Source organism: Tamandua tetradactyla, chromosome X, assembly GCF_023851605.1.
Source record: "Tamandua tetradactyla isolate mTamTet1 chromosome X, mTamTet1.pri, whole genome shotgun sequence".
Classification (NCBI taxonomy): domain Eukaryota; kingdom Metazoa; phylum Chordata; class Mammalia; order Pilosa; family Myrmecophagidae; genus Tamandua; species Tamandua tetradactyla.
Window position 1 is genome coordinate 158,962,501 of NC_135353.1, and position 72,089 is coordinate 159,034,589.

Consider the following 72,089-nt stretch of genomic DNA (forward strand, 5'->3'; position numbering starts at 1 on the left):
GTCCTTGAGATACTTGCTGCCCTAGCCAACACCTTGATTTAGCCTGTGAGAGACCCTGGGCCAGAGGACCCATCTAAGCCATGTTCAGGTTCTTGAACCACAGAGACCAGGAGATAATAAATACTCTTGTTTTAAGCCACTAAGCTGTGGGTAACTCATTCCACAGCAATGGATAGCTAATACATTATGTATCAGTCAATGAAGGATCACATATTATAAAACCCAGCTGTAGCAAAGTGCACAGCTTGGATTATTATTGGATTTAGTCCATAGCATAATTATTGATTTGCAATATGCATAGTAAATCATTCTTCAGGATTCAACACTGTTTTTCATGCATCAGAATAACTCACACTTTACTTTATCAAGTCAACTTTGCCTTAATTGCATTAATTTGGACTTCTGAAGAGCACCAGTTAAAAAGCCAGTACCTTTGCATATGTTCATTCCATAAATATTTATTGGGTATATACCATGTGCCCTGAGTTTGGGGCAGAATTTCACCCCAGCATTATAATTTTGAGTGGGGGGGGGCACAGTTGAATAAGCAAGTTCCTTCTCCCAGACAGCTCACATCTGGGGAAAAGGGTGGGAGGACAAACACTTACTCACTTTCATTTCAAGTAGTTGAACCCTAAAGGAATATGAGTAGGGCCAGGACTATGCTCCCTGACACAAGGCAGCCGAACCAACCTGAGCATCATGGAAATAAAGAGGAACTGAAAGAAAGTTCCAGGCCAAGATGATCAAATAAACCATGGAATTTACCCTAATGAATTCCCCAAAGCATAACCTTGGTGAAATAGTACTAAAGATAATCTTAATAAGTCAACTATTCTTTAGAAGATATGTGGGTTTCATTATTATTAAGGGAAAAAATTTGGGGGAACCCACACAACTGGATCAAGGCAATTAGACAATGGATTTAGGATAACTTCTTTAGTGGTTGCAGCCTGCACCTTACTTCATAAAACTGGACGTCTATCTCTCTCCTTTATTTATGATTCTGAAATGAACTTTAAATTCCCTGAATGAGAAGATAATAAGGAAGCTCCCAAATTAATGACCATTAAATTTAATTCCATAAATGCTTAGGCCTTGACTTTTCCCAATTAACTTAATAATTACCACAAAGAGAGCTCAAAGAGCAGCATCCAAGGTGCTTTTACGACCAAACACCAGCTTTGACTAAAGATGAGTAAATAAAACAAGCTTCTAGTGCTGGATGCACAAATTAATTTTTAAATGGATATTAAAAGGGTTAATTAAGTACTATTAATGTATAATATATTTTAAACCCTGGCCTCTCAAGATTCAGTTCCCCTAGCAAAATGCCTACCCTTCTTTTACTTCTTGACAAAAGCCTTCCCCATCATCCAAATGAAATACATGAAGGCCAGAGAATAGTTATTTGATTCCCAGTGTGTTTTTACTTTTATGCTACACAATAATTGCATTTTGTAGACAATTAGTAATAAACAAGGGACCCTCCTGTGTTATTTAGCTAAGTTCATAAACTTTGAAGGCTGAGTCATTTACACACAGAACCAAATAAAATGCAGAGTCTCATTTATGATGGCCCAATTATTGCAATACAACTCAGTAGTTAGACTTGCTGCCTTGTGGAGGCCTGAAGGTGATACATGGCCACACAAAAATCTCAGACTACAAAAGAGAGGCTAGAGGTGGAGGGGACCAGGACTCCGGGTTCCTCTCTCTTCTCTCCAGCCAGGAGCAAGGAGAACCTCTGGGGAAGCTGGGAAACATAAGATTGTTAACAAACACACACATGCGTATATATTCACACATATACACATGCAAGTGCACACACTCCCCATTCTCCAATCCCATAGGTCACCTTTATATACTCAAATATAAGGAGATTGATATGCTTTACCTATTATCAGCTTGCTTGGAATTCTCAAATCCAAACTCCTTTGGATGAACATGGTATTTTTCATTGAGGTACTCTATTACATTTTTAAATGTTATGCCTTGAGACACTTGCTTAAGGAACCTTCATCCATTGTGCAGGAAGTCTGGCTGCCCACAGTAGCTGCCACATTGGAGAGATCACATGGTGAGATCACATACAGTTAAGGGTGCTCAAGGAGCCCACACTGTTGCGGATCCCAGCTGTTCAAGTATCCCCAGCCCAGGTACCAGATATGATGGTGGAGAAGCCTTTGAGATGGTGCCAGCCCTGGCCACTGTCTAACTGGAACCATCTGAGAGATACTGAAAGTGCCTAGTTGAACCCTCAAACCAGCAAGCAAGATAAGTGTTAGTTCTTAAGTGCCTGTTGTGGGATGGGCTGTTATCCAGCTATAGATGACCAGAAGAGTATTTGATTAAGGACATCTGATGAGGTCTTCTGCCACCACACCACCCTCCTGGTCATCTCAAAGATCTGAATCATTCAGTAGCTGCGCACTCGCCTCTACCACGGCACTCCCTGCATATTCCTACTCCAGCTGGGCCCTGAGCCTGCCAGAACAATCTGGCCAAGAGAGACTGCTCTCAGGCTAAAGATAAATGTAGCTGCGCTCACCTGCCAAAACCCACCGATGCCTGTGTTTATCCAATATAGCATCCCACCCCAGCGGTCTAGTCTGCATTTTACCTTGGATTCCAAGGTTTTACTCACAGCCATACAGCTGATCTAAAACACCCTCCTGTTATAGCCCTGCCAGCTCCTGTGTTGCAACCACCAGCCCCAGCCTCTGCCCCTGCCCTTAACCAGAGACCCACTTCTGAGTCTGCCATCTGTTTATTACAGCCTCCTTAAACTATTACCAGATCTGACTTGGCAATGCAATTTTGGAACACATTCTAAAACTACTGCTTCACACACACAAAACAGAATATTTCATCTTTTAAGAAAACATTCCAAATTAAAAATGAATCAGCTTGGGTGGTGCGACGGTGGCTCAGTGGTAGAATTCTCGCCTGCCATGCCAGAGACCCAGGTTTGATTCCCGGTGCCTGCCCATGAGAAAAAAAGAAAAAAAATGAATCAGCTTGCTCAAGGAGGTGTGTTTCTCAGCTTTCAGAAAGGATTCATATAAGCTTTGAGAAATTAAGGTTACACTATATCCATGGAGAATTACTTTTGCTTCAAAGAAGATTTTAAACACAAGCATACGTGCACACGAATATATTTGTGGACAAAACAATGCAAACTTGCTTTCACGTAAACCAAACTGAGAAGCTCTGCCAAATCGCCCCCAGTAGACCATGTAAATGAATGAGACACACGTTAACCGAATTGATAGATGGTGGGTTATCAGTGGAGCAATCAAGGCTTGATTGGTAAATTTTCCCAGCAGGACCAATCCGATGTGACACAGCAGGTATCTTGCAAGCTCAGGGAGCATTGCAGAGGCATGAAGGCATCTGACTGTTGTAAATGACAGGTTGTTTTCCCATATTGCACTCTATGAGGAGATGGGGAAGGGTGCTCTAGAAAGAAGCACTGTAGTTTAAAATGAAAGACTCGTTTTTCTGCCTAGCTATTTTTTATTTCCTGAAGCATTTTTAAAGTAAATTGAATTTCCCCCCATTGGGCTGCAATCCCAGCTTACTGCTGTTGTGTTTATAAAGGCAATATGGCACATGGAGATGAGTAAGCTTTTAAGACAGAAAAGCCTCGTTCAAATCCTTGCATCCATGACCCACTAGCTGTGTGAACTTGTACAAGTTATATAGCCTCTCTGTTCTTTAAGATTCTTCATTTGTAAAATGGGGACCATAATGCAAACAGCTGTGGCAGTGGTAAAATGAGAGGATAATATAAGATGCCAGTTCTGTGTCTGGTACATTGTAGGTATCAAAGTATGAATTATACACATTTCATAGTAACATAATTAATTGCTAATATATATTTCTTATTAAACTTTTAAATATTTTTCCTTTTCTGAAGCATTTCCTTTATATTATTAAACATAGTACATTTATTTCAAATATTTTTTCAAAACCCTCTGGTCCAAGAGTCAAGAGACCTGGCTCTAATGGCAGTTCTGCTCTTTATACAACATATGACCTGGTCATGCTGCTTCCCACTTATTTATGAGCTGCTGTTTCCTTTTGATTAAATAAAAAAAAAAAAAAAAACAAGAAAGAAAAATCAAGGATTGTGTTTTGCTGCCCATTTCGATAGTGTAAATATTCCTGCCATGGCTCATTTCAAACTATCAACTGGATGCCACTGAGCAGGGCGTTGGCTCCAGCATGCCATTGTGCTCAACTCCCCTTCAGTTCCTGAGCAGTAAGACCAGCACAAAGGAAAAGAGCGCTGGATGCCAGGATATTATCTTCTTCAGCTTCTAGTTAAGGCTGAGATTAAACAAGCCCGTTTATTGCAAAGAACATACCACTGGCTTCACTGCCATTTTGGGAAAAAAGGGAAAAGGTCCTGGAGACCATAAAACACTGAAATGAAAATGTAATCTTATTTCCTCACACTTCTTTCTAATTCTTTAGTGCTTTAAAATCTTCCCTAATACCAGGTTGTGGAAGCAAATGACATCTAAATGTGCTAAATCAGAAAATTAGTAAAAGCAAACTTGCTCTTTTCTTTAATTGCTTAATGCCCCTGAAGATAACATTTGTCAAGCCAACTCCTTCTCTCACCTTGAAGGTCAACGGACCAGTTAGTAATGATGGCTTCTGAATACAGTGTTCTGAGGTAGAAGTTCAAAGCATCCCAGGATGGGGAGCAGGGCCCCACAGGGGGATCAATCACAAGTATGGTGTAGCACCTGACACTTTAGCACAAATGCTAAAGCACCAATGCTCTGTGGTGATTCTCCATAGGAGAGGCCCTCAGGACATAACTCAGAACTTATTTTCTCACAAACCTGGCATCTTTGATCATCAGACTTCCCAGACCTCTCAGATAGAAAGTTGCAGAAACTTTCTAAGAACTGTGACAGCTGATATCTGACAGCCCTGCATGCTGCCTCACACAGTGGCTCCCAACATTTCAACCACAGATTCAGAAAAGAAAAGCTTGCTTACTGATTTACACCCCAGCGAGGCATTTAAGGTTCCCTGAGTCAGTAGGGAAAAGCCATCGTGCTCTCATTATCTTCTGTGTAATATGTAAGGGAAAATATAGGGTACATTTTTATTAACCTTCCCATCAAAAATGGATAAAATTATATGAAAATGCAATCTTCAATACCTAGAAAATTTACCCATATTAAATCATGTTTTCCTTGGAAATGTGACATTGCTATGTTTTTTCTGTGCTTTGAGGCACTCACGTACAGAATGCCTACTGAGTACAAGGCATTTGGGGGATAAAGTGTCATAAAACAATGCAGTAGATGCTGTCATTGTCCTGCTCAGATCACTTTACTGAGCCCATGCCTTCACTCCCCAGCTACTGTGAGTGTTAGTTCGTAATGGCTTGTCCCCTTCTCTGAAAAACTGGAGAGGATAGCCCCCCAAAAGGGGTAACTTATAGCCATTAACTTACAAAAAGGGGTGTACTAAAGTACCGCACCACCACCATCATCCCCAGAACCCATGCCTAAAGGTGGAACCAATTTTATGATGTGAAATCTGTGCTCCAGAGCTCACCATGGGATCAGGCTGAGGCAGACTCCAGCTGAGATCTTGCTTCCTTCAATCTCCTTCTCCTAAGAATATTTCCTCAATAAAGTGCTTGCAAAAGAATTCACATCTCAGGGTCTACTTTTAGGGTACCTAACCTAAGACAGACTTAGAACCCTCTCTCAAGAATATAAAACCATATGTTAAAGTCAACTCAGCTATTAATTGAGCACTTCTTATATGCAATGTGTTAAAAATGGTAGGAGTCGAGAGGCAATTCTGGAGGCTACTCTTACTCAAGCTTCAGCTATATATTGCTATTTAGCATGGTTTGCCAAACCCTAACTGAAACCATTCCTGCCAACCCTAAAGAACATCTAGGGCTCTATCTGAGATACTGCAAAGGTTTCATGTACTATGATTAGAAATCTACAACCCCTGGATGGATTCCTAGGCCAGATAAGTCTTGAAACCCAGAGGTGTCAGCCTCTCCAGAACATCAGATAGTTCCATCTCCTTATCCCATATCATTGGCAGCCTTTTCCAACACGAAAAAGTTAGAACGGGCATAGCCCAAATACCCCTAAAGATTGGGAAAGATCCAAGGAGAAGGTGGAGTTATAACAGAGAAAATGGGATTTAACAAATGAGTATGATTCGTGAGTAAAGATATTGATATTTCTTTTAGTCTCCAATGTCTTGGAGCAGTTAGAAGGAAAAACCTAAAATTGTGGAACTGTAACCAGTACCAAACTCTGAAATCTGTTCTATAACTAATAGTTGCGGTGTGCTTTGAAATTTATTGATTTTTTTGTATATATGTTATTTTTCACAATAGCATATATATATATATATATATATATATATATATATATATATATATATATAAAATACTCAGAGATTTTTTTTAAAAAGGTTGAGGACATAGAAAACATGTTATTTTCAGCTAATATAGTGCCAAAAAGACAAAATTTCCCCTCTTGCCAGAAACACCTAAAAATGGATAAAACATATGAAAAAAATGGTTTTTATGAGCTTTGGCATTCACGATTAAAAGACAGTGCTCTCTAAGAGGCAAAATATAAATGAAGAAAGTTCTATTATTGCTTCAACTTACCTCATGAAGAAAGTTTCCAGGCAACAGCACAGGGAGGGAGAACCCAGAAAGTTTCTGGCAGTCTCTTCGAGCTGAGAAGACAGAGTTGGGAGGCCCAGGGGCCAAGGCAGCAAGAGTTAGGGCAGAATAACCAAGAGGAGTAAATAATATTAATAAGAATCAAGAGGGTCTTTTCATAAAGAAGCCAGTCAGCAAGAGGACATGATAATCCTAAACTTTTATGCACCTGCTAACAGTTATTACATAAGTTAAAAAAAAGTATAAGGAGAATACTGACAAAAGTATAAGGAGAAATAGACAAATCCATACTTATTGTCAGAGACTTCCACACCCCTTTCTCTATAATCGAAAGAAGTAGCCAGAAAACCCGTAAAGATATAGAAGACTCAAATAGCACTATCAACCAACTTGACCTAACATTTATATAACACTTCACCCCAAAACCACAAAATACACATTTTTTCAAATGTAAAGAGAACATTCACCAAGGTAGAGCAATATTCTGCCCCACAAAACTGATCTCAATAAATTAAAAAGATTTAAGTCAAACCCAGTGATAATTAAAAAGGATAATACATCATGGTCAAGTGGGATTTCTCCCAGAATATAAGGTATGGTTTGACATTCAAAAGTCAATGTAATTCACTATGTTAAGAAACTAGAGGAAAAAAGCCATATGAATATCTCAATAGATAAAGAAAAAGCATTTGACAAAATCTGCCCATTTATTTCTGGTTAAAAAAAACTTTCAGAAAACTAAGGAAGCAAAAGAAGCTTTTTCATACTGATAAAGGTGTCTATGAATAACATACAGTTAATCTCATACTCAATTATGAAAGAATGAATGTTTTTGCCCTAAAATCAGGAACAAGGCAAGGAGCCTGCTCTCACTACTTCTAGTCAACATTATACCGGAGGTTCTATCCAGTGAAATGCAGCAAGAAAAAGAAGGAAAACCAGGAATCCAAATTGGAAAGGAGGAGGTAAAACTCTTTATTCCAGACATGATCTTTTCTGTAGAAAATCCTATGAAATCTATGATAGAAGGTTCTAAAAATAAAAAAATGAGTTTAGTAAGTTTGCAGAATATAACAATATTTAAAAATCAATTGTATTTCATATACTGCCATGAACAATCAGAAATTGAAATTTTTTAAAAATATATCCTTTACAGTAGCTTCAAAAAATATGAAATTGTTAGGGATATATCTGACAAAAGATATGAAAGATCTGAACACCAAAAACTACAAAACACTGTTGGGAGAAATTAAAGAAGACCTAAACAAATGGGAACACATGCTGTTTCATGGATCAGGAGACTCAATATTAATTCTCCCTATATTGATCTATAGATTCAAGGCAATAGCAATGAATGTGGCCACAGGATTAGCTTTTTTGGTAGAAGTTGACAAGCTAATGCTATAATTCACATGGAAATGCAAAGAACTTGGAGTAGGATTTACAACTTTGATAAAGAACAATGTTGTAGGAGTTCTACTATCTGACCTCAAGAATTATTATAAAGTTAAAGTAATCAGGATAGTATGATATTGGCAACAAGAAAGACAAATGGAACACAAAAGAGTCCAGAATAGATCTATTTATGGTCAACTGATTTTCAACAAAGTTGTAAAGGCAATTCAATAGACGAAGGATGGTTTTCTCAGAAATGCTGCTGGGGAAAAAAATGGATATCCATACATAAATAAATGAACTTTAATCCACACCTTGAACCATATACAAAAATCAACTTAAAATGAACAGTAGACGTAAATGTAAAACCCAAAACTATAAAATTTCTAGAATAAAACATAGGAAAAAATATTTGTGAACAAGGACTAGGCAAAGATTTTTTAGATACAACCCAAAAAAATCATCTATAAAAGAAAAAAAAATTAGGTTTCATCAAAATTAAGAATTTCTGCTCTTCAAAAAACACAATAAAGAAAATGAAAATACAAGCCATCAATTGAGATAAAATATTTGCAAATCACATGTCTGATAAAGGACTTGTGATAAGTTGCATGTTTGACATATGCAGTGTATGGAACCTAAGTACTGAAGACCTCTGGGGTGTGTCAAGGTGATTTAGCTATGGCACAAAAGCATCTAGTACTGTGGCTGTTATACAACAGAAGGGGAGGAATCTGTGTTTGAGCACATGTGAAGCTTTCCAAAGAGTCTTAAGAAGAACTGAAAGTCTGGCAATAGTATGTTAAGGCAAAACCAAGATATACCATTAATGCAACCCCATCTTTTCCTTTGAAATAGTACGATGTGGGAAAATGGAAGTTCTATAGATTTAAATATAACCACCAAATGAACTTCTTTTCATTCATGCAGCAAATATTTATTGAAGACCTTAAATATGTTAGGTACTACTCTGAGTATTAGCCAAACAGGAAGTGAGCAAGACTTGCATAACTCCACCCTCTTGGAGTTTAGGGTGGTAACTGAGAAATATCCTGTTTTACTTTCCTAGGCTGCTCAAGCAAATACCATGAAATGGTTCGGCTACAACAATGGGAATTTATTCACTCACAGTTTTTTGAGGCCTGGAAAATGTCCAAATCAAGGTATCATTAAAGCAATCCTTTCTCCCTGAAGACTGGCATTCTGGGGCAGGCTAATAGCGATCCTGGGGTCCTTAGTTGGTCACATAGTAACACACATCATGGTGTCTCCTCGTCTCTCCCTTCTCTTCCAGGTTCCGTTGCAGTTTCTTGCTTCCTGTGGCTTTTCTCTCTCTCTCTCTCTGTCTGAATTTCATTCTCTTACAAAGGATGCCAATAATAGGATTAGGGCCCATTCTGATTGAGGTGGGTCACTATTAACTGAAGAAGCCTCATCAAAATGTCCTACTTACAATGGGTTCACACTCATAGGAAAGGATTAAATTTAAGAACATCTTTTTCTGGGGGTACATACAGCTTCAAAACACCACACACCCAAATATGCAGGGTATTTCAGTTCCATGTATACAGTGCTAGGATGACAGTAAGAACTAAAAAAAAAAAAAAAAAATTGTCAACAGGGTCTAAAGTGTGAATCTTTTGTCTTTTTTTTCCCTGTCAGTATCCTTAAATTAAATGCAGTAAAACCTCAATCTCACTGAAATTGTCAATGGAATTTCATAGGGAGGAGGGATATACAGGGCCAGTCTCTAATGCCAAGTGTGCACATGCTTGCTTTGGGGAAGAAAGATTTCAAAGAGGCAGAAGAGATGAGGGAGGGAGGATACTAGTCCACTTTCTCCACACTCCAAGAGTCAGCTGAGTTAGAGGCGTCTAATATCAGGTGTTCGAAACAGCACCCCAAGGGTCTAGACTACTAGATGCTCATAACAGATTGAGTTTTTGTTATGAAAAAGACTGAGGCCATTAAAATGCACTTTGAAATGTATTGCTTTTTTGTATATGTTATATTTCACAATAAATTTTCACAATCAAATATTTGTTTTCACAATAAATGTTATGTTTCACAATAAAATGTTATATTTCATAATAAAAAGACACTAAAAAAAAGAAAGAATGAGGCCCATCACTGTGCTCATTATCCTAAAACCTGCCCATCACTGTGCTCATTATCCTAAAACCTGTCCATCTTTTGATACTATAAAACTATCAGAATTACTGCAGTTTGGAGACACAGATTTTTAGGCCAATAAGCCATCTGATCTTCTGCTTCCTGCTTAGGAATAAATTCTTTCTATTTTTGAAACCCCAGTGTCTCAGGTATTGGTCATTTGAGCGAATCAGGCAGAGGATCCATCGCCTTTGCCCAGTATCAAGACCACCAAAATAAGCCTGTAGTATGACAAGATCAGATTCATTGTCTCAGTGCAGCAAAAAGACCAAAAGACCATGGAAGGATGCTCCATGAGAAGGAAGAAGGAAGAGAGTGGGGATCAATTCTGGCATGGTTCGCTGTGTCTGAGGCAGGGTTAGAAGGGGGGATCAACTAGGAATTGAGTACTGACTTGGGGGGAGGGCACCTTAGCAGTTGGATCCTCCCAGTAACAGTCTTTCGTAAGAAAGCAGTAGAAACTTGAAGAGCAAGCCATTATGACATTTTACAGCTGCTGCACCATCATGGGAGGAACAAAGTTTTCTGTGAACTTTGCACCTGGTTTTATCTCCTTGCCTTAATATAGCACAGCTCCATTTTCGCTTTTGCAGTCTAAGCTTATTTTTGTTCTTTCAGTCCCAGACAGGTTTTTATACTTTCTTAAGGAATACTGAGAAACTGTCAACGCTAGTCACCTTTAGATAAATGCATAAGGCTGGAAAAGTGAGCAGGGAGAGATGCCTGCACTGTTTATTCGTACTTTTCTGTTCTACTTGAATCTTCTACATATGTCCATGTGATAACTTTAGTCCAATTTTAATGTTAATATGGATTCTCTAAGCAGTAAGAATACGGATTTTCTGGTTTAGTTGTTTTCTTCTTTCTGCTTATCTACATTATTGAAACAATGATAGTTATTTAAAAATAATAATAAATAGACACTCCCTGCCTCCTAACCAGTCGATAGCATGACTGCTATCACAGCCTCAACTGGGAGCTCAGAACTTAGTCTCGTTAAGCCATCCTCCTTGCTTTATAATGTACTGTTGTCTCCTACCTCTCCTGGGCCACTCATTCTATTACCAATCCTTGATCCACCAGCTCTGCCCCTACCAAAGTGTAGCAAATTTTGGGTAAGACCAGTCAGAGAGTGTGCCCATCACCTCACAGCCTGTCTAGATTCTGCACTGAAACAAGACAGCACAATCCTAGACACAAACCTCAGCAATCAAGTCCTGCCTCCATTTTTCCCCTAACTCAGCCTTCTCTGAAGACTACACACTCATTGGCACCAATAAATTATGTGTTATTTTTGCATCTCCTTCCTGCTTGGGACAACAACCTACCTTATAAAATTTCAACAGAAATGTAGTTGGGGAGGAGATATGTTCATTTTCTAAAATACCAAGAGTTAGTTAATAGAGTTAGATAATTTGGTGGAGAAAACAAAAGACACAAGGATAGTGGAAGGCCAGAAAATGTGGAAAAGGACAAGTGGTCTCCTGAGGACATTTCCAACAAGAGCTGTGACACCTTATGCAAGTCACTTCATCCCTTTGAGCCTCAGCTTTCCTCATCTGTAAAGCGAGTAGGTTGGACTATTTAATCTAAAATCTAACGTTCCCAAGACATGACTGAAGAGAGCGGAAAAGCTTACCAAAGACAAGAGACAAGTGGTGACTTACACATGATAAGCTTGGCCAAGTTGAGTTCCATGTGTAAGCTGAGTACTTGTACTTTGTGGCCTGAAAGTTCAATAAAGGGCCTCCCCAAGGGCCCCACACATTAGCAAACTGATTTTTCATTTCAGAAGATTGACTGAAAGTGTTATAACTTGGGGAATTTGCCAGAAAAGAATGCTGCTTGCAATCTTATGTCGACAATGAAGAAGCAAGGGTATGCCCAAAGAAGATCATTCCCTTTTGGAGCCATTATAGCAAAACCAATGACAAACATAGGGAGGCTTCCGTGGGAATGTGCATGGAGGTTTTATGGCATCCCTATCTGGTCACTATTTTTTTAAGCAGCTGATACAGAAAATTTGCTAGTGAAACTCAAGGTGTATTATTTACTTGAAATTGCACGTGCTTTCCTAGGGTCAAGTTCAACCATATTTTACAAACAAAATATCTACTATAATAGTGAATCTCTGAAATCAAATTTCAATCATTTTGTGAACTATTGAGAAATAATGACTTCAGATATCTTGCTGTCTTTACTTTTGACAAGGACCTAAATTATCAGCTCCTCTTACAATCCCTGACCTTTTAGAAGAACATAATGGTATTCTAAGGACATTAACCAGAGCACACTTTGGTGTTCTGCCAACTGATAACTACAAGCTTATGAATTGGAAAATCTCTGGAGAATGAATGCAAAAAAGTTCAAGCCATTAAAAGGAAACCAAAAAAAAACATCAAAAACCTTTTATTTTCCAATGTACTATTTTAAACGAACACATCAAATATCTTGAGAGATACTCTGAGAAATTGAAAATCATTTCCATGGAAATGGTTCTCTTTCACAGGAATCTACTTCTTCTTTGGTTAATAGGGGTATTATCCAAATGAAATATTTTAATGGGGCTCAAATAGAATAAGAAATATATCATGTGTTGTTGCATGGCCATTTCTCAAACATGTACTTATTTTTAAGGGTTTATTGACATAATTGGGTTGAAAACACTATGTAACAGAGGAAGCAGCTATTGCAGTCAGAAGATCTGAGCTAATCCAACACTACCATTTTCTAGCTGTGTAAGTGGCCCTGCCAGTAAATAAATAGAGATAACATTTTCATCCTGGCTTTATAGAGCCCATAAAGTCTATGTCAAAAGAAGAAAAGCAACCTACTTTGATTCAGATATATGGCTGTTGTTCTAGTTTGTTAGCTGCCAGAATGCAATATACCAGAAACTGAATGGCTTTTAAAAACAGGAATTTAATAAGTTGCTAGTTTACAGTTCTAAGGCCGAGAAAATGTCCCAATTAAACAAGTCTATAGCAATGGTCTATCAAAAGCATCCAGGGAAAGATACCTTGGTTCAAGAAGGCAGATGAAGGTACTTCCGGGTCAAGATGGCAGCTTAACAATGGGCACATTTTAGTTCATCCTCCAGAACAACTACTAAATAACCAGAAACAGTACAGAACAGCTCCTGCGGCCACGTCAGTGACCGGACCCACAGCATACCCCAGTCTGGACCAGCTGGACCGGCTGCAAGCCTCCCCAGAACCGTGAGTTCCCAAAGCTGTGGCAGCCAGCGCCCCTCCCCCACAGGCCACTTCCCAGAGGGGAAAGGAAAGGAAATTTACCAGCAGCAGGGGCTGAGCCCAATCACACACCAATTGTGGAATTAATTAACAAATTCTGACTACTAAAAATAGGCCCCAGCTTAGGTGAACCTGGTCAAAGCAGAGGTTGCTCATTTTTGCCCCGGCACCAAGGGGGCAGGGCTGACGGAAAAAGGAAAAAAAAAAAAAGAAGGAAACAGAGTTTTTGTGGCTGTGTTTTTACAAAGGCTTGACTGCCTTTGGATATAGCAGCAGGATTTCTCAGGCTGCAACTGCCCCAGGCATAGGCAGAAGTGAGCTCGTTTGGGGACTTGTCTGGAGCCTGTGCCTTCCCCAGGGAAGGGGTGAAGCCCAACTCAGGTGGAATCCCTCCCTCAAGGAATTCATACACCAGGGCTTGGTAATTTGAAGCCATTAAAACCAGCCTACAACCTCTCCTCTGTCTCCACCACACCCCCAGCAGGGAGAGTCTGACAAAGTTAAAGGTACCGCATCATCTTATGCTGGTGGGACCTGCAGTCAGACAAGCACCACATACTGTGCAGGATAAGAAAAACAGAGCCCAGAGACTTCAAAGGAAAGTCTTTCAACCTGCTGGATCTCACTCTCAGGGAAAACCGACACAGGTGACTCTTTCCTCCTGATAGGAGGCCATTTTGGTCTGGGAAAATCCAGTTGGGGACTATAATATCTAAGTAGACCCTCCTAAGGGTCGGTGGTGGGGAGGCACCATACAAGCAGGGCAAGTACAAGAAAACAGGAACTGAAAAATTCTCCTCTGTTAAACAAAACTTAAGTTAGAGGTCCAGATAAAGCTGAACTGAATGTCAAACAACAGATAGACAACAAATTCATCCAGCAAGAAAACCCTAGGTAAAAGAAGTGAAAGCAACCTCCAGAATAAACTAATTAAGGTAATTAAATGCCTAGACACCAGCAAAAAATAACAAATCACACTAGGAAAATTGAAGATATGGCCCAGTCAAAGGAACAAACCAACAATTCAAATGAGATACAGGAGTTGAAACAATTAATTCAGAATATACAAACAGACATGGAAAACCTGATTAAAAACCAAATCAATGAATTGAGGGAGGTTATAAAGAAGGCAAGGAATGAACAAAAAGAAGAAATTGAAAGTCTGAAAAAACAAATCACAGAACTTATGGGAATGAAAGGCACGGTAGAGTAGATGAAAAAAACAATTGAAAACTACAATGGTAAATTTCGAGAGACAGAACATAGGATTAGAGAACTGGAGGACGGAACACCTGAAATCCAACAACAAATGGAAACTATAGGGGAAAAAATGGAAAAATATGAGCAGGGACTCAGGGAATTGAAGGACAATATGAAGCGCACAAATACACATGTTGTGGGTATCCCAGAAGGAGAAGAGAAGGGGAAAGGAGGAGAAAAACTAATGGAAGAAATTATCACTGAAAATTTCCCAACTCTTATGAAAGACTTAAAATTACAGATCCAAGAAGTACAGCGTACCCCAAAGAGATTAGACCCAAATAGGCGTTCTCCAAGACACTTACTAGTTAGAATGTCAGAGGTCAAAGAGAAAGAGATAATCTTGAAAGCAGCTAGAGAAAAGCAATCCATCACATACAAGGAAAGCCCAATAAGACTCTGCATAGATTTCTCAGCAGAAACCATGGAGGAAAGAAGACAGTGGGTTGATATATTTAAATTATTAAAAGAGAAAAACTGCCAACCAAGAATTCTATATCCAGCAAAATTGTCCTTCAAAAATGAGGGAGAAATTAAAACATTTTCAGACAAAAAAATCACTGAGAGAATTTGTGACCAAGAGACCAGCTCTGCAAGAAATACTAAAGGGAGCATTAGAGACAGATATGAAAAGACATGAGAGAGGTGTGGAGAAGAGTGTAGAAAGGAACACTATGAGTAAAGGTAAAAAGAAGGAAAATTAGATATGACATATAAAATCCAGATGGCAAAATAGTACAAGAAAGTACTACCCATGCAGTAATAACACTAAATGTTAATGGATTAAACTCCCCAATCAAAAGACATAGACTGGCAGAATGGATTAAAAAACAGGAATCATCTATATGTTGTCTCTACTGAAAGGGCATGAGGGCAAGGACACAAATGGACATTTGCACACCAATGTTTATAGCAGCATTATTTACAATTTCCAAGAGATGGAAACAACCAAAATGTCCATCAACAGATGGGTGGCTAAACAAACTGTGGCATACACATAAGATGGAATATTATGCAGCTGTAAAACAGAATAAAGTTATGAAGTATGTAACAACGTGGATGGACCTTAAGGACATTGTGCTGAGTGAGATTTGCCAAAAACAAAAGGACAACAACTGTATGGTCTCACTGATATGAACTGACATTAGTGAACAAACTTGGAATATTTTGTTGGTGACAGAGACCATCAGGAGATAGAAATAGGGTAAGATATTGGGTAATTGGAGCTGAAAGGATACAGATTGTGCAACAGGACTGAATATAAAAACTCAGAAATGGACAGCACAATATTACCTAACTGTAATACAATTGTGTTAAAACACTGAATGAAGCTGAATGTGAGAATGATAGAGGGAGGAGGGCTGGAGGCATAAATGAAATCACAAAGAAAAACAGATGATAAAGATTGAGATGGTATAATCTAGGAATACCTAGAGTGTATAATGATAGTGACTAAATGTACAAATTTAAAAAATGTTTTTGCGTGAGGAAGAACAAAGGAATATCATTACTGCAGGGTGCTGATAATTAATGGTAATTAATATTTTAAAATGTCAACTTATGTGTGAGACTAAAGCAAAAAATGTTTATTTGGTACAAAATTTATATTTTGACTAGTGCATGTCCTAATATAAATTATGTAGATAGTTGGTTGAACAACATAAGTACATGGAACCTTGAGTAGGACATGAAATTTTGTTGGTTTATCCAGAGTGATGCCCCGATAAATCCCAGAGTGATTTGAACAGTGAGTGGAAAAGTATTTGCAAAGTCCCCTTTGGGGAATGGTGAGAACGGGGTAAAATTCAACCCCCCACTAGTTGAATTCTTGATATTCTCACAAACAGTGTGGCCAACCAAAGCTATAGGCTGAGCCCCCAGTCATGGGGTTTGTTCATATGAAACTTAACCCCACAAAGGATAGGTCAAGCTTACTTAAAATTAGGCCTAAGAGTCACCCCCAAGAGAACCTCTTTTGTTGCTCAGATGTGGCCTCTCTCTCCAGCCAACACAACAAGCAAACTCACCACCCTCCCCCTGTCTACGTGGGACATGACTACCAGGGGTGTGGACCTTCCTGGCAACGTGGGACAGAAATCCTAGAATGAGCGGAGACTCAGCATCGAGGGATTGAGAAAACCTTCTCGACCAAAATGAGGAAGAGTGAAAGGAGACAAAGTGTCAATGGCTGAGAGATTCCAAACAGAGTCGAGAGGCTATCCTGGAGGTTATTCTTATGCATTAAGTAGATATCACCTTGTTATTCAAGATGTAATGGAGTAGCTGGAGGGAACTTCCTGAAAATGTAGAGCTCTGTTCCAGTAGCCATGTTTCTTGATGATGATTGTATTATGATATAGCATTCACAATCTGTCTGTGTGATTGTGAAAACCTTGTGTCTGATGATCCTTTTATCTACCTTGTCAACAGATGAGTAGAACATATGGAATAAAAATAAATAATAGGGGGAACAAATGCTAAAATAAATTTAGTTTGAAATGCTAGTGATCAATGAAAGCGAGGGGTAAGGGATATGATTGGTATAATCCTTTTTTTTTCATTCCTGTGTTCGTTTTATTTCTTTTTCTATTGTCTTTTTATTTCTTCTTCTAAATTAATGCAAATGTTCTAAGAAATAATGAATACGCAACTAAGTGATGATATTGTGAATTACTGATTATGTATGTGATGTTTTATTTTGTTTCTTAATTTTTTAATTAATAAATAAATTTTTAAAACAATTAAATAATAAGGGAAACAAATGTTAAAATAAATTTAGTTTGAAATGCTAGTGATCAATGAAAGGGAGGGGTAAGGGGTATGGTATGTGTAAATTTTTTTTTTCTGTTTTCATTTTATTTATTTTTATGTTATCTTTTATTTCTTTTTCTGAATTGATGCAAATGTTCTAAGAAATGATCATGATGATGAATAAGCAACTATGTGATGATATTGTGAATTACTGATTATATGTGTAGAATGGAATGATTATATTTTAAGAATGTTTGTGTTTCTTTGTTGTCATATTTTTAAATTTAAAATTAACAAAAAAAAAATTCAAAAAAAAAAAGTTGTTCCAGGGGTACAAGGGTAGTTCAGTGGCAGAATTCTCACCTGCCATGCGGGAGACCTGGGTTTGATTCCTAGCCTGCGCACTTCCAAAAAAAAACAGCTGCTCCATTTCTGGTATATTGCGTTCTAGTAGTTTTAAAAAAACAATACAACATGATCTTATTTACATGAAATAGCCAGAATATGTAAATTCATAGAGGCAGAAATTATAATGCAAGTTACCAGGGACAGGGGTGGGGGTGGGAAATAGAGAATTAAAGCTTAATTGGTACAGCTTTTCTCTTTGTGGTAATGAAAAAGTTTTGGCAATGGACAGTGTTGACAGAAGCACAATACTGTGAATGTAATTAACACCACTGAATTGTATGCTTAAACGTGGTTAAAATGGGAAATTTTATGTTATATATGTCACAATAAAAATTTGGAAAGCCCCATAGGACTGTACAACACAAAAAGTAAACTCTAATATAAACTGAGGTCATAGTTAATAATATAGTTATAATAATATTGGTTCATCAATTGTAACAAAAGAAACACATTAATGCAAAATGTTAATGATAGGGAAAGTTGTGTGTGTGAGTGGTATGGGAACTCTCTAGATTCTGCAGGGTGTTTCTGGAAACCTACAATTGCTCTAAAACATTAAAATTAAAAATAAAACCCAGTGGATGTACACTTATGATTTTTCCATTTCATTGTATGTAAATTTTACATCAAAGAAAAGTTTTAGAGAAATACTTACTCTAGTTGGTAATATGCATGCTGATGTATTTGAGGTAGTATACAGATATCTACAATTTACTTTGAAATGCATAAAAAAAATAAGATGGGTTGATGGATGACTAAAGGAATGGATGGATAGATGGCTGTATGAATGATAAAACAAGTATAGCCAAATATAAATGGTAGGATCTAGGCAGTGATATACAAATATTCACCATAAAATAATTTCAACTTTGCTGTATGTTTGAAATTTCTCATAAAAAATATATTTTAATGAAAGCTGTATATATAGCAATGTTGATATCCCTTCAACATAATTAAAAGAGTTTTTATAATAAAAGTACAGTATTTGTATATTTATGTGAAACTCAATATAAAATAATTAGTCAGGTCTGATTCTTGGGTGATCATTCGTTCATTCAAACATTTATTTATGGAGCATCTACCATTGTGCCAAGCACCTGAAAGAATGGAAATGCAGAACAGTTCACTCAATAAATAATTAACTACTTTCACCCATAGTAACCCACTTGGAAAGGAATATTTTAGGGAAATGAGGTATGAGGATAAATCCCTTCATTCATAGCTAATTTTTTTCTGTTATATTTTGCCCATTAAGGAAGCCATTTTCCAAAAAGAAAGCCAATATTGTTAATTAGGAAATAATCACACAGCTACCAGTATCCATTTTTTTTCACCAGTGTCAATTTTAAATGTTCCCTGAATATATATTTTTCAAACATGGAAGCAGAAAAATGGGGACTTAAGGAAAGAGGGGGCCTCACAAACATAACATGTGACATTTTAACACGTTCATATTATGGGGACAGGTCGAGAGAGCTCTAATGTCATTTCCTCAAAAGAAGCATAATAATGCACAGTGCTTGAACAGGGCTGCAGGACCTAGCAACAGGAAGGGGAGAAAAGGTTTCCAAAGCAAGAAGGCTGTTCAATTGTCATGCCTCAAGGTCTTGACCAGGAAAATGAATAGCCCGGCAAATGCCTCAGACTAATCACAGGTTTTGTTTCCCTGAATGACACTGGATTTATGAGATGCATATTTTTAAATACATGATTTCCCAGTATAATTCAAGTTACAGCTAGTGGCAGAGGACAAAAACTAATTTGAATGTTTTCTTATATAAATATCTTCTGGTCAATGAATCCATTGCTTCCCTCAGACTCAAAAGCAAGGGTTTAGGATGGGAACCAGAAATGACTGTAGTTTTATACTACTCGAATTCACATTATAGTCATTAAATGTGGCTGAGTTATTTAGAGGGAAAGAAATGTTAAACAAGGAGAGACAGAGGCTGAGAATTTGCCAATCAGTGAATTTGAATTCCTGCTTGATGCTCACTTTTAAGCAGCACTGGGTGCTTTAAATGTACTTAGGCTTCATGACTCAGTTTCCCATTCTTTTTCTCTGGTGATTATCTAGTCCCTGTTTTGTCCCAAATGGCCATGAAAGCTTCTATTGTTTGAAAGTCTTGCTAAAACATCTCTTTATCCTTCAAGGACCTAGAGGAGGAGTCTCTTGTATTTTATCTTCTTCATCTTTCTTTTAATCTCTCCTCTCTGCCCAAAAAATCAGGTAGTTTTGAAGTTGAAGGGTGTGGTCACAAAAGGGGCTATCTTATAGCTAGAAATGGAACTAGAGAGAGACTCTGGTCAGCATTTGCTTCTGAGATGAGGCAGAGCGCAGGGGAAGGAGGAAACATTTGTGGATTCTCCAAATGTGAACTGAGTTTTTTCATCATGTAGGGGGTGAAGCCACCTCATTCTCCCCTCTCTTTGGCCTCAGCAGGAACACTGCCCAGTGCCCACTGTCTGGGCCTTGTTGCAGTAATCAGCCTCTCTCTCTCGCAGTTCACTAGAGTGCCCTCCAATAGACAAAGGGAATAGCAATTAAAGTACACTAAGTACAGTTCTTGTGCCCCAGCCACATTCCAATGCAACACACACACACACATACGCTCAAATGCAAATGCATGCAAGCACAGATGTCTGCCCCCCAAGTTCTCATCAGATCACTGGATCCAGCATGTGAGCAAGGACCATAAGCTAAAGAAACGTGAGACAAAAAGCAAAAACCATGCTCATAACTTAAAATTTCCTTTTATTTTAATATGGTTCTTAAATTCCTATCTAGCCTGGGAGCTCACCAAATCTAAAAGTCATAGGAAAAATGCCCTGATAACTGTTTCTTTGTCCACACCAATCCCCACCCTATAATTCACATCCCAAAACTGACCCCAGGCAACTGGTCCTTATTTGATCCACTGCTTTCCTTTTTCCACGTGGCTCTCTTGACATCTCCTGATCGGGAGAAAGTGTCTTTCCTACTCAGTCTTGCTGCAGAGCATTTGCAGACTAAATTCACTAGCTTTCCCCTTGATCTTAATTCAGCTGTTGAGCCAGTCCAAACCTTTATATTGCCATTAATGCCTCTCTTACTCCACTGTCTTTCAAGCCACTAAAATCATTATTGGAGTCTCCAATTTTTACATATGATCTCATCTGGATTTGTTCTGTAGCACCTCAGAAAACCACACCATGGACTTACTTTAGAAACCCATGGGTTTTTCTCAGCCACAGCTCAATCAAAACTTCAATCAACCCTCACACCTTTGAACAATTGATCTTTGACCAGAATGCCATTCAGTAGGGAAAGAATAGTTTCTTCAACAAATGATGCTGGGAGAATTGTATAGCCATGTGCAAAAGAATGAAGGTAAACCCCCACCTCATACTATAAACATAAATGAACTCAAAATGGATCAAAGACCTCAACATAAGAATGAAAACTATAAAATTCTTAGAAGAATACACAGGGAAACATCTTTAGGACCTTGTGCTAAGCAGTGGTTTCTTAGACTTTATACCAAAAGCATAAGCAACAAAAGACAAACTAAGAAACTGGGATAATCAAAATTTAGAAATTTTGCCCATCAAAGGGCCTTATCAAGAAAGTGAAAAGACACCTACAGAGTGAGAGAAAATATTGGGAAACTGTATAACTGATAAGGGTTTAATATCCAGAACACATAAAGAACTCTGACCACTCAGCAACAAAAAGATAAACAACCCAATTTAAAAATTGTAAAAGATCTGAATAGATATTTAACCAAAGAAGATACATACAAATGGCCATTAAGTACATAAAAATGATGGACAATGTAATTAGTTGGCAGGGAAATGCAACTCAAAACCACAATGAAATAGCATTCACATCCACTAAACTGACTACTATTTTTAAAAATGCAAAAAACAGAAAATAACAAGTGCTGGCAAGGATGTGGAGAAATAGGAACACTGGTACATTGTTGGTGGGAATGTAAAATGGTGCAGCCACTGTGGAAAACAGTTTGGTGATTCCTCAGAAAGTTAAGTTTAGAGTTATCAGACAACCTGGCAATCCCACTTCTAGGTATAGACCCAAAGAACTGAAAGCAGAGAGTGGAAGTGATATTTACACACCAATGTTCACAGCAGCATTACTCACAATAGGCAAAACATGGAAGCAACCCACGTGTCCATCAACAGATGAACAGATGAACAAAATGTGGTATATGCCTACAATGGAATATTATTCAGTCATAAAAAGGAATGGCTTTCTGATGCATGCTACAACATGTATGAACCTTGGAAACCTGCTGAGTGAAATAAGCCAGACACAAAAGGACAAATACAGTGTGATCTCACTTATATGAAACAAGCAAAATACACAAATTCATAAAGTCAGAAACTAGAATACAGGTTACCAGGGGCCTGGTGGGGGAGGGAGAAGGGGGCATTAATATTTGGTTGGTACAGAGTTTCTGTTTGGGATGATGGAAAAGTTTTGCTAATGAATGATGGTGTTGGAGGCACAACTTTGCGAGTGGTATTAACACCACTGAAGTGTATATTTGAAAGGAGAAAAAAGGGAATTTAGGTTGTATATAAGTTACCACACACACACACACACAACATGGAACTGTACAACACAAAGAGTGTGCCCTAATGTAAACAGTGGGCTAAAGTTAGTGGCATAATTATAATAACATTGTTTCATCTATTATAACAAAAGTACCACACTAATGCAAAATGTTACTAATAGGGGAAATTGTGTGTGTGTTGGAAGTAGTATATGGGAATTCTGTACTTTCTGCATGGTTTTTCTGTAAACCTAAAACTGCTCTAATAAAAAAATAAATAATTCAATCAAAGTCTTTCCCCACTATGGATTAAAAATTCTGAAACATTTGTTTTTACAAACACTTTCAGCTCATAAATGCTGCTTGAATACTGTCTCAGATGACCAAAATCCAGCACAAATTTATTTAAGCACAAAAAGGGGGAACTTATTTGGTTAATAGACATGGTTGAATCCTAGAACTCCAGAATGAGCCGCTTTCCATTTCCTGGCCCGTTCTATTTCTCTGTTGGTTTTATTCTCTGGTAGTTCTCCCCAAGTAGTGGCAAAGATAGTCAGCAACAGCTCTGGAATCAAATCCTACCTGCTTGGTGTTACCATCTGAAGGAGACATGAGCTCCCAACAATCTTAACAAAAGTCCCAGAGAAGGGTCTCACTGGCCTCATTTGGATTGTGTACAGCAAAGTGGTTAGAAGCACGGGCTCTAATGTGAGACTGCCAGGTTTGATTCCCCACTCCACCACTTACTACCTGTGTAATCATTTGCAACTTCTCTTTTTGTGCCTCAATTTTTTTTATCTGAGAAATGGGAATAATATCAGCAGTTTTCTTCCAGGATTGCATGAGGATCAAGTGATAATTTGCTACTTGGCATCAGGTAGTAATTGATCTACAGTGACTAGGATTTATAAAAGGGGATTCCCTTTGATAGTCTAGTTGATATTTTTGGGTGGTACAGTAGAAGCATAATACCCTCTTGGTATGACATTAAAAGAAAATCAGAAGAGAAGAAATAATATCCTAATCAAGTTAATGTCGCCAGGACAATTTTCCTTCTCATTTTAGAACGTCAATTCCTTCCATAGCACTGAAGATAATCTGGAAAAACATCCCATCTATTTATTTCATTAAATGGATAATAAACCATCATTATCTTTAATTTAATCAAGAAGTATAGCTCATATTCTAATGTGCAGAGGATTCTAAATTTTTTTTAAATATGGTCCTTAGCATCAATCCAGTATGTGTAGGACACTTCCTTTCTATTGGCAATAAATATGTTCAATTCCATACAATTATAAATAAATAAATAAATAAATAAATAAACTTTCCTCAACCCACTGTCCTCCTCTAGCTCCTCCACTGTCTTCACTGTATACTTCCTTTTTCCTTCTCCTTTAAAATTTGCTTTTGATCCCACCTCTTCAGTGAAACAACCCTGGTCAAGATCACCAATGACCTCTCCAATTGCCCAAATTCAATGAACACTTTAGATTTTTCTTACTTGACTTGTTAACATTTTAATTCAATTGACCATTCCTTCCTTTTTGAAATTCCTCTTTGACACCAGCTTTTGGAGATGTTTCCTTCAACCTCCTTACCAATTCTTCAATCTTTTTCTGGCTTCTACTTCCTTTTACAAGACCTTCTCCCCTCACTTTATACATGCTCCCTAAGTGATCCTGTTCTAGTTTGCTAGCTGCTGGAACACAATATACCAGAAACAGAATGGCTTTTAAAATCGGGAATTTAATAAGTTGCTAGTTTACACTTCTAAGGCCGAGAAAATGTCCCAATTACAACAAGTGTATAGAAATGTCCAATCAAACGCATCCAGGTAAAGATACCTTGGTTCAAGAAGGCCGATGAAGTTCAGAGTTTCTCTCTCAAGTGAGAAGGCACATGGTGAACACAGTCAGGGCTTCTCTCTCAGCTGGAAGGGCACATGGCGAACATGGTATCATCTGCTAGCTTTTTCTCCTGGCTTCTTGTTTCATGAAGCTCCCCGGGAGGCATTTTCCTTCTTCATCTCCAAGGGTCGCTGGCTGGTGGACTCTCTGCTTCATGGTGCTGCAGCATTCTCTGCTCTCTCTGAATCTCTTTCTCCAAAATGTTTCCTCTTTTATAGGACTCCAGTAAACCAGTCAAGACCCACCCAAATGAGTGGAGACATGTCGTCACCTAATCCAGTTTAACAACCACTCTTGACTAAATCACATCATCCAGGGAGATGATCTGATTACATTTTCAAACATACAGTATTGAATAGGGATTATTCTACCTTTATGAAATGGGATTTTGATTAAATCATGGCTTTTCTAGGGGTCATACTTCCTTTCAAACCAGCACAGATCCCATCCGGTCTTATGGCTTGAACTACCATTTTATGTTATGACATCCTGATCTTCATCTTTAACCCAACCCTCTTCATGAGCTTTGGACATGTATAACCAACAACCAACTGAAGTTTGCATCTAGCTGTCCCAACAGTACCTCAAACTCTACACATCTAAAATCAAACTATTCCCACTTACACCTTCCTGGTTTTCTCCACATTCTGATCTGTCTTCCCTATTCCCTCCCTTTTTCAATGATTCCAACATCCATCCATCACTGCAAGCAGAAGCTTTGAAGATATCCATATCTTCTTCCTTTCCTCTATAGCCAATCCAATACTACTCCATATCCAATCAGTCAGCAAGTTCTATTAAATAGATTCTTTAAATAAATGCTTTCTTCCTTTTGGTTCCTACTTCTACCTACTTGATTTAGGATCTCAGCATGTCTTACTTGAATTAATACAATAGCCTCTTATATAATCTCCCTACATTCTATCAGAATTTACTCTGTTGGTCTCTTCCTGTACTCAGGGAATGTGGTTGGCCTGATTCATGCTCTAGCCTCTGCTAGCTTGCAGGCCTAAAAAGGATGAGAGATGTGGGGCAGACGTGGACCCAAACTGCAGCTCGAATCCACGACCAGTTGATCCCGGTCAAAACGAGCAGAGCTGTACCAGTCAACCTTCAGATGCATGAACCAGAAATAAATGCTTATTCTATGCCCACCCCACCCTCCCTCAAGACTTCTTTGGTAGTTATATTGTATTATTATGATAATAGCTAACTGACACAATCTCTCCTACTGGACAAGGTCAAGGACATTATTATGTTCATTGCTACTTCTAGGGTACCTAGCACAATGCCTATAAGTAAAAATGCAATAACCATTTGTAAAATGAATGAATTCATCCCCAAACTTTTCTTATGCCTTTCCTCTCAATTACTATAATATCCTATACATGACCTGGATTTTCCACTTATGGTGTAGCCTTCGGCAAGGCACTTAACCTCTGTGTACCACAGTTTCCAAAATAGAGGTTATAATAGTTCCTACCTCACTGGGTTGTTGTGAGGTTTCCTGAGTTAATGCATGTAATGTGCTTAGAGTAGTACATGACACATAAAAAATATTTGTTAAATGTTAGCTTTTAATATATTTGTATTAAAGCCTGCAGAAAATACTGAAGAAAAAGAAGCGTAGCCATTGAGATAGAGCTGGGTCTAAACAAGAAAATTTCACAGAGGAGGTGAGATGAGTCAGCTTCTTCAGGCAGGGAGAGAGAGGTGGCTAGACATTCTAGAATACAAGACTTTGTCCTTCTGTGTGGGGGTGTGCCATTTAGGGGGAGGAGACAAAATAATGCTAACTACAATGCCAGTGAGGGGGCACCAAAAGGAAAGGCTGCCCTTCTTCAGACTGTCTCACTCCCCAAACCCCAAGAATTTCCTTCAATACCAGATTATATATAACTTAAGTTGGTTTTACCATGACAGAGTCAAAACCCAGGTATCATTATGGAGTTGTGCTCTGAACAGCAGTTAAGATTGGGGCCATTCCTCACTATCTGAAACCCAAAAGTTGAATGTATTACTTACTTGAGTAAAGGACATCTAGGCTACTCAGGCAAGCATCACTGAGCAAAGCAAACTGCTGATCTCACCTAGAATTTTGAGGAAGTTTCAGGGTAGGGTATGTATAAACTACAGAAGCAAAAGTGGGTTGAAGTCAGCCTTAGAAGTATGCTCCCTGGAAGGAGTCAGCTGCTGATTGGTTGACTTTCAAAGCCTGAGGCTGTCACTGATTGGTTGGCTTTCAAAGCCTGAGGCTGTCACTGATTGGTTGGCTTTCCGAAGCCTGTTCACTGAAGCAACCTGTCATTGATTAGACAGGTTTAAAATCAGTTCTGCCATTAACTTGCTTCCATAGTTATAAAACTGACATTGATTGATGGATAGATTTTAAACCAGTTCTGGTAGTTTCTTGTTGCTATGGATTTACAACAATCACATTTTTCCCAGAAATGGGGGGACATTTATTCTCAGGAGAAAGCCCTGTGAAGTGTCTTGTTATGATCAGAGACATGAAATATCCTCTGACTGGCGTGAAGACCAAGAACAAAAAGGAAAAATAATTGAACCCTGAATTCAACTCTCCCCTCTCCACCTATATGACCCCAAGTAAACCAGGTTACATGGAGGGCATAAAGGGCGCTGTGTTTTGTTTTTTATTTAATCAACACAATTTAATAAGATGTCTGGCAACACTAACTAAACTCAGTATCAAGATGTTAGTATTGGGAGGAAATAATGCATTATGAGTCTGTTTATGTACTGTGAAAAACAGCAGGCCTTTGGTGAAGCTGATGGAATTATATTACTGGGACTGAACAGGAAAAAAAAATGTATATCCTTACCTGCCAGAGGGAGAGACGAGTAATGGAGATCAGTGCTGCCCGTGAGTTGCCTGTGGTCTCCAGGCCCTGGACAATAGCCATCCCTCTGGATGTTCTCACTGGGCTCCAGTAGAGTAGCTGAGCTCTGCATCAGGCCAGGGGGAACACTGCAGCTAGAGGGACAGCAGCCTCACCGCACCTCCGACTACATGTAGGTCACACTTTATCCCAGCAGCTTGCTTTTGGGGAGATGAAAGAAGACCCTGCTGCTGGACACCTGGCAGCATCCGATTCAGGAACCTCAGGACCAACCCTCAAACTGGTGAGACTTAAGAGACATTTGGGACCAATAATGTACAAACAACTATAACCTTCTCAAGACAATGCCCTCTCCTTTGCTCTCTAACCCAGAAGAGTAGGTAACCATGGAGATTTCAGAGTGATCACGGTAAGGCCCCTGGAGATTTGTGGCACCCACGGGTTACATTATGCAGGTAGTCAGAGAGACCAGGCCCTCCCCACTCCTACCCCTGCCCCTCACCCACACCCCCACACCCCACTCCCTGAAGATTATCTAAAGGGAGGTTGGTGGCCATAAGTTTATTTTTTTAAAATCTTATTAAAGATTATATGAAATAGATGCTAGCAATTTTCATACTCTAAATTACTAAATCAAGTTTTAGCGATTTTCCTTTATACATTGGTTGGTGGATTTAAAATAATTATCACTTCAGTTTTATTAAGATAATGCAGCTATAAGTAAGGAGCATTACTTTCAAGACCTCAATTTGAAATGAAATGTGGACTTTCTAGATTTTAATGCACGATAGGTCACCAATTTCATAAAATTGATCCACTTTTCAATGCATATAGTACCCCATGGAAGCAGCCCTTTGGAAACGGAAGAGGTATTTGATTGTCTAATGTATCCATTTAGCCAATTATAGGCAGGTTTTCACACATCGTCCTTTAAAAATATTATAAAAGCACTTTCCAGTATGGTTCTAGTGTAGATGGGAACTGTTAAAAGCATTCATTTCATTGAACTGCAGGAAAATTTCAGATTAGAAGATGATAAGACGATAAGAAAAATGAGACATTTTTCTCATGCATCATACAAGCACAATCATGTTGAAACTGCTAACGTTTTGATAAAAGATATACCCTATGTCTTTACAAAAAGCAACATATGAAATGAAGACAATTACTGTAGGGATTGAAGATAGTTTTCACTTTAAATAAGGCACACAAGAATATTTTTTTAAAGACAAGCATGGACAAACCCGTAAATTTCACCAAGTTCTCATAAATTTCAAGAACCTCAGGCTTAATAAATCTAGAAAAGGTAGAAATTAAGGGAAAATCAAAATGCTGATTTAGGCAAGAATTGTCATTATGTAAGATAGAGAAAATGGAAATAGCATTAAAATTCTAAATTTTTATTTCCTGAAAATTTTTCTTCTATCCTTTCTAAGCACTAGCTTGATGTTTTTATCTGAGGATGTGTAGCCAATCTCCAAACTGTTACTCCAATATCCCTGTCTTCTGGCTCACACCTTTGTGTAAGTCCCCTCCCATACTGAATAGAGCTTAGCTATGTAACCAAAAAGATATTGCAGAAATGATGGAAGATAATATTGCAAGGCTGGGTCATGAAGACATGTGGCTTCTGTCTTGCTTTTTCTTGGATCATTCATTCCGGGGGAAGCAAGCTGCCATGTCATCACAACACTCAAGCACCCCCCATATGGTGAGGCCCATACGGTGAGGAACTAAGGCCTTCTACCAATAGCCATGTGAATGAACCATCTGGGAAGTAAATTTTCCAGCCACAGTCAAGCTTTCAGATGCCTGCAGCCCCACCTGCCATCTTGACTGAAGCCTTATGAGAGGCCTTGAACCAGAAACACACAACTAAGCTGCTCCCACATTCTCAACCCACAGAAACTATGATATAATAAATGTTTGTTGTTTTAAGCCCCTAAGTTTGGGGATATTTTGTTATTATAATAGAAAATGAATATAGAGGATGTCAGTATAGTTTAGGTTTATAAATCACATAGAAATCTTTTGTAGACATCAATTGATAAATTGTTAATTTGATGGATAATGTCCTCACTGTCCAGGTGTCTTCCATGAGTGTCACACAGGGTTCCAGCTTGTGAAAGTCCTTTTTAAGAACAGTCACAAGCCCCCCGAAAATCAAGATTCTTTGATAATCCTTCACAGAACTCTGAAATTATTTTATTACCACAAATAACATGTTAGTGGGAGGTTTTCTATAGAGCGGGGATAAACATTCCTAGTTCTAGAAGGTGAAATTGAAGAGGTTTCTTTTCTCCTTATATAAGAAATACCATTATCTGAAAACTATGTAGGAAAGATTTAGGGTACTTGGTGTTGGTGGCAGTATTCAGTAAAGATCTAGTATTTTCACAGAGACAGAAATTAGGTTACAGATAACCAGGGGGTGGGTGGGGGTGAGTGGGAAAGAGGATTATTGCTTAAAGGGTACAGAGTTTCTGTTCAGGGTGATAAAAAATTTTGGCAATGGATGGTGGTCATAGTAGCAAAATATTGTGAATATAATTAATATCACTGAAATGTACACATGAAAGTGGTTAGAATAGGAAATTTTGTGTTGTAATATGTCACCACAATAAAAATTTCTTAAAGTCTAATATTTTTTAGCTATCAAAAATTTTTCATTTTCTCTGATTATCATAAATTCAATCTGAAGAGACTCAATAAAACAGTTAAAAACAAGCATAGGCTTCCAAACACCTAATAATCACTTGATTTTCCTGTTTTTATCCTTTACTTTCTACCTTTCTGTGTTTTTATACTCTAGGTGTGTCTCTTACAAACAGCAGATGATTGCATTTGTTTTTATCTAATTTAAGAAGCTCTGCCCACAATGAGGAATGCGGAACCATTTATATTTATTGTTATGCAGTTATATTTGGATTTATTTCATTATTATATTTCCAATTTTCTATATACCTTGCTTCTTTGTTTCCCTTTTTCTATCTTCCATTAATTTTGGAAGATACAAACCTTATTTTTATTCTTTCCATGGTTATCTTAGAGGTTTTAGTGTACAGACTTGATTTTATATTTTAAGTGTAATTACAACTTTAGACTCCTCCTGAATAGTTCAAGATACTTAAAACCCATCAACTCCATAGAGACCCATTCCTGATGTCCCACACCAGGTTATGTATTATTGAATTCCATTTTGTTTTGAACCCTATGCAACCCCCCAAAATAGTCATTATTAATCTTACAACTGTGGGTTTTTTAATAGTCGTTAGTTTTTTTAATTATGCAACATGTTTATCAATTTCTTTGTTCATCATAGCTTCTTAGATTTTAATCCTTCTCTCTAGGTTTGATTTCCTTTTTATAGAAGTACATCATTTGGTATTAAGCATTTAAGAGTGGTCAACTTCTTCAGATTTTGAAAAGTCTTTATTTCACCTTTAGTCTCTATAGATAGTATTGTATGAATTCTGATTTTAGTTATTCCTGCTAGTCACTTGATTATTCTTTTTAACCTACATTTTCTCTTTGACACTTAATGCTCCCTCAGTCTTCAGTTTTCTCCTATCAGAACTCACATTGGCATATGTTGAGCCTTCTTATTTTATCCTTCATGACCCTTTAAATTCTATTTCATATTTTCCTTTCTTTTTTTCTGTGTGGACTGAATTCTGGGTAAATATTTACATCCATATTCCAATTCCCTGCTTGTTTCTTTAATTGTGTCTTATCAGTGGCTTAACTTGGCTGAGTTATGAATAGCATTTCTATAGTCAAACTATCAAACTGACAAATATTGTAATGGAACTACATTGAGAGAATGAGCATGTAGGAAATATTTACATGTGTGATGGGGATGAGGATATCTGAGAGATAAATCCTGATCTAAGATTGTGGAAAGTAATTAGATAATGCCTCCATTTAAAAAAAAATTTTAACTGCAATATAAGCTATAAATATAAAAAAAATAAAAATTAAAAAGCTGCGAACGTTACCTCTAAAGAGAGAAAAGGGTAAAGTAGGGGTTAGGGAAAGGGGGTGGGAACTGATATTTATTCAAATAAGCCTTGGGAAGGGCTTGATTTCTTAAATTATGCACATGAATAACTTCGATAAAAAGAAGAACTAAATTTTTTCAAAGGTGGCTGAGCAGAACCAAAGCTATTGAATCGCACAGGTTTAAAAATCAAATAAGAATTAGCATGTCACCCCAATTGTGACTTGAAAGTATAATAGGAAGGTAAAATGACATTCTCTAGGTATAGTCAATGCATGATTTTTGCTCACATGAGTCTTTTACTATTATTTTGCCATGCTGAAATTTTTCAAAACCTAAATTCATTTCTGCTATAATTTACAAAGTTTTCAAAGTATAGAAATACCAGTGGGAAAACTAATGTTAATAAAAATGACTTGACTATAATGGATTACAAACCAAAATAGAACCTTTTTCTCCCTTTAGGAAAAAAGAGAATAACAGTTTTCAAATGACAGCAGTGAAAAACTCATTTTATTACTAGCTCGGTTAATTTGGAATCACCTGGCCAGATGGTAAATAACATAGGCATTGTGGGTCATTTCATCTCTATCACAACTTCTCAATTCTGGGGTTGTAGCATGAAAGCAGCCACAGACAATGGGTAAATGAATGGGCGTGTCTGTGTTCCAATAAAACTTTATTTATAGACACTGAAATTTGAACATCATATACTCTTCACATGTCGCAAAATAGTATTTTATTCAAACATTTAAACATGTAAAGCCCACCCTTAGCTTATGAGCCATACCAAAACAGGCAGTGGAGCAGGTCTGACCCATTGGTCAGAGTTTGCCAACCCCTGATGTACAGGGTGAAGATTAAGAAAGGGAGTGCTAAGAGGTTCTATTTTAATTGCAGAAAATTTGTTGAAGATTAAAAAAAAAAAAGAACTTCAGAACCTAGAGAAAGAGAATGTGAAAATTACATAGGACTTAGTGTCCGGCTATCTCCTTATGACCTGGACAAGCTCTTGTTCCCCAGAAATATTATTGATCTTCTCTGGCCCTAGGTTTCTTTTTGCCAGCTTGACGATTTCCATGGCAACTTCAATGATCCCAGCAATAGCTCATATACTCATGTGGCATTAAAATAAGATTAATAATATTTTGAACAGAATCGGGGCAAATTTACCATGGAAAATGCAAGCAGAATGGCTTTGTTGAGTAATAAATGGGATTGCAGAGTATCATAAATAGGTTTAACACTGCTATACTGATTTGGAAACAATTCTTATTATAAATAAGTCAATGATCACTAGTATCTATGCATTACAATAAAAGAAATTGTATGTGACAGACTTGGATCCAAATTCTAATTATTATTTGTATTTTAAGGAAACAATAGATGCATATTTTTCAACATTCAAAATTTCAGACTCTTCACCATAATTAGCCCACGTATGTGTAGTTGTGCAGTATTTCACATTACTTCTTATTTTGCCTTATTTGGCATTATTTCACAAATCTTCCATTAGACCTCAAGAAGGAAAACGCAACCTAAAAGCATATCCTAATGTAAATAACAACTCTGATATAAAATTTAATTTCCTTAATGAATTAGCTTTCAGATTTAAAATGGAAATGAAAAGAGCATTTGTTAATCATATTTCCCTATAAGCATTAAGCTGATAACTTTACTATAACAGCCTTCCCCAACAATCTCAACCAAGAAAAGAAAAAGAATTAGTTACAAGTTGGAAGTTGAAGGAGATGGTAAGAAGTGGCTTCCCCTGAACGACTCTCACTCCCACCGCCTTTCCCTTGACTCTCTCTCTATCATAAAGGCTGAAAAGCTAAAGTCTTTTACCTTCCAATGGTGCTAGAATTGGTCATGTGACATGTCTCTTCTGGTCATGAAATATAGGCAGAAATCCCTGAAAAGAATTACTTTATCTGAACAAAAAAAAGAAGCCCTTTTCCCTTCCCTCTTCTCCCTGCCTGGAACATGGAGGCAATGCCTGGAGGCACAGCAGCCATTTTATAACTCTGCAGACAAAAGCCACTTGCTAAGAGTGGTAGAAGAGGAAGCTAGAAAGAGCCTGAATCCCTAGACATCATCCTTGGACAACAGCCTGGACTGTGTGCCTTAGTTTTTCTTCTTTTTCCAAACAATAAAATTCTTTCCTGCTTACATAGCTGGGGAAGTGTTTGCTGGGTTTTCTGTTTCTTTGCTTTTTTGTGTGTGTGTGTGTGGCCAATTACATTCCTAATTGATAAGTAAAATAAAAAATAATTTATTTGTCATCGATTACACAGCAGGGGTTCTCAAACTAGAGCATTCATCAGAATCACCTGGAAGACTATCACAATTCAGATTGCCATGCTTCAGCCCTAGGGTTTCTAATTCGGTAGGTCTTGGGTGGCTCACAAGAATTTGCATTTCTAACAAGTGCCGAGGTACTCAGCTGCTGCTGTGGGGAACACATTTCAAGCATAACTGGATTGATAACTCCTGAAATGCAGAGGGGCCAACCTCTCCAGAACATCAAACTAGTTCCATCCCCCATCCCATATTATCAACAGCCCCTTCCAATATGAAAAAGTTAGAATGGGCATTGCCCAAATATCCCTAGAGTGAGAGAAAGATCAAAGGTGACGGAGGAGTTATACAGAGAAGGTAGGATTTAACAAATGAGTATGAGTGCTGAATCATTATATTGATATTTCTTTTAGCATCTTGGAGCAGCTAAAAGTAAAAACCGAAAATGGTGGAATTAAAACACATACCAAACTCTGAAATCGGTTCTACAACTCCTTGTTGTGATGTGTTTTGAAGTTTATTGCTTTTTTATATACGCGTTATTTTTCACAAAAAAGAAGAAAAAAGAACCACTGGATTACACAATAGCACTTCATAACATAACACAATAGCATAGCATTGCAGAGTAAACATAAAATAACATAACATAGCAAGCATCCCACTTTCCAAGTTCCTATTCCCCTATTGCTTTGTCTTTTTTAAAACAAATTTCTGCTCTAGTTCTGATCTCCAGAGCAAATTCTCCTTTAGTGATATACACTTCAAGTGTAAAATAAGTCACAAAAAGATCAGCAGGTATTATAGTTCCGTCCCTGCCTGAAGGTAAAAGATAGGGGAGGAGCTATCTAGCTCTCTGCCATGTCATTTCCTGGCACATTATTATGCCGCTTGCTGACAACTATTCTACTTTCTGTCCTTCTGTAAATTCTAAAAGACAGTTTGGAAGTTGCTGTCTGAAAAAGAAACTTTTACAATGAGAGGCAAGGATAAAATCAGTCAATTTAAAGAGGTTGCTGATAAGCTGCCCTGAGAAGCATCCTCAAGTTAGCACACTGCCAAAGAAATGAAATTTCCTGTCCCTTCCTCATCCTCACCTTCACTTCTAAATCCTAGAGTCTCGAAGCATGTGATCCACTCAAATATCCCAAATTCCCTTGGAATGAGTTGGAAAATCTAGTGCTTGGAAGCCTTTCATTGTCTGCTAGAACAACACCCACAGTGTTTTACAGTTAGAGCAGAGAGAAAAGCTTCTACCTTACCCATACCCTGTCCCTCCCACATGCACAGAATGACATGTTTCAAAGGCCCATCAAATTGTGAGCTATTGATTACATACTTTGGATAGACTGTATGACAGTGAAGATATCTCAATAAAAATATATTTTTTAAAAGGCATAAAAAATTTTTTAAAGCCCATCAAAAGGAGCTACCTTAGAAAGAAGCAGGTTTGCCATTTTCTGGGTCTAATATTTGGTCTGCTTTGGCTCCTCTCCCAGGAACTGGCTGAAACAATCCTTCTGAGCTAGTAGCTACATGACAAATCATGCTTTGTTAATCCCCTGGGTGAGATGCATTTGCCTAATTCACCCATCACTCTTCCACCCCCCATTAGGTCCAGAATCTCAGATAGTGGGCCAAGGCAGCTAGCTTGAGTTAAATAACCAAGCCTAGTCAGGCTTCATGGAAATGCAGAACACAGGGACTAAAATCAAAGCTCATTAATTCTCATGGGAACGGCATCTAAAACCTTGACCTTTTTCCACTGCTCAAGCCACTAGGCTAACAATCCATGGTCCTCAGAATAGACTTTCATGATTGCCCATATTTCTTCAAACATCTGTAGACCTTAGCACCTTCAGAGATTTCTGGCTTTAAACTTTCTCCAGCACCAATTTTTGCCATCCAACAAGTTTTGATCCTTTGCCATTTCCCATGGGAAACCTGAAAATAAGGAATAGAGGATTGAGCCATCCCTCATCTTATCCTTCTGGATCTAATTTACCTTTTCAACTGCAGCCAAGACTCCCAAGTATCCCTTTAAACCAACCCCAGCCTCAGATGTTTGAGCACCTGCTCCATACAAAGTACTATGCAAAGAGCACAAATTGTACAAAGCTGAGCATTAAATTGGAGGCACAAAGCATCAATTTAGCGTGCATCTAGAGGAAGAAGTCACCCCAAATGCCGGGAAGGTGGAGAAGCTTCATGGAAAACATGGCCTTGTAGATGAAAGAAACTAACTGCAAGGAGAAACTTCGAGAAATGGGATTTCAGACAAGGGAAACATCAGGAACCAAAGAAGCAATGAGGAATGGTGAACAGAAGGGTTTGAGGTCAGACAGATCTGAGTTTGAAGATATTATCTAGATGTGGGAGGCAGGTGAGTTACTTAAATGCCCTCAGTGCTTTAATTTCCCCATCCATGAAACAGGAATAATAGTAACTTCTTTTGAAAAGTTGTCCTAAAACTACCGAACAACAACAAAAAGGACCTAAAATTTTCAAGATAGAACCCAATCGATGGAGCTATTGCTGTTCAAGGCCCAGATGTGGGACAAAAAATGAGGTATAAAGAGAACAATGAGGAGGACCAGTTTGGTCTGGAGTGGAGCCTTTCCACAATGGACAGAGGAAGACCTTAGAAGGAAAAATAGAATCAGTAGATTTAAATCAAGATTTCAGCAGACCTTGAATGCCAAGCTGAGGAATTTGAACTGGATTCTGGAGACAATATGAATACAAAATCTATGGAAGATTTTTTGGGTAAGAAAGTGACATATTCAAACCAGTCTTTCCAAGTAAATAAGACTCTTCTTATATTTACAGTATTGAAGAGATTAGATGTTATTATTGGGTGGGTTAATTTCTTCTTCAGGCTGCAGTTTGTGTTCCTCTCTAGTTGAGTATCTGGGCCATTACATCTGTATTAGTCAGGATAAGCTAAATAACAAATTAACCCCCAAATCTCAGGGGCTTAATCCAACTGAAATATACTTCTCTCAAATTTCATGTCCAGCACAAGCTTGTGGTATTCGCTCCATACACTAACAGAGATACCACCAACTCAGCACATGATTTCCAGGGTTACTGCAACAGAAGAAGTGTTGGAAGGTCACACACAGGCCCTTATGGCCAGGCCTGGAACTGGCATACTTCACTGCTGCCCCCATCCCATTGATTACAACTCAATCTCAACCTAACTGCAGAGGTGGCTGGAGTAGCTTCTGCCACATGGAAGCCATCCTCAACATTGCCCTTCCTCTATGCAGCTGCAGCCCCACCACCTTGAGGGTCTCCTCAAGCAGCAGCACATGAGGACTTCCTCTATGTTCTTTTTAAGTTACCAAGTCTAGCTCCATTGTACAGTGGGGTATAATAAATACAGATATATCCCTTGTCCACTGAGCTATGGAGGGTACAAAATAGGCAGATCCCGAAAACTCGGGGAGAGATGAAAAACATATCAGATATATCTGTTGATTGGAGTTTGCAAAGTATGCATTATAGATGTATTAATTGTCTAGGGTTGCCATAACAAATTACCACAAACTGGGTTGGCTTATAACAACATAAATTTATTATCTCACAGTTCTAGAGATTAGACATCCAAAACCAAGATGTCAGCAGTGCTGTTTCTTTCTGGATACTTTGAGGTAGAATCTGCTACATGCCTTTCTCCTAGCTTCTGGTGGTCACCAATGATCCTTGGTATTTCTTGCTTGCAGATTTATCACTCCAATCTCTGCCTGTGGTGTCACATGGCATTTTCTTGGGTATCCACATCTTTGTGTCTTCCCATGGCCTTCTTATAAGGACACCAGTCATTGCATTTAGGACCCACCCTAATCCAGTATGACCTTCTCTTGGACTTCATCTTGATTACATCTGAAAAGACCCTATTTCCAAATAAGGTCACATTCACAGGTACAGGGAATTTAGGACTTCAACATATCTTTTTGAGGGGACACAATTTAACCCACAACAATAGCTGAGAAAACTGGAAAGCTAATTATGTAATTTTAATATAAAATCATGGTAAGGATTCCAATGCTTTTAATGAGGTGATAAAATACAGATGATCAGTGTGTTGGTAACATAAGGATATTATATATGCACAATGGATCAGCCAACCAAAGGTACTGACTGAAATATGAGTTATTCCCAAATAAAAACATATCCAATAACTCTTTCTCTTCAACAAGGTGACCCAGATGGTTGGTGGCAGTAGTGGTGAAGACCCAGAGAGGCAAGGCCATCATCACCTTTGAGGTCAAGCCCAGTGACACCATCCAGAACATCAAAGTCAAAATCCAAGAAAAGGAGGGCATTCCACCTGATCAGCAGTGTCTGATTTTTGCAGGCAGAAAGCTAGACAATGACCTTACTCTCTCAGGCTACAACATCCGGAAAGAGTCCCCCCTGTACTGGGTGCTTCACCTCCAGGGTGGCATCATCATGCCTACCCAATGCCAGCTTGCCCAGAAGTACAAATGTGACAAGATGATGTGTAAACTCACCTGAATCACCATGCTATCAACTGCCACAAGAAGAATTACAGCCACACCAATAACCTGTACCCCAAGAAAAAGGTCAAATAAGGGTCCTCTTCACAGCTCCTTGGCCTCCTTTCTGAGTCCCATGGCCCTGGATCCTGTTTCCCTTTCATCGACTGAAGCAATAAAAAAATATAGATGCTGCCCAAATACCCCTAAAGAGAAGAAGAAAGATCAAAGGTGATGGAGTTACACAGAGAAGATAGGGTTTAACAAATGAATATGATTGTTGAATCATTATATTGATATTTCTTTTTGTCTCCACTATCTTAAAGTAGCAAAGAAGTAAAAACCTAAAATTGTGGAATTATAACCCATACCAAACTCTAAAATCTGTTCTACAACTCATTCTTGTGATGTGCTTTGAAATTTATTACTTTTTTGTATATATGTTATTTTTCACAAAAAATAAAAAAGTCTATTGTGATGATAAATGAACAGCTATATGATGATATTGTGAACCATTGGTTGTACACTTTGGATGATTACATGGTAATGAATATATAATATATATCAATAAAAATAAATAAACTTTTTAAAAGTACAATGAAAAAATATAGAGAGAGATGCCAATAAATCAGTCTCTGAAGGACAAGGAAAAACTGAATATGTTTACAGAAACTCTAGGGAAAATTTGAGAACTGATGAAGGTTGGAGCTTAAATATTATGAGAAAGAATGTCTCATTATAGGAGTGCTTACTAAGTCCTGTAGATTTTCCAGTTGCTTTCCATAAGGTTAAATCATTCAATCTTCACAGAAACCTTATGAAGCTATATTTCCACTATTGTGCAGTTAAGGGAACTGAGACGCAACAAAGTTTAATAACTCACCCAAGTCTTCCAAGCTAATAAGCAGCAAGATATGAGATTCAAAACCCAGCAGTCTTTCTAGAGAGACTGAACTTCATTACTGTATTTGGCCTCCTATATAAATGTACCATAGCTGGGGTTCTACAAAGCTGCTGAAACCTTGTGCTCCCTTCCCTCCCCCAGACTTTGGGATACATCATAGGTTCTAGAAGGTTATGCTGCTCTAATGCCATCATGCTTCTCTGAGGCCCACCAGCGTCTGGTCCAGAAACACAAGTCTTTAGGAATCACCTTTCACAAAGCCCCTTATGTGCCTATTGAGCATCCAACTGATCAGATTTCTGGAGACATTGGAAGAGGTCTGCGACAGTTAATTGCATGTGTCAACTTGGCTAGGCTTTGGTGTCCAGTTGTTTGGCCAAGAAAACCCTGTTACTGTGAGGGTTGTTTTGTAGATGGATTTAAATCATTAGCCAGTTGATTGCATCTCTGACTGATTACATCTACAATCAACAAATGATATTGCCTTCAGCAATGAGAGAAGTCTCCTTATCCAATCAGTTGAAGGCTTTAAAGTGAGCACTGATGATTTCAGCAGTCAGAAAGAATTTCTGTCTCTACTACAGATAGCCAGCTTCTGGGGAATTTATCATTACCTTCATCACAGTTGGAAAACTTATGGCTTCTTGTATGTAATTAATTCCATGTCACCTTCAACTGAGTTTCCAACTTGGGGCCTGCCCTATATAATTTGGACTTGCCAATCCCCATGGTTGCATGAGCCAATTCCTACAGTAAATCTCTTAATATTTACGTGTGTGTGTGTGTGTGTGTGTATGCTATGGGTTCTGTTTTTCTGCTTCTCTAGAGAACCCTGACTAATAAAGTCTATCCAAGAAGAACTAGATCCCCCTGCTAACTTTGGGCAACTATCAATAGAAAAAAAATATCATAGCCACTGTGAGCCAACAGACAGGTTCTACTTCTTACTCTATGATTTGCTGGTTGTGTAAAAAAAAAGAAAAGCCAGGAATATTTATGAGCATTGTTCCAGTTACCTATTTCTTAATAACAAAGTGCAACAAACTTAGTGGCTTGAAAGAACAACTCCCTTTTATTCTTCTATCTCGTGATTTTATGAGTCAGGAATTTGGGCATGGCTCAGTGGAGCAATTCATTGGTTCCTCATAATGTCAGCTGAAGTAACTCAAAGGTACTCAGTTGGCGGATGGGCTGGTCTGGAGGTTCAAGATGGCTTCCTTCATATGTCTGGCAAGGATAGCTGCAAGGCTGGGCTCAGCTGACACTGCCAACTAGTGTGCACCTGCCTTCTCCAGTATGGTGGCCTCAGGTTTTTACAAGGCAGCTAGTGATCATTCCAATAAGCTTGGAGAGCTGAAGGCATCTGAAGTACTAGCCTCAGAGTTCCAGAACATCACTTCTGCCACAATCTATTGATTAAACAAGTCACTAAGTCTAGCCCTGATTTCAGGGAAGGAGAAATGAATTCCATCTCTTAGCGGGAGGGTAACAAAGTGACCATCTTTAACCTACTACAAGCACCTACTCCAGGCCAGGTACTACAAGTCAGTGGGGACTCTGGGGAGAAAAAGGCACACAAAGTCTCTGTTCTCTCCTGGCTTAGGTGTGTGCTTTTCAATATAACATGGGAACTCTTTTTTATGAGATTGCGTGGTTTTTTTGATTGCTCATTTATTATTTTTTAGTCCCCCAAGTGTACTCTGTAAAGAGCCAGGTTGTAAATATTTTAGGCTTTGTGAAGCATATAATCTCTGCTGCAACTACTCAACTCTGCCATTATAGTCCCAAATCAGTCAAAGACCATATGTAAATGAATGGGCACTGCCGTGTTCCAATAAAACTTTATTTACAAAAAAAACAGGCAGTGGGCCAGATTTGTTACAGATTATAGTTTGTCTACCCTGGGCCTAGCACATAGTAGCTGTTTATATAAATATTGGTTGAATGGATAGATTTTAAACCTGGTATTTAAAGAAGAAATTATAAATATTTGTGTGAATTTTCAGTCCTTTGAATCCCATCTGTTCAAATTGTGTGAAAGGAACACATAGATTTGGAGAAGCCCAAACTGACATTCAGGTCAGCCCCATGAAGCTACATGGACATCAAGGTTCTGCCCACAAAAGGATTCGGTCCTGTCTCCCATAGTTAAAGGGCATCAGGGGGGATTTAGAGTAATAACAAATGTTCCAAGTGAACAGATCAGTATTTATGGGAGATTAGAAACACAGGTTAAGAATCCAGGTACATTCCCCCTAAGATCAGGAACAAGACAAGGATGTCCACTATCACCACTGTTATTCAACATTGTGTTGGAAGTTCTAGCCAGAGCAATTAGACAAGAAAAAGAAATGCAAGGCATCAAAATTGGAAATGAAGAAGTAGAACTCTCACTGTTTGCAGATGATATGATACTAAATGTCAAAAACCCCAAAAAATCCACAGCAAAACTCCTAGAGCTAATAAATGAGTACAGCAAAGTGGCAGGTTACAAGATCAACACTCAAAAATCTGTAGTGTTTCTGTACACTAGTAATGAACAATCTGAGGAGGAAGTCAAGAAAAGAATTCCATTTACAATTGCAAACAAAAGAATAAAATATTTAGGAATAAATTTAACTAAAGGGACAAAAAGACCTATACAAAGAAAACTACAAGAAATTGTTAAAAGAAATCACAGAAGACCTAAATAGATGGAAGGGCATACCATGTTCATGGATTAGAAAACTAAATACACTTAAGATGTCAATTCTACCTAAATTGATTAACAGATTCAATGCAATACCAATTAAAATCCCCAAAACTTACTTTTCAGAAATAGAAAAGCCAATAACCAAATTTGGAAGAGCAGGGGGCCCCGAATAGCTAAAAGTATCCTGAGGAAAAAAAATGAAGTCGGAGCTCTCACACTACCTGATTTTAAGGCATATTATGAAGCTACAGTGGTCAAAACAGCATGGTACTGGCATAAAGATAGATATATTGACCAATGGAATCAAATAGAGTGTTCAGATATAGACCCTCTCGTCTATGGACAATTGATCTTTGATAAGGCAGTCAAGCCAACTCACCTGGGACAGAACAGTCTCTTCAATAAATGGTGCCTAGAGAACTGGATATCCATATGCAAAAGAATGAAAGAGGACCCATATCTCACACCCTATACAAAAGTTAACTCAAAATGGATCAAAGACCTAAACATTAGATCTAAGACCATAAAACTGTTAGAAGAAAATGTAGGGAAATATATTATAAATCTTATACTAGGAAGCAGTTTTCTAGACCTTATATCCAAAGCAAGAGCATTAAAGAAAGAAAGAAAGAAATGGGAACTCCTCAAAATTAAACACTTTTGTGTATCAAAGAACTTCGTCAAGAAAGTAAAAAGACAGCCTACACAATGGGAGACAATATTTGGAAATGACATATCAGATAAAGGGCTAGTATCCAGAATTTATAAAGAGATTGTTCAACTCAACAACAAAAAGACAGCCAACCCAATTACAAAATAGGCAAAAGACTTGAGCAGACACTTCTCAGAAGAGGAAATACAAATGGCCAAAAGGCACATGGAGAGATGCTCAACTTCCCTGGCTATTAGAGAAATGCAAATCAAAACCACAATGAGATATCATCTCACACCCACCAGAATGGCCATTATCAATAAAACAGAAAATGACAAGTGCTGGAGAGGATGTGGAGAAAGAGGCACACTTATCCACTCTCGGTGGGAATGTCAAATGATACAACTGCTGTGGAAGGCAGTTTGGTGGTTCCTCAAAAAGCTAAATATAGAATTGCCATATGACCCGGCAATACCATTGCTAGGTATCTACTCAGAGGACATGAGGACAAGGACACAAACTGACATTTGCACACCGATGTTTATAGCAGCATTATTTACAATTGCCAAGAGCTGGAAACAGCCAAAATGTCCATCAACAGATGAGTGACTAAAGAAACTGTGGTATATACATACGATGGAATATTATGCAGCTGTAAGACAGAATAAAGTTATGAAGTATGTAACAACATGGATGGACCTTAAGGATATTACGCTGAGTGAGATTAGCCAGAAACAAAAGGACAAATACTGTATGGTCTCACTGATATGAACTGACATTAGTGAATAAATTTGGAGAATTTTGTTGGTAACAGAGACAATCAGGAGATAGAAATAGGGTAAGATATTGGGTAACTGGAGCTGAAGGTATACAGATTGTGCAACAGAACTGAATGTAAAAACTAAGAACTGGACAGCACAATACTACCAAACTGTAATACAATTATGTTTAAATACTGAATGAAACTGAATGTGAGAATGATAGAGGGAGGAGGGCTGGGGGCACAAATGAAATCAGAAAGAAAGATTGACGATAAAGACTGAGATGGTATAATCTAGGAATGCCTAGAGTGTATAATGATAGTGACTAAATGTACAAATTTTAAAAATGTTTTTGCATGCAGAAGAACATAGGAATGTCATTACTGCAGGGTGCTGAAAATAGATGGTAATTAATATTTTAAAATGTCAATTTATGTGTGAGATTAAAGCAAAAAATATTTATTTGGTACAAAATTTATATTTTGACTAGTGAATTTCCTAATATAACTTATATAGACAGTTTAATTGAACATGATAAATACATGGAGCCTTGAGTAGGACATGAGATTCTGTTGGTTTGTCCAGAGTGATGCCCCGATAAATCCCAGAGTGATTTGAACAGTGAATTAAAAAGTATTTGCAAAGTCCCCCTTGGGGAATGGTGAGAAAGGGGGAAAATTCAACTTCCCCAAGTTGAATTCTTGATATTCTCACAAGCAGTGTGGACAATCAAAGCTATAGGCTGAGCCCCCAATCTTGGGGTTTGTTCATATGAAACAACCCCACAAAGGATAAGACAAGCCTACTTAAAATTAGGCCTAAGAGTCACTTCCAAGAGAACCTCTTTTGTTGTTCAGATGTGGCCTCTCTCTCTAGCCAACACAACAAGCAAACTCACCACCCTCGCCCTGTCTATGTGGGACATGACTCCCAGGGGTGTAGACCTTCCTGGCAACGTGGGACAGAAATCCTGGAAGGAGCTGAGACTGAGCATCAAGGGATTGAGAAACCCCCCAGGATGAGCTGAGACTCAGCATCAGGGGATTGAGAAAACCTTCTCTAGCAAAAGGGGGAAGAGTGAAATGAGACAAAATAAAGTGTCAATGGCTGAGAGATTCCAAACAGAGTGAAGAGGTTATCCTGGAGGTTATTCTTACGCATTAAATAGATATCACCTTGTTAGTCAAGATGTAATGGAGAGGCTGGAGGGAACTGCCTGAAAATGTAGAGCTGTGTTCCGGTAGCCATGTTTCTTGAAGATGATTGTATGATGATAGAGCTTTCACAATGTGACTGTGTGATTGTGAAAATCTTGTGTGTGATGCTCCTTTTATCTACCTTGTCAACAGATGAGTAGAACATATGGAATAAAAAATAAATAATAGGGGGGGAAAGAATCCAGGTAGAAAGGGACAGTAATTGATTTTCTGTACCATATTTCAAGTTGCCATTTATGGGAGAAATGCTGCCAATTAAACAATGAAATACCCCAGCCTGTAAGGTACATCTGAATTCCAGAGGTATTAAAATGCGAAGAAAAATTTTCAGTTTTGTGGACAGGCCATTTCCTTCCACCCCAGGGGCTCTGCACATATTATGCCCTCTCCCAGGATTCTCAACTCCTTCTAATAGTTCATTTCTAACCAGAGTTCGGGCATCGGCTCTTTTGTTTCTATTCAAGAAAACCTTTTCTCAGAAAGATGCTCATATAGTTCAGCAAATCTAAGATATTGTTAACTGTAAGGTACACAATTGTTTCATGTACCATTAAAAAAGGAAACAGGCTGACAAGTCAGTAGTGACCCACTATCACAATACACATTCCAATTTTAAAGATGTCAAAATGAATTTTTCAAAACAAAACTGTGTGCTTTGGAATCGATGAACTCTGTAGTTTGGTACAAGTCAGTGGTTTTTCAGAAAGATTTGCTACCTGAGCTAAAGGCGAGTTCTCCTCCCGATGCTGCTCTCTACCTACTTCCATACTATTTGAATTGGGACGAGATGAAGAAGATTTTACTCACCAGAATTCCTAGGGAAGCTGCAGGTGGTGGAAAACCCCAGAAAGGCTGCTTTTTGTTAGAACATGGGGGGAGAGCTATTGAAAGTGAGGGAGAGAGAAGGGAACTCAGCTAAGAACTGCTGAGATTATGGGAAGCAGTGCAGGAGGCAGTGAAAACCCCTCCTCAGTAAGCACCCCAGAGATGTGTTAAACCCCCAAACTAACCAGTTTGCATGGGTGTCATTTTTGTAAAAACTGGCAGTGGAGCCTTCAGCTCTGGTAGGCTCAGGGCACAATCAAGAAGACTAGCCTAGAATTAGCAATTAAGAGGGAGAAGACCCTGTGCAAGTCCAGCCTGGAATTGTCAGTAACACTAGGAACAGAACCCGCCTTGGCTCAAGCTGTGCAATTGGGGGTGTCAGCCACATCTATCACCCAGAGCTGGGCGGACAGTGCCCACCCCACCCCCCAACCCCCGTCAGCAGCAGCAGCCTGAGTGAAGGCTGGAATGGGGCAAAGTGCTTGGTCCAGTTGAGGAACTAGAGGAGGACCCATGTGGCTGGAGCAGGCTGAGCGAGGGGAGAGTGGTACCAGATGAGGCTGGAGCAGTGGGCAGAAGCCAGGTCTCAGGGCCTGTTGGGCTGTGCTAAGAATTTGGGTTTCGTCCAGGAGCCAAGAGGGGTATTCTGAGATGGGTGTCAACAGATCTGACTTGATCTGTGTTTGGAAAAGATCTCCTTAGAGCAGGGTTTCTCAACCTCCACCCTACTGACATTTTGGGCAGGATGGTTGTTTTTTGTTTGTTTGTTTGTTTTGTTTTGTTTGTTGTCAGGGCTGTCCTGTGCTCAAGAGATGACGTTTCCCAGCATCTCTCTTCTCTACCCACTAGACGCCAGCAGCATCTTCCTAGTCCTGACAGCCAAAAACTGGCTCTGGACATTGCCAAATGGGCCCTGAGAGGACAGTCACCCCAGATTGAAAAACACTGCTTTAGATGATGGGTCCCATTCATGGTCTGCCTGCTCGGCCCCTCTAGGGTGAGGAGAACAGGGCGACAGGTGGGATCTGGCTGGGGGGCCGTGGGACCCTGACCCCACAGGCTTCGGGACCCCTACCCCCACCAGCAGCAGAGGGGCCCCCACGCCCCTGGCAGAGAAACTGCTCCCTGGGGCCACTACAGCATGGGCCCCACAATCCTGAGGACCGCTAAGGACCTCAGCCCCCTACTCCATCCTGGGACACTACACCAGGGCCATGCGGGGCTGCGGAGAAATCCACCAGACCCACGTTGGGCTCGGTGCCACGCCACTCCATCCCGGCCTACAGCGAGACCTGCCCAGAGAGGGCGACAGTGACCAGGCCCTGCATGCCCAAGAGAACCCCAGGCATCAAGCACTCCCACTACATGACACCCCCACCCGGACCATCCCTCTGCCCCAACCTTAGCCTCAGCCACATCCCAACCCCCCACCCCCACCCCTCCACTGCTGGGAGGGCAGAGTGGTTCTTCTGGACATTGCGAGCAATTACTCTTTTTTCTATGCTACCTTTCTCATGTGCTAATCTCACTTCCTGTTGAGACCAAATATTTAATAAATTACTGATTCAAATTTTAAAAAATAATAAATAAAGGAACTCCAGTGGTTGTGGGGAGATGAGGTAAGAAGGTGATTACAGAAGTCCAGGGAGAGGTGACAATGACTTGGACAAGTGGGTGGTGGTAAGAGAGAGGGAGAGCTGTGGCTGCCTTTCCTCACGATGACCTATTAGCTAAGTACTATTAGCTCCACTTTACAAACTAGGAAAGTGAGGAACAGAGAGTTGAAGAAAATCGCCCAAATTGGGAGAGCCAGGATTACAGCACATGCAGTCAAGATAGAATTGATATATATTTTATAGCAGGAATCAACAGGACTTGGTGATGGTATAAAGTGGGAAAACAGAATGGGGAATGACAAGGATACCCCAGTTTAGGGCCTAAGTAATGGTGAATGGAGGTGACATTTACTGAATAAAGAATATTGGAACGGAATCAGATTGGGGCGGGGTAGGGGGGTTAGAGAGAAAGTCAACATTCCATTTTGGACGTTACATCTGAAGTGCTGGTGAGACGTCCAAGTGGCTGGATTAAGGAAGGAGTTGGAGGACCTCAGAAGAATTATTCTGGATAAAAATTCGGGAATTGTCCTCAACTCAGTGATTTAGTTCCAGTAGGCGCGAGATCAGCTATATAAAGTACAGAATATGGAGAAAAGTTGTGAGACTTCTCAATTGCTTTTCTGCTCTTTCCTCTTCTGGAAAGTCATCTGGCTGACTGGCAGCTCCTTTAGGAGATATAAATGCCAGGTTTGGCTTCTTGGCTCTCTTTACTGTTCCGTTGTTCAAGACATCACCGTCATTTGACAGTTTTCTTTCCAGGAACTCAGGTTGCTATGCAGTATGTTTTTCACGAAGCAGGCCATAAACAGCCCTCCAAATCACAGATTGGTTGAGTAGAGATGGCATACTTAGTGGTTAAGAAAAAAGATTTATTATGTTGTACACTTAAGATTTTTGCTGTGTATGTTTATTTATTTAAAACTCAAAAATAATCTTTAAAAAGCTCCCCAGGTGGTTCTTATATGTGGTCAGAATTGAGAACCACTGCCATTGGGCTGTCATATTTTTCAGAGTATTACTTTCCTACCCACACCCAGCGTTTTTCTTTGGTAGCAAATTTCATCACTGCATTCCTTCCTTGTGCTTCTAAAACCACCCATGACACTCCTAAGAGAGGCCAATGGAGAAGGCACTAACTATATCATTAAAAATTCCCAGCAATGCCATTATCTTTATTAATTCAGCTTTTACGAACTCTCCAATTGCTAGTTGGAGCTGGGAATTTTCCCTCTGTCAGTCCTTAAACTGTGCAGGTGAGGTCCATATTACCAGGAAGAAATTTGGACCCTTAATATTCTCTTGGTTTCAAACTTTCTTATCTGCACTGCAAGTCCAAGCAAGGGCCTATGGAATATTAGAACTATGCAAGAGCCTGAGAAATAATCCACACTGAGGCCCAGACAGGCGAAGTGACTTGTCCAATGTCCCCCAGCAAATTAGCAATCCCCTGACTTCAATCTAGCTTCCTCACAATGTACACTCTGACACTTTGCCATTAACATGCATTTCTGAATAAAGAAACACCCTTCAACTACTCTCAGTCACCTGGAGAAACATGTGTAGTGACAGTAGAGGCCTTGGGAGATTTGATTTTTGCCCCCTTAATGTTTTTCCACCAAGGCATTAGCCAGAAGTGCACCTTTTGGATTTACCATTGCACTCTATTTTTTGGCATGATCCCAGTAATCTCTGGGCCCTCGTGTGCCCTTGGTCACTCATCAGAGGGTGTCAGATAATCCCAACCTAGCTCAATCTGAAAACTGAAGGGAGCGAAGGACAGTGGAAACATTACAGAGTAAAAAAGACAAACAGGCAGAGGGTTCTATTCCAAATTTGTCTCTCTCCTGACTTTGAACAAATCATTACAACTCCATGAGCTTCAATTTGCTAATCTAGAAAATGGGAATATGAGCCCTGGTTCACATATTTCACTGACTATTTTAGGTATCAAATGAGGCAAAATCTATGAAACTATCACAGGCCTCTATCCAAACCTATAAAACTTCCTCTCTTTTTTTTCCTTCTGCTACTAAATGTGCCTATGAAGCCAAGGGAGGAAAACAAAGCTGGAAATGTGCTGATGGATGGTTTCTCCTCTAAAATATTTTCTAGCAAAAGACAACTTGTTAACATACTACCCTGTATACTATAGCATATATTTCACAATTTATCTACCTCCTTCAGGATGTCAAAATAATTGGCCTATAATATTTCTAAAATATAGTCAGCTATCTCTGGATTTATTACATGCAAATACATTTGCATAATGACAGTTGACTTTACACATCATGCATCTTTCCAGACTTTCAGCTTCTATCTTTTAAAATCAAAAGCCTTGTCATAAAATGCAAAAAGTCTTTAAGCATGGTTGCCATTTTCTTCAGCATAAAAATAAGTAATGGAAGCAGTGTTCCACTGTTAGCCTGGAGGTAAGACATTAGTAACCACTGACAACAAACTTGGCCAGAGAAGAGATGGTTCCAGATTTGCTGTCCAAATCTGTCATGATGGCTATCCCAACCTCACTAAGGTGGCAGAATACTTAATGCAGAAGCACTGCTGCCACCACTATTTTATCTGCTATTGGAAAAATATTTTCCCTCCCCCAAACCAGGTGAGTGAGAACAGAAAGGAGGTAGCCCCAGAAAATAACAATGGCTGGCACTGTTGATTGGCTGTCCCAAAGCCATTTCCAATCCCATTCTCTCTTGCTGCCTCCACTATAGGAAGTGAAAAGTCATGTTTTCCCAGATTCCCTTGCAGCTCAGGGTGGCCATGATAGCTTTGGCACATAAGATACGACTACAATATTTAGTTCTTTTTGTCCTTAAGCTATATCTCATTAAGGATATACAGTCAAATTATTGTGATTCAAAATCATTGGAAATAGTTTTTCTCTCTGTGCTTTTGCACTAATTTACTACACGGTTAGACTTATTTGTTTTATTTTGGTTTTGATTTTTAGGAAATGTTTTTAAAATTTAATTGTATTTATAGTGACGTGGAATATTTACATGATTCCAAAGTCAAACCTACAAAAGAAAGTATATCAGAGAGCCTAGTTTCTATCTCAATCTTCTCCACCCTGTTTCCTCCATCCCCCAATTTGGAGTCGTTTGGAAAGGTTTGGGCCTATCCTTCAATTTTTTTTCCAACTTTTTCTTTTTAAATACTTTTAGATTTCCAGAAAAGTTGCAAAAAATTGTGTGGATAGAGTTCCCGTATGGCTTTCACCCAACTTTCCATGATGTTACACCATACTTAACCATCGTGCATTTAGCACAAATAAGAAATTATTATCAGTACATTGCTATTCATGAATCTACAGATTTCATTATCATATTGTGTTGGTCCCACTGATGTGTTTTTCTGGTTCAGGATGCAATCCAGGATCCCTCTTTAGTATTCTCCCACCTAGGATAGTTTGTAAATCTTTGTCATCATGATTTTGACAGCTTTGAAAAGTATTGGCCAGTTATTTTACAGCATATTTATCAATTTGGGTTTGAACAATGTTTCTTCATGATTAGATTCAGGTGATGCATTTTCTTCCCTTTTTTTTTTAATTGTCAGAGCAGTTGTAGATTTACAGAACAATCGTGCAGAAAGCACAGAGTTCCCATACACCCCCCTCACCCTACCCTACCCCCCACAGTTTTCCTTATTATTAACATTTTGCATTAGTGTGGTACCTTTAATTATAAATAAATAATATAAATTTATAAATGTTATTTTTAAATAATAATATTTTTATAATTATACCATTAACTATAGACCGTAGTTTACATTAGGGTTCACTATTTGTGTTTGTTGTAAAGCATCTTTGGTGAGAAAGTCGCAGAAGTGATGTTGCGACAGCACATGACATCAGAAGACTCGTGACATCAATGACCCCATTACCAGTGAGGTGAGCCTGGAATACTCAGTTATGGTTAGGTTTGGTACCTCTTTCCACTGCCACATCACCATTTCTCCCTTTGTAATTACTAAATATTTGGGAATGATACTTTTAAGATATGCACTACCCTGTTTCTGCTTAAACTTTTTCCCACTTACTTTAACATCCATTAATAATTCTTGCCTGAAACAATTATAACTGTAGTGGTTGCCAAATGGTGACTTTCTATTCCAGCATTTCCTCTACACTTTGTAATTGAAATTCTATCATAAGGAAAAGCTTTTCCTTCTCTCCTATTTATGTATTTATTCTGTTATTCATTTGTATCAGTATGGTCCCATGGATATTTATTTTATTCTATGGAACCCATTACTTTAATAACTTGTTTTGTTGCTCATATTGTTCCAGATTTGGCCACTTGGAACCCCTTCAGGTTGGCTCTTGTGTGCTTTCAACAAGGCGCCATGATTTTATAGCATTTTTACTTTTTGACACCACAAGATGTTTCAGGCTGTTCTTGTATTCTCTGTGCCCCAATTTCGAAATCAGTGATTTCTCCAAAGACTCCTGATTCCTTTTATTGGAGAGTGACAGCTTAAAATCTTTTTATTGGAGAGCGACAATTTGAGTACGACATATGCTCACTGCTACTGAGGTGTCATTGAACTTCACAAAATTAAAATTTTCTGTTCAGCAAAAGATACTGTGAAGAGAATGAAAAGACAAGACACCGAAGAAAATATTTGCAAAACACACACCTGATGAAGGACTTGTAGCCAGAATCATAAAGAATTCTGTAAACTCAAGAATAAGACAACAAACAATCCAGTAAAAAATGGACCAAGGATTTAAACAGACACTTCACCAAAGAAATTATATGAAAGATGTTATGGGTTGAACTGTGTCCCCCCAAAAGAAATGCTCAAGTCCTGACTCCTGGTCTTGTGACTGTGACCCTATTTGGAAATAGGAATTTAAAGATGGGATTAATAAAATAAGACCAAACTGGATGATGGTGGGCCCTAATCCAGTATGACTGGTGTCTTTATAAGGAGAGAAGTGAGCACATTCAGATGGATAGAAAGGGGAGATGCCATCTGATGGCTGAGGTAGAGATGGCCATCCAACAATTGTCATCAGAAGCTAGGAAGAAGCAAGAAGGGATTCTCCCCTAGATATTTCAGACTTTTAGTCTCCAGAAGTGAGAGACAAGAAATTTTTGCTGTTTTAAGTCATCCAGTTTATGGTACTTTGTCTTGGCAGCCCTGAGAAACTAAGACAAAAGGCAAAAAAGCATGTAAAAAGATGCTCAGCATTGATAGTCATTAAAAAATACAAATTAAAACCACAAGATACCACTAAATACCCCTTGAGAATGGCCAAAATAAAAAACAAACAAACAAACAAAAAAACTTACAATACCAAGTGCTAACAAGGATACTGACCAACTAGAACTCTCTTCCACTGCTGGTAGAAATGCAAAATGGCATACACAACAGTTAGGCAGGATTATAAATTAAACATAGACTTACCACACAGCTCAGCAATCTCACTCTTAGGAATTTTCCCAAGAGTAATAAGCAAATGTATGTTCACACAAAAACTTGTACTTGAATGTTTATATTGGCCTTCTTCATAATCTCCCAAAACTGGAAACAACCCAAATAGCCTTCATTGGAGAATGGATAAACAAACTGTGGTACGCCCATACAATGAAATACTTCTTAACAATAAAATGGAACAAACTACTGATACATAAAACAATACGGAGAGATTTCAAGATGCATTATGCTAGATGAAAAAAGCCAGATCCCAAAAGCTGCACCCTAGATGAGTCCATTTACATGACATTCTAGAAAAGATACAACCATAGGGAAAGAAATCAGATCAGTATTTGCCAGTGACTGGGGTTTGAGGAGGGGTTCATTACAATGGGGCACCAGGGAACTTTTTGGGTTGATGGAAATGTTCTATGGCTTGATCATTATGGTAGTCACTTGACTGTTACATGTAGCATGTCATGGTGGTTACATTCATTTGTCAAATCTCATAGACCTTGTTATGGGCTGAAATGTGTCCCCTCCAAGAGATATGTTCAAGTCCTAATCCCTGGTCCACGAATAGGACTTTATTTGGAAACAGTGTCTTTGAAGAAGTCATTAGTTAAGATGAGGACAAACTTCATTAGGGTGGGCCCTGATCCAATATGACGGGTGTCCTTATAATAAGAGGAAATTCGGACACAAAGACACACAGATATGGGGAGGATTCCATGTGACAACGGAGGCAGAGACTGAAGTGTGGCAGCTCCCAACCAATGAACACCAGGGTTTGCCAGCAAATACCAGATGCTAGGAAGAGGCAAGGAAGACACCTCCTTACAGGTCTCAGAGGGAGCCTGGTTCTGTTGACAGCTTGAATTCAGATTTTTAGTTTCTAGAACAGTGAGACAAGAACTTACTGCTGTTTAAGCCACCCAGTTTGTGGTACTTCCTCATGGAAGCCCTAGGAAACTAAGGCCTATATATCAAAAAGAGTGATTTTTACTACATATGATTTATGCCTCAGTAAAAGAAAAAAAGAGGGAGAGAGGAAGACAGACAGAAATCAAATGGCACCTCTGAAACTGCAATCCAAATTCTCTACGTCTTGTCAAGTGCTGCCCACAACACTTAAAAGGGCACCATTTAAATGCTCTATAACCATCACATTTATGTACCTATAACAACGATTATTCTTTCTGTGATTCTGTGATCATAGGCCCTGAAAGAGCTGTGAAACATCATGTGGATAAAGCACCTTGCTTATTTGGAACAGGGTTTTACAAGAAAAGACGAAGAAAGCAGCTATTCTTCTATGCTGATAAAAGGTATAAGAAGTAAACTGTGCTAAGAGGCTTAAAGGTCTAAGCTCTGGAAATTTTAATTTAAGAGACGAAGGTGGGCTGATAACTCCCTTTGAATAAGAGAGAAAATCTTCCCCAGCTTTGTTCAAGTCAGTGGGTCATTTTGAGTCAATCTGCTCAGAACAGCAATTCCTCAGGGCAGCAAGCACCACTCGTTACTGGGGCGAGGAAGAGCTGCCTGCCCACCTACCCAGAAGAAGGGCTTTCTCTTCAGTCCCCTCTGAACCCCAAGTCAGACGTGTTCACATCCTAGTGTCCCTTTTCCTTCCCCAATCCAGCCCACATTTCCTTCTCCATCCAATGCGAATTCCTTACAGCCCAGTTTGCACTATTTAAATCATGGGCTCACAATCTACAGCCCATGGGTCAAATCCAGCCCACTGCATGTTTTTGTAGGACCCATGGGTGAATAGTAACTTTTTACATTTTTTAATAGTTGGGGAAAAAATCAAAAGAAGAATAATATTTCATCAGCTATGAAGATTATATGAAGTTTAAAATCCTGGTGTCCATAAATAAAGTTTTATTGGAACACAGCCATACCCATTCATTTCTGTATTGTCTGGGGCTGCTTTCATGCTACAACAGCAAAGCTGAGTATTTGCAATATGGACTGTGTGACTTGCAAAGCCTGAAATAATTACCATCCTGTGCTTTATAGAAAAAGTTTGCCAGCCGCTGATTTTGGTGTTTTCATTCTGTTACCTCTATGTTGATGTCTAGACTACAAACTAATAAAAAGGCAGGGCCCACAACTCGGCAGGTGAACTCACTGACACCCCCCCCCCCGCCCCCACATGGGACATGACTTCCAGGGGAGTTGGTCTCCCTAGCAGGGTGGGACAGAAATCCAAGTATTTGCTGGGACCTGGCATCATGGGATTGAGAAAACCTTCTTGACCAGGAGGGGGAGGAGAGAAATGAGACAAAGTAAAGTTTTGGTGGCTGAGAGATTTCAGAGTCGAGAAATTATCCTGGAGGTTTTCCTTATGCATTTATGCATAAGGACTTATGGATGTCCCTTTTCAGCTTGTGGTGCATTGGAGTGGCTGGAGGGAAGTACTTGAAACTACTGAACTGTGTTCCAGCAGCCTTGATTTTTGAAGACAATTATATTAAAATATAACTTTTACAATGAGACTGTGAAGTTGTGAAAAGCTTGTGTCTGATGCTCCTTTTATCCAGGGTATGGACAGATGAGTAAAAAATATGGATAAAGGGTGGTGCGAAGGTGGCTCAGTGACAGAATTCTTACCTGCCATGCCAGACACTCGGATTCAATTCTTAGTGCCTGCCCATGCAAAAAAAAAAAAAGGATACAAAATAAATAATAGGGGGTTAAGGTGTAAGATAAAGTGGGTAGATTGAAATACTAGTGGTCAATGAGAGGGAGGGGTAAGGGGTATGGGATGTACGAGTTTTTTCTTTTTTCTTTTTATTTCTTTTTCTGGAGTGATACAAATGTTCTAAGGGTGATCATGGTGATGAATACACAACTATGTGTCTATGTATGGGCTGTATGTGTGTGAAGATTCCTCAATAAAAATATTTTTTAAATAAATGAAGAAAAAAAGCAAGACCCAGCAGCATCCCTGGCTTCCACCCACTAGATTATGTCTCTATGACATCATAGCCAACTGTGCTCTTGCAGAAGACACATAAGACATTTTACTAATGCTAAGCAGGACAAAGACATGTAGCATTGCAGTAGGAAAAGAAAGAATTTGAGGAAGAAAATGGATTCCTTGTTTCTGAAACCATCTGCTTAAGTATTCTACAGTTGTACAGACTGATAGAAAATTGTAGAATCCAAAACAATAAATATTCACTACTATTTCACAATATCCAGTCACTCAACTCAAAGAACATTTTACCAATCTATCAACTGTCTAAGTCACATTGCTTTTACAATATGAGTAAAGTGTAACAATCATCTCAAGGGCTGAGATGGGAAGTTATACCAATTCTGGGCCTAGATCTACTCACCTGTTTATATACTATCATTGCTCACATTTTCTTTTTCTTTTTTTTTTAAGGGGGGTTGTGGGAGTGTGTGTGTGTGGAGGGGGGGGTGCATGTGCTATGAATTGAACCCAGGTCTCCCGCATAGCAGGTGAGCATTCTACCACTGAACTACCCATGCACCCTCCATATTTTCTTTTGATGTTAATTAGATTATGAGAGCAAATGATAAAACAAAATGGGTGCTAGACCAAGAATAAGATTTAGAGTCCAAATATTTGCATTTAAATCTTGGTTCTACCACTTACACTGGATACATTTCCTAACACTAGGAACCCTGATCTGTGAATGGGAATGAAAGTAACATCTCACAGGAATTCTGTGAGTAGTAACTAGTATGTGAAAGCATCATGCTTGTGCTATGATGATGATGATGATGATATAGTTCATTTTCTCTTCTGGCCCCTTCCCCTGCAGAACAGAGACATACCACCCCCACTGAGCCCTGTTAACTCTTCCCCTTCCCCTTCCACTCCCTCAAACTCACTGGAATTACTTCTCTGCTATTGGGAAAGCCAATCCATTAAGTGTAGTCAGACAATTGTTAAAAAATCAGTTGTTTGAACTTTTTGATTAATTGTTTCTATAAAATCACTTGACTAATGTTTGGCCCTTAAGCAGACAAAAACGAAACAGTTTATTATTGCTTTTATTCTGTGTTTACAAAAATAGTCTCATTTTCAATTAGCAGGATCAAAGGTACCTCACTAATAAGAGGTGATGAGCAATTAACTATGAGCTACACCGCTCGAAGATGAAAATACTTCCCTCTGCAGTCTTATCATCCCTCAAAAACATTGGGGGCGTATCAACAAAAACAGGAGTGATTATTAGATCTTTTGAGTTCTGAAATAACCATTCAAAATGTAATTAAACGCTTCCCCAAGAAACATACCTATTATGGACCAAAAAGGACAAAAACAATTGGCTCTAGATGCCATTATGAATAATGGCAACTTCCATACACATGCGTGCCAATTCGAATGATGCTGAAACCAAACCTGCTGGGTTCCAAGCATCTCCAAACATCTGTGTCTCTGTTCTCCAAGCATCGGCATCTGTGTCAGCTCTGCTCTGAAATTTCTGCCAGCTCTGTCATTTCTGACTCTCTCCGAAATCTTTCCTCTTTTAAAGACTTTCAGTAAACTAATCAAGCTTCACCTGAAATGGGTGGAGTCACATTTTCATCTAATCAAAAGATCACACCCACAACTGAGTGTGTCACACCTCCATGGAGATGATCTAATCAAAAGTTTCCAGCCTATGATATTGAATCAGGATTAAAAGAAACAACTGCCCCCACAAGATTGGATCAGAACTAAAACATGGCTTTTCTGGAGTACATAATAGCTTCAAACTGGCACACACTTCCAATATCTTTTCTTCTCTCTCACTTGTCTGATAGAACCATTATAGAGATACGAGCATACAAAACTTCCTACCACATAGAACAAGATATAAAAACATGGCAGAACACACCTTCACTCCAATTCCTGCCCTTTTTGTGTATTTTAATTTATTTAATTATCACTTGGAAATGGACTCTCCCAGGCCTTTCTATAAAAATTGGAAATTGGACTAGAAGATTTCCCTAACTATGTTCCTTGAGAAAACAGTGTCCTTCAACTGTTGACAGGTGTTCTTATAATATCCACCCTGCTCACTCCCCAGTGTTGGGACCCAAAAGGAAAATCTGATGTGAAAATATTTCAAAAATACAAGAGCACTTAGTTCAGGTAAGACATGGAGGCAAAGTTGTATTTCTTGAAGAGTTCCTTAAGGCTGGAAGACTAGTCAGGATGCAAGGCCAACAGAATACATGTGTGAACTAGAGCTGAGACAGTGAAGAAGGGGAGGATGGGTACCCCAGGATGTGTAAGAAACTACCCAAAATCTTCACTGTTAAGCAACTACTTATGATGCCCACAGTCTCTATAGTCCAAGAATTTGAATAAGGCACAGTGGGGATGGTATGTCTCTGTTCTGCAATGTCTGGAGAAGTTTCAAAGACAGGGCAGGGTACTCAATGACTGTGGGAATAGACATCTTGAAGGCTTCCTCTCTCACATTTCTGGTGGTTGAGGCTGACTATCAGCTGGAATACCTACACATGCCCTTCCAAATGGTCTCTCCATGTGCACTTGCTTGAGCTTCCTCACAGTATGGTGGCAGGGTTTCAAGAGTGAATATCCCTAGAGAGCAAGGGAGAAGTGCATGGCATTTGTATGATCTAGCCTGAAGATCACAGAGTGTCGTTTCTGCCATACTTTAATGGTTAAGGCTGTCACAAAGCTTCCCCCAGGTTACTGGGGAAGCGACATGGACTCCACCACCCAATGGGAAGAGTGTCAAGGTCACATTGAAAAAGAGCATGTGGGATGGGAGATATCATTGTGGACACCTTTGGAAACTACAACATGCCACTTTGGGACAGAGTGCCAAGTTGCTAAGGGAATATGTACTCTTAAGAACCTGGCTGGATGAAGAGCAAGAAGGAAAAATCAAGGATTTTCCAAGATTTCAAATCTGGGTGGAAAAAAAAAAACACAAAAGGGAAAGTTTGAGATAAAGGTAGTTTCAGGAAAAGTATTATTTCAGAAGATGCTTCCAGTAGCACTGTTCTTTAAATCTGGAGGACATCTTAGCATATTTTTTGGCAGAAATAAAGGAGCCAAGAAGGAGAGGAAAGATGGCAAGTGGAGGAGGGAAAATTATAGGGTGAGGTTCTTGTGAGATTCATGTAGCCCAATAATCAGGTGGAGGTTTAGCTCCAAAAGGAGAAACTCTGTTTTTCTTCAAAAAGAGAATATAAAAGGAGAGGATTGGAGAAATAGAGAAGAATTCTGAGATACATGAAGGAGACATTTCGAAATAGAGAGAAAGGAAATGACAGATCACAAGTTGAATGAAGTAAGAAAATCAACCAAAATTAAGATGAGATGCCTAATTAAGAAGACATACACTAATTTTGTGTGTTTGAAATTTTCATAATAAAACGTTTTAAAATGATAAAAGGTATTGGGTGGAACACTTATTTCTGGTTTTTTGGGGGGAGTTCTTAATGTGGCATTTTTATTTGTGGGTTGCCAACAAATATGTTTCCCTTAGGTCAGTGGCTCTCAATGGAGAAAGGATTTTCCCTTTATTTCACACCCAATACTCTCCTGAATAAAAGTTCAATTCAAATATATCCTTAAAATCCTTGAATGTGTGAGAACACAAATGGACATTGGCAGTGTTCATGATTTGCAATGCACGGAGGTGACCTAAAGTTACAAAGACTAAGGAATGGAAGGGGGAACTGTGGTACATACATACAATGAACTACTGAGCGGCTACAAGAAGGAATGAAGTTGTGAGGCATGCAACTAGGTGAATGAACCTTAAGGACGTAGGATGATGAAATGTCAGAAACAAAAAGACAAATATTGTCACGTCTCATTCATATGGATTAAATAATACGCAAACTCAGAGAATTAAAATAGAGAGAATAGGTTATCATGTTGGGGCCTATTGTAAAAGTTTCTAGATTGTAAGCTCTTACAGTAGTCTCATGTGTTCCGGAAGTATAACTATTATTTCTAAACTCTGAGATGCTTAGCTACTTGTGTATAACCTGGTCGTTCCCTGGAACTTAGAGTATTTGTGTGACACCTGAGACTCAGAGTTAGAGCTCTGAACCTATGAAAGTCAGCATTACTCCATACAGCAACTGTTGAAAAACTTGAAAAAGTGATCACACTTCAACTAGAGATATGAATGAAGCTAATCTGGATAGAATTAAAGTAAATCAGAATACAGGGTAAAGGATGATATGGTCTATATTTTAAAATTTCAACCTCAGTGTGAGACCAAAGGAAGATATGTTTATTTGGTTCAAAATTCATATTTTTGGTAGCACACTGTCTAATTTAATTTGTATGGTCAGTTTATTCTAACACTATAATTACATGGAATCTTGACTAGGGAATGAGATCTTGTTGGCTTTTCCAGGTTAGTGTGATGCCATGATACATCCCAGAGTAATTTGGGCAGAAGAATAAAACGTATTTGCGAAGTCCCCTTGAGGGGCTGGGGAGAAAGGAAGAAACTTTAAACTTCCCCACCTGGGCAATTCTGATATTCTTGCAAGCAATGGGACAACCAATTTAATAGGCTGAGCCCTCAGTCTTGGGGCTCCCTACTAAGAAACTTATTTCTGCAAAGGAGAAGCTAAACCTACTTATAATTATGCTTAAGAATCACCCCCAGCGAACCTCTTTTGTTGCTTAGATATGACCTCTCTAAACAACTTGGTAGGTGAACTCATTGCCCTGCCCCTACGTGGAACATGACTCCCAGGGGTGTAAATATCCCTGGCAACGTGGGACAGAACTCCCAGGGATAAGCCAGGATGCAGCATCATGGGATTGAGAAGGCCTTATTGACCAAAAGGGGGAAGAGAGAAATGAGACAAAGTCTCGGCAGCTGAGAGATTTCAAATAGAGTCAAGAAGTTATTCTGGATGTTATTCTTATGCATTACATATATATCCCTTTTTACTTTTTAGTGTATTAGAATAGGTAGAAGGAAATATCTGAAACTGTTGAACTGTATTCCAGTAGCCTTGATTCTTAAAGAATCAAGCTTTTACAATGTCACCATGTAATTGTGAAAACCTTGTGGCTGATACTCCTTTTAACCAGGGAATGGATGGATGAGTAAAAAATAAGGAAAAATAAATAAATAAATAATGGGGTACCAAAATTGGGTAGCTTGCAATACTAGTGGTCAATGAGAGGGAGAAGATGGAAGTATGGGATGTATGGGGTTTTTCTTTTTTCTTTTTATTTATTTTTCTGGAGTGACGCAAATTTCTAAAAATAATCATGGTAATGAATACACAACCATATGATGATATTATGAGCCATTAATCATATACTTTGGATGGACTGTATGGTGCGTAAAGATATCTCAATAAAAAAAATGTATTTTGTAAAGCCACTAATGTTTTTGTAAAGGCCAAGCATAGTTGGTAAATTTCTGAAATAGTTTTATGTCCCCTAACAGCACATTACTGCCTTTTTTTTTTTGAGGTAAAGTATTTTTTAGTTCCTTCCATTATTATTATTATTACTGAAGACCACTTGGCTGCAGGTTGGATTCTATTTGGTCTTCTCTACAGTGATGCCTGAGTGGAAAATATCATTGGGCATCTAATCTTGCTGAATTTCTTCCTGGTATTGGGAAAACACTGAACTGGCAAAATAAATAGCTCAAATCTCAAAAAACTGTTAGAGTGCTAGGGAATCCTGTACGCTTCATAGCCCTAGCTATCAATTCGTTTATATTCTTGGAGATTGAAGGGAATATATATATAAGGGAAGAATCTTCTTCTCCTGTATGAAATTGCCACAGTCATCTAGCAAGAAAGATAGAAAATTGAAGAAATATGTAAGAAGCAGACACTTGGTTTCTTGAAGTATGTCAGTGATACCCAGAATTCATCAAGTTCACGGCTCCACATTTTGGACTGTAAAAAGTGACTAGGCATGCCCATGATTTTGCCCTTAAGCACTATCACTTTTTCTACATTATATTAGGAATAATGAACTGTCATAAAGTATGTGACTCAAATCAATGTTATTCTGAGAAAACAGTTAGTGAGTTTTAGAAATTAGACGACAAGCAACCCAAAAGTCGATGTGATTTTTTTAAGATACCATAAGTATCTACTGTAACAGTAGACAAGTTTCAAGCCTGGCTTTTCAGCTTTAGTTCTTACCAACCATGTGATGGACTGTCCAGGTAAGAAGCATGAGAATGAGGAATATAATTAATAGAGAGGATGAAAAATCTCAGCAGGATAGAAGGAGAGGGAGAGCAAGAGGGAAATTAATAAGAGAGAAATCAAAAGCATGAACTCAAGGTATGAATGGAAAGGAAGGTGATCATGTATCCTTTTCTGAGGAGGCAAATTATTTCTTTCACATCAGGATAACAATATGCAGGTATATTACGAGGCAAAGTCAGTGGATTATTTTGCTGGCGCACTCAAATGACAAATACCTGAGACACTGGGGTTTCAAAGAGAGTGCTTACTTTGCTAGGCACAAAGCCGGAGATCAGATGGACTATCAGCCTAAAGACCTGTCTCCATAACTGCAGACATTCTGATAGTTTTATAGCATTAAAAGATGGGCAAGGAAAGCTTAGAGAAGGGACAGGAGGGCAACTGAGGTGGCGACTAGGGAGTGCAGCAGACATGGGAGAGCCTTTTGCACCACATGCAACAGCCCTGGTTGCAGAGGCCGAGAGACTGAAAGGCAGAAAGCTGGAGCCTGACACAGAGGTGCAGAGCCGTGAAGCCCACAGCAGTGCACAGGTGGGAGCCCGGGACTAGGAAGTAAGCCAGGCCACGAACCATAGGTGAGCTACCCTCACCAGCACAGCCCCGTAACCTGCGACTCACTCTATACCCCATGTACCTGAATCCTGGCATCTGTTTCCATTCCCCACACTTCAGGCACCCCCACCTCACCAGCCCCAAGGGCACATACCTGTCCCACACCCCCTCACCAAGTGCAACCCAACCCACCTCTCCTGCACCCTTCTGGAGCACTACCTCCCCCTCCCTGTTCCCTGCAGGCTGTTGCCAGTGCATACAGGCTGCGGGCACTAACCTCCATACCTAGGCTACCCCCGCCCCTAGCCCATAGTGTCGCACAGCCTCACCCTACCCTCCCTGAGTGCAGCACATCCATTTACGGCACTCCCAGGCCAACATTGTCATTCAACTCTGGGAACTGAAGTTTACAGCAGTCCTAGAACCATGCATATGCACAGCCCTCAGCCTCAGAAAAAGTGCTGACCTGTGCAGCCAGGTCACATCTGCCACCAATCCATGAAGGCATAATGCTTACCTGCTGCCACAGCTCTACGCATCTGCACAAAGGGCCCCATGCCTTACACCATCACACACCAGGGTTACACCCTGCAGACCAGCGCACCCACAAAGCTACATCATCCCTGGCCACTGGACACCCACATTCACAAGCATCAGTGTAACATCCCCAACCTGTGCCTATATCTTCCCTGAAACAAATCACTGCACTGAGTATCTACCCTGTGCCCTGCTCCCTGCTGTACAACCATCCTACAAACACAACGCCTCAGACTACGGAAAGAAAACAGCTCCTAAGTTAATCAATTCAAGATATTTACATGTCGTAAAGACAGCAAAAGATCACTAAGCATATCAAAATGCAGACAGATATAGCCCTGCTTAATGACCAAATTAAAACACCAGGAGAGACACAGATGCTGGAACAACTAATCAAAGATGTTCATACAACTCTACTTAATAAAATAAGTGGGAGAGCAAATTACATAAAGGGGATCAAGAAGTCAGTAGAAGAGCACAAAGAGGAATTTGAAAGAATAAATAGAAAAATAGTGGAAATCACAGAGATTAAAGACTCTGTTGACCAAATAAAAAACATACTAGAGGCACACAACACCAGATTTGAAGAGACAGAAGACAGGATAATTGACTTCGAAGACTCAAAACAGAAATGGCAAAAAAAGATGGAAAAAAATTGAGTGGGAACTTAGGGAAATGATAAACAAAACAAAGAATGCAGATATAAGAATAGTTGGTGTCCCAGAAGGAGAAGAGAGGAGTAGAAGGCTAGGAAGAGTAATTGACGATGTAATGGGGGAAAACGTCCCAACCCTCATAAAGGGCATTAATATACAAGTTGAAGGAGCACAAAGAACCCCAAACAGAATAAATCCAAACAGGCCTTCCCCAAGGCACATACTAATCAGTCTGTCAAAAGTTAAAGAGAAGAACAAAATCCTGAAAGCAGCAAGAGAAAAACAATCTACTACATACAAGGGAAATCAAATTAGATTGAGTTCAAACTACTCAACTAGCACCCTGGAGGTGAGAAGGCAGTGGTATGATATATTCAAGATTCTGAAAGAGAAAGACATAGAAAGCCAAGAATTCTGTACCCAGCCAAATTGTCCTTCCAAATTGAGGGAGAGATTAAAATTTTCACAGACAGAGAAGTCCTGGAAGAATTTGTCAACAAGAGACAAGAAATACTAAAAGGAGTTCTGCCAGGTGAAGAAAAAAGATGGGAGAGGGAGGTCTGCAGGAAGGCACAGAATTGAAGAGTACCACTAAGGGTAATTTAAAGAATACAAAGAGAAATAGGGAAAAGAATATATAGATCTGACAATAAAATAAAAAAGATAAGATGGTAGAATCAAAAAATGCACTTTCAGTAATAATGTTGAATGTTAACAGACTAAACTTACCAATTAAAAGATACAGATTAGCAGAATGGATTAAGAAACATAATCCAGCTATATGCTGCTTACAAGAGACTCATCTTAGATACCTGGATACAAATAGATTGAAAGTAAAAGGATGGAAAAAGATTTTCCACACAAACTGTAACCAAAAGAAAGCAGGGATAGTTATGCTAATATTGGACAAAATAGACTTTAAATGTAAAGACATTGTAAGAGACAAAGAACAACACTATATACTAATTAAAGGGTCAATTCACCAAGAAGATATAACAATCATAAATGTTCACGCTCCTAATCAAGGAGCTCCAAAGTACATGAGACAGACATTGGCAAAACTGAAGGGAGTGACAGATATTTCAACAGTAATAGTAAGAGACTTCAATGCACCACTCTTCTCTATAGATAGAACAAGACAGAAGATCAACAAGGAAATAGGGAAGTTAAATAACTTGAGGGGCGGGCCGCGGTGGCTCAGCGGGCAAGAGTGCTTGCCTGCCATGCCGGAGGACCCCGGTTCGATTCCCGGCCCCAGCCCATGTAAAAAACAAACAAACAAACAAAATATAATAAAACAAGAAAATGTTTAAAGATGTTTCCCTTTCTTCCTCCCTTCCTTCCTTCCATCCTTCCTTCCTTCTCTCTGTCTTTCCTTCCCTTCCTCCCTCTCTCTTTAAAAAAAAAAAAAAAAAAAAAAAAAAAAGAAATAACTTGATAAATGAATTAGACCTAACAGACATATATAGGTCACTGCACCCCAAAGCACAAGGTTATACATTCTTCTCTACTACTCATGGAACATTCTCCAGGAAAGATCATATGCTGGGGTACAAAAAAGGTCTTTATAAATTTAAAGACATTGAAATTATTGAAACCACTTTCTCTGATCACAATGGGATGAAGCTGGATCTCAATAACCACCAAAGAATGACAACATTCACAAATATATGGAGATTAAAAAACACACTCTTAAACAACAACTGGGTCAAAGAAGAAATTGCTAGAGAAGTCAGCAGCTATCTGGAGATGAATGAAAATGAGAATACAACTTATCAGAACTTATGGGATATGGCAAAGGCTGTGCTGAGAGGGAAATTTATTGCCCTAAATGCCTATATTAAAAAACAAGAAAGAGCAAAAATCGAGGACTTAATAGCACACCTGGAAGAACTTGAGAAAATACAGCAAGCTAACCTCAAAGCAAAGAGAAGAAGAGAAATAACAAAGTTTAAAGCAGAGATAAATGAATGGGAGAACAAAAGAACAATAAAAGGAATCAATAAAACCAAAACTTTGTTCTTTGAGAAAATCAATAAAATTGATGCATCACTAGCAAGACAGACAAAGGGAAAAAGAGAAAGAATGCCAATAAACAAAATGAGAAATGAGAAGGGGTGCATTACCACAGACCCTGAAGAAATAAAAGAAATTGTAAGAGGATACTATGAACAACTATACACCAACAAACTAGATAACTTAGATGAAATGGACAAATTCCTGGAGACACACAAACAAGCTACACTGACTCAGGAAGAAATAGAAGATCTCAACAAACCAATCACAAGTAAAGAGCTTCAATCAGTCATCAAAAATCTTCCTACAAAGAAAATCTTAGGGCCAAATGGCTTCATAGGGGAATTTTAACAAACATTCCAGAAAGAACTAACACCAATCCTATTCAAACTTTTCTAAAAATTTGAGGAAAAAGGAACTCTACCTCACTCATTTTATGAAGCTAATATCATTTTAATACCAAAACCAGGTAAAGATGCTATAAGAAAGGAGAACTACAGGCCAAGCTCCCTAATGAACATAGATGCAAAAATTCTCAATAAAATATTAGCAAATCAAATCCAACAACATATTGAAAGAATTATACACCATGACCAAATGGGGTTTACACCAGGAATGCAAGGACGGTTCAACACAAGAAAATCAATTAATGTGATACAGCACATTAACCACTGAAAGGGGAAAATCATGTGATCATCTCAATTGATGCTGAAAAACTATTTGACAAAATTCAGCATCCTTTTCTGATAAAAACACTCCAAAGATAGGAATCAAAGGTAATACTTCAGTATGATAAAGGGAATATTTGAAAAACCAATAGCCAGCATCATACTCAATGGAGAGAGGTTGGAAGTTTTTCCCTAAGATCAGATGCAAGACAAAGATGCCCACTGCCACCACTATTATTCAACATTGTCCTAGAAGTTCTAGCTAGCACAATCAGGCAGGACAAAGAAATAAAAGGCATTCAAATTGGAAAGGAAGAAGTAAAACTCCATTATTTGCAGATGACATGATACTATACTTGGAAGATCCTGAGAAATCTACAGCAAAGTTACTTGAACTAATAAACAAATTCAGGAAGGTTGTGGGATATAAAATTAATGTGAAAAAATCAGTAACATTTCTATTACACAAGTAATGACCTAGCTGAGTAGTTAGTTAAGGAAAAAATTCCATTGAAAATAGCCACAAATCTCACCTGCCATGCCAGAGAGCCAGGTCCAATTCCCAGTGCCTGCCCATGCAAAAAGAAAAAACAGCCACTTAAAGAATCAAGTACTTAGGAACTAACTTAACTAGGGATGTAAAGGACTGGTACACAAAAAACGACATAACATTGCTAAAAAAAAATCAAAGGAGATCTAAATAGGTGGAAAGACATTCCCTGCTCATGGATAGGAAGGCTAAATATAGTTAAGATGTCAATTCTCCCCAAATTGATCTACAGATTCAACACAGTACCAATCAAAATTCCAACAACCTATTTTGAAGATTTGGAAAAGCCAACTACCAAATTTGTCTGGAAGGGAAAGTGTCCCTGAATTTCTCAAAGCATACTAAAAAAGAACAAAATGAGAGGATTAACACTCCCTGACTTAAAACACCATTATAAAGCCAGAGCGTTCAAAACAGCCTGGTACTGGCACAAAGACAGAAGCATTGACCTAATGGAATTGAATTGAGAGTGCAAATAGACCACCAAATCTGTGGTCAACTGATTTTTGACAAGGCCTCCAAATCCTCTGAATGGGGACAAAATAATCTTTTCAATAATTGGGCATGGAAGAACTGGATATCAATAGCCAAGAGAATGAAAGAGGACCCTTATCTCACACCCTACACAAAAATTAACTCAAACTGGATCAAACACCTAAATATAAGAGCTAGCACCATAAAGCTTCTAGAAGAAAATATAGGGAAACATCTTCAAGACCTAGTAATAAGAGGTAGCTTCCTAAATTTTACACCCAAAGCACAAGCAACAAAAGAAAAAATAGATAAATGGGAACTCCTCAAAATCAAATGCTTCTGCACCTCAAAAGACTTTGTCAAAAAGGTGAAGAGGCAGCCAACTCGATGGGAGAAAATATTTGGAAATCATATATCAGACAAAGGTTTGATTTCCTGTATATACAAAGAAATCATACAACTCAACAACAAAAGAACAAACAACTTAATTATAAAATAGGCCAAAGATATGAATAAGCATTTTTCTGAAGAGTAAATACAGATGGCTCAAAAGCCGATGAAGAGATGCACATTTTCATTGGCTATAAGGGAAATGCAGATCAAGACTAAATGAAATACCACCTCACACCTATAAGAATGGCTGCTATTAAACAAACAGGAAACTATAAATGTTGGAGAGGATGTGGAGAAACTGGGACACTTATGCACTGCTGGTGCAAATGTACAATGGTGCAGCCACTATGGAAGACTGTTTGGTGGTTCTTTAGGAAACTAAATATTGAGTTACCCTATGACCCAGCAATACCACTACTTGGTATATACCCAGAAGAGCTGAAAGCAACGACACAAACAGACATTTGCACACCGATGTTTATAGCAGCATTATTCACAATCGCTAAAAGATAGAAACAAATCAAACGCCCATCAGCAGACGAGTGGATCAACAAAATGTGGCATATACATAGCAGTGGCATATTATGCAGCAGTAAGACAAAATGACGTCCTGAAGCACATGACAAGATGAATGAGCCTTGAGGACATAATGCTGAGTGAAATTAGCCAGACACAAAAGCACAGATACTGTATGATTCCACTTTTATGACCAGCATAAAGGTATAATCAGAGGCTTATAATACAGAATATAGGAGACTTAAAGATTCATAGAAACGAGAGATGGGTGAACCATAAGCTACTGAGGTTGAATTCCAATGTAAGGGAACAGATAGTAGTGAAGGTGATTCTCTAGTGGGTCTAGAAGTAATATTACCATATTGAAGACGAACAAGTTTGAAAAGGGTTGTTTAGACTTATGTGTTCTACTGATTCATATTAGAAATATGAATGAGTTCTTGTAAGAATTACTTCAAAGATATGATTCTTGTATAAAGAGTGTTTAAATCCAGGGTACAGGGGGAAAACTGCTATTACATGGTATGAGCTATGTTCCAAAGGAAACCATCAGCACTACCACAGCAACAGCAGAGGTAAATAATGGGGTGAAGGACAAGAGTTAAGAGGAGGTTTAGATTTCCTATTTGGTGAGGGTGTGTTTATTCATTTTATTTCTCTTGGGAACAATGAAATTATCTAAAATTGAGAACGTTGATGGACTGTGGACTTTGGGTCGTCTACATGATGCCTGATGAATGAAGTGGCTGAAGGATGTACTGACAGAGAAGTAGATTGGCGAACGATGGTGTATACTTATGAACGAAGGTTGTGCCTCTACAAAAAGGAACAATGTCATGAGGAATGCAATGATGTGAATGAACATGTGGGACATTTGGTGAGACAAAATAAGCCAGAAACAAAAGAACAATGGTATGGTCACCTTTAGAAAATGTTTATAAGAAAACAGGGGCTTAGATTGTAAGCTTTTAGAGCAGACATGTTAAGTCCGGAGTGGTGTTTAATATTTCTGGATTTTGAGAGGCTGTTTTATATATATAACCTGATATTTAGAGATAAGAATGAAGCCAAACAGGTTGGGGTTAAAGTAATTTAGAACATAGGGGTAAGGAAGACAGTGTCTATATATTAGAACCACACATATTCTTTGAGACCAATGGAAGAAAGGTTTATTTCGTCTGGAACTGAAATTTTCTGTAGTGCATAATTTAATTCAACCTATCTGTATAGCTCATTTGAACAACTGAAACACAGGGAGCACAGAATAAGAAACAGGTCCTTTAATCCTGTATAGATTATTGTAATGCCTGGAAACATCCTAGAGTATATTAAGCAGATAATCAAAAGGTATTGGTAAAGTCCACTGAGGGAAGGGAGAAAGAATATGGAACTACTAAACCTTACCATCAGGGAATTCCCTGATATTGTGTCAAACTTTAGGGACACCCAAATCAGTAGGCCATGCACTTGATCAGGAGGCTTACTTCTCTGAAGCTTATGTAGGTATTGGAGAAGCTTAGACTACCTATAGGCATGCCTAAGAGTTACTTCTGGAGGACCTCTGTTGTTGCTCACATGTGCTCTCAATCTCTTACTCTGCAAGTGAAATCATTGCCCTCCCCCTTACGTGGGACATGACATCCAGGGGTGAAAGTCTCCCTGGAGACGTGGGAGATGACTCCCAGGGATGAATCCAGACCTGGCACCATGGGATCAACAATTCCATCCTGACCAAAAGGGGGAAAAGAAGTGTAATTAATAAGGTATCAATGGCAGAGAGAATTCAATTCAAGTTGGGAAGCTACTCTGGAAGTTGTTCTTACACAAGCTGCAGTTAGACCTTGTTACCTATCATAACCTGCCAACCCCCAACCAGGATCATTCCAGCGAATCCTAAAGAACACCTAGGGCAATATATAAGATTCCACAAGGGTTCCATGCACTAGACTAACTTTCCAGAAATCTACAACCTCCAGATGTGTCCCTGGTCCAGATAAGTTCTGAAACCTAGCCCAGCCTCTCCAGAACATCAGATAGTTTCATCTCCTTACCCCATATTAGTGACAGACCCTTCCAATATCAAAAATTTAGAATTGCCAGAGCCCCAACAATCCCAATGAGAGGTATGGAAAGATCAAAGTTGATGGTGGAATTATACAGAGAAGACAGGATTTAACAAATGAACATGCATGCTGAATCATTAAATTGATACCTCTTTTAGTCTCCAGTATTTTAGAACAGCTAGAAGTAAAAGCCTAAGATTGTGAAATTGTAACCCATGTCAAAGTCTGAATATGTTCAACAACTAATTGGTGCTGTGTTTTTTGAAATTTATAGCTTTTTTGTATATAGGTTATTTTTCACAAAAAAAGAAAGGAAAAAAGTTGATTATGATGATATAAAAATATTTAAGCCCTCTAGCCTCCTATATTCTGGAGCAACTAAAAAGAAAAATATGAGAGGATCATATGGTAGCCCATGACAAGCTCTGGGATCTGTCCTGTAACCACTTGTTGAAGAGTGCTTTGAAAACTATTGCTTTTTTATTTCTTTGCTTTGTATATATGTTATACTATACAATAAAAAAAGTTTTAAAAAGATGGGCAAATGTTAAGATAATGAGCACAATGTCCCCAGATGATATAATTAGAGGTGATTAAATTATTGAGCATGTACAGAATTGATTACATGCTTAGTCACAGAACACAGGTAAGAAAGTGGCAAGCTTAATATGATGATGGGTGTAATTTTTAGTATTATAATGAGGGATAGGTGATTTTTGGGTTAAAGTCTAAGCTACTGTGCATACCAGGCAGGCCCATTTTGGTTAGATCTAGCTTCAGTTATCAAGATAACTTTGGACATGGGGTGGGTTAGTTCTGGGCTGATGCTGGACCCTTCATTAATAAACATTAGGACTGTTTTTAATGATCACAGGGCTCTAAAGTTAAAAAATTAGATAAATGCGTACAAGTGAAGGTTAGTCACAAAGTTTTTACAATCACAAGGGCACAAGATAAAGGCTATACAATTATTATCAAAGATCAAGGCAGCTGGATTATAGTTCAAAGATTTCAAGTATTTCCTTCTGGCTACTCTAAGATACCAGAAAGCAAAAAGGAATATCTATATAATTCAGTAATCATAATCAACCCCTGAATCCTAACTTCTCGGTTATAGATAGAAAATGAGAAATTCTTAGCCAAGTACATTTCGCTGGGCAAAATAATGCCCAGCTAACTTCACTCACTATAACACTTGACAGTAATTTGAGCAATTCAAAGGAAAAATGACAGACATCAAATGACAGCACCTTCTGACATCACTCCTCCCTTGCCTGACATCAATCCTGAGTTGTTGTCCACAAAGGACATAACGGAGAAAGAAAGCAAAGAGCACATTATCTCAGTGTCTTACTAAACAGCAGTCCTAGGATTCGTTTGCATGCATGACCAACTGTGCCTGGAGGCCTGAATCTGATTTTGATGCTGAAAAGATTGCAAAGAGATGAAATATATGACAATTTAGGGGGGGGGAGAGAGAGAGAGAGAGAGAGATTAACAGTGAGGCTGGAGTGGAGGTTATGTACTCTCCAAGCCTGCGTAACACAGACCCCAGGGCCCCAGTAATGGGTTTAGCTCCAAACTCTGGCAGAGATTGGTTCTTGTGTTAAAAGAGTAGGTGTGGACAGCATTGTAAGGCAAGCCTTGAGACACTGAGTCATTGTTAACTCAGCAAAACTGATTCTAGGTGTTGACCGTGAAGCCACATGTGGAAAGGCAAACATAGCTTTTGTGTCCTGGCCTTCCCAACTATGATAGGCTGAATGATGGTGTCTCCAAAAGATGTTAATGTCCTAATCCCCAGAACCTGTGAATATGTTACCTTACATGGCTAAAGGGACTTAACAGATGTGATTAAACATAAAGATCCTAGAAAATATCCTGGATTATCCAGGTGCACCCAATGTAATCAGAAGGGTCCATAGAAGAGGGAGGCAAGAGGGTCAGAGTCAGAAAGAAGATGTGATCATAGAAGGAGAAGGACAGAGAGAGTTTGGAAGATGCTGTCCTGCTCTCCATGGAAATTAAGGAAGAGGCCATAAGCCAAGGAATGCATGTGGCCTCTAGAAGCTGAAAAGGTAAAGAAGTAGATTCTCTCCTAGGGTTTTCAAAAGGAAATCAGCCCTGCACACCCATTTCTGACCTCCAGAACTATGAGATAATAAATATTGTGTCATTTGAAGCCACTAAGTTTGTGAGAGTTTATTACAACCATAGAAAACTGATATAGCAATAGTCTATGCAGATGAGATAAGACCAATTTCCTCCCAAT

General features: G+C 38.8%; 1 pseudogene; it reads left to right on the plus strand.

Moving 5' to 3' along the window:
- The first annotated feature begins 35,788 nt into the window (after positions 1 to 35,788).
- Positions 35,789 to 38,160, plus strand: LOC143672142 (ubiquitin-ribosomal protein eL40 fusion protein pseudogene; annotated as a pseudogene).
- Positions 38,161 to 72,089: the final 33,929 nt, after the last annotated feature.